General features: G+C 42.5%; 2 protein-coding genes across 2 annotated transcripts in view; both read right to left on the bottom strand.

Annotated features, from left to right (window-relative positions):
- Positions 1 to 10504, bottom strand: part of LOC110494001 (anoctamin-10-like) — a 21180-nt gene extending 10676 nt beyond the window's left edge. The window contains exons 1-7 of the mRNA XM_036953388.2: positions 10311 to 10504; positions 7481 to 7686; positions 6982 to 7155; positions 5643 to 5783; positions 4719 to 4838; positions 586 to 1218; positions 270 to 325 (exon numbers count right to left, since the gene is read on the bottom strand). Coding sequence (XP_036809283.2) covers positions 270 to 325; positions 586 to 1218; positions 4719 to 4838; positions 5643 to 5783; positions 6982 to 7155; positions 7481 to 7679 — 1323 coding nt within the window. The 5' untranslated portion in view covers positions 7680 to 7686; positions 10311 to 10504. The remainder of the gene's footprint in view (positions 1 to 269; positions 326 to 585; positions 1219 to 4718; positions 4839 to 5642; positions 5784 to 6981; positions 7156 to 7480; positions 7687 to 10310) is intronic.
- Positions 10505 to 33410: 22906 nt separating this feature from the next.
- fa2h (fatty acid 2-hydroxylase) lies at positions 33411 to 66416 on the bottom strand. The gene is made up of 7 exons (XM_021568646.3): positions 65534 to 66416; positions 39884 to 39973; positions 37078 to 37220; positions 36756 to 36856; positions 36454 to 36626; positions 35919 to 36171; positions 33411 to 35712 (listed from the first exon to the last, which is right to left on the bottom strand). Exons 1-7 carry the CDS (start codon positions 65813 to 65815, stop codon positions 35645 to 35647), a joined length of 1110 nt encoding a protein of 369 aa, XP_021424321.1. The 5' UTR covers positions 65816 to 66416; the 3' UTR covers positions 33411 to 35644.
- Between the last annotated feature and the right edge of the window lie 5673 nt (positions 66417 to 72089).

Raw genomic sequence — 72089 nt, 5'->3', positions numbered from 1 at the left:
TACTGAGTAAAGGGTCTGAATACTTATGTAAATGTGATTTTTCAGTTTTTTTTATTCTAAAAGCCTGTTTTTGCTTTGTCATTATAGGGTATTGGATGTAGATTGATGAGGGAAAAAAATATTTCATACATTTTAGAATAAGGCTGTAGCATAACAAAAGTGAAGGAATCTGAATACACTGTATATATATAGTAGAGAAAGGGGCGACCAGAGGAGAGGGGGGAAGAGGAGAATAGACTGTCAGATGGGAGAGGACGACTGGGACTGACCAGGAGGACTTTGGTGATATGATGGTTCTGGAAGGAGGACTCCTCTCTGTGGTTTTCTATGAGGGGAAATCAGACTGATTTTCAGTGGACTTATCACACACAAACTGTGACACCTTGCATCCAATTGCATTCTCTATTATTCTATGACTCTCTGTTCTTTGGTGAACTTAGCTCTGTGCTCCCAAACATTCTACCCCCTACTGCAATTATTCATCAACCTCACACTTATTTTCTCTCTCCCTCTTCTCTAACCCCTTCTATCATCTCTTCCCTATCTAACTCATCTCCCTCCCCATTGCCTAGTGCCCTCTCTCACCCCACTTGGTAAGTTGCATGGCCACAGCGTGGTACACATTCTTTAATATGGTGGTGTAGACTGTATGGGCTATGGAGGGCATGTAGAGCAGAACTCCAGAGAACAGGGAGCCGCTGTCCTGATGGAAGCCCTGTACCAGGGCCTCTCCGTGGTAGAAGCCTGTCATTCCCAGCACCACCAGTCCCAGGAACAGCCCCACTAGGGGAAACGACACCAGGCCCACACGCAGCTGCCTCTGCCACTCCGGGAACAGGGGCTCCAGACGGCCTGTCACAGGGTTGATCCCCAGGGTGCCATGGAAGCCAGGGCGGGGCTCAGCGAAGCGCTCGGTCAGGTGCCATGTGCCCCAGCGGTGGGAGAGGGAGGAGCTCCGGCGCTTCCAGAACTCGATGAACACCGTGGACCACAGCATGCTGAATACAGCCTGTACCATGTGACCGCTGACTGAGAGGCCATAATCTTCCTCCTCCATCACCCCCTTCCTGGCCTGCTCCTTCACCACCCCACCACCTCCAGGCAGTGGAAAGGTCAGGACAAGGCCCAGGAAGGCAGGGGGAATCAGGGCCCAGGTGTAGAATTGCAGAAAGCTGAAGTAAAACGCCATGGTGCCTCCAAAGTATGACTGGATTGCATCTGCACAGGAAGAGAGCGATCAAAATTGGTAAATGTTTGTGGTGGTGCCAGAGCATGGCGATATAGACAAAAAGTCCTATCGCGATAAATGTCACTATTTCGCTCGAAAACAACAAATACAACGATAAACCCCCCAAAATAAATGGACAGTTACTTTACATTAGCAGCAGGGCTCTGGATTTTTTTTTGTCAGTGCCAAGTAAGACATCTGAGATGGTAGCCGATGATTATAACAGTAAGCTATTTCATCGAACATATCCAGGAAATGCATGATTTCCACAAACCGATGCTGGCACTAAGACCATACTCAATGAGCTGTATACGGCCATAAGCAAAAAGGAAAACGCCCATCCAGAGGCGGCACTCCTAGTGGCCGGGGACTTTTAATCCGTTTTACCTCATCTTTACCATCATGTTAAATGTGCATCCGTAGGAAAAAAAACTATAGATCACCTATAGTCCACACACAGACGTTTACAAAGCTCTCCCTCTCCCTCCATTTGGCAAATCTGACTATAACTCTATCCTCCTGATTCCTGCTTACAAGCAAAAACTAAAGTGGGAAGCACCAGTGACTCAGTCAATAAAGATGTGGTCAGATGACAAAGTTGCTAAGCTACAGGAATGTTTTGCTAGCACAGACTGGAATATGTTCCGGGAATCTTCCGATGGTATTGAGGAGTACATCACATCAGTCACTGGCTTCATCAATAAGTGCATTGATGACGTCGTCCCTACAGTGACTGTACGTACAGTGGGGAGAACAAGTATTTGATACACTGCCGATTTTGCAGGTTTTCCTACTTACAAAGCATGTCGAGGTCTGTAATCTTTTTATCATAGGTACACTTCAACTGTGAGAGACGGAATCTAAAACAAAAATCCGTAAAATCACATTGTATGATTTTTAAGTAATTAATTTGCATTTTATTGCATGACATAAGTATTTGATCACCTACCAACCAGAACGAAGCCCTCCTGTTCTCCACTCATTACCTGTATTAACTGCACATGTTTGAACTCGTTGCCTGTATAAAAGACACCTGTCCACACACTCAATCAAACAGACTCCAACCTCTCCACAATGGCCAAGACCAGAGAGCTGTGTAAGGACATCAGGGATAAAATTGTAGACCCGCACAAGGCTGGGATGGGCTACAGGACAATAAGCAAGCAGCTTGGTGAGAAGGCAACAACTGTTGCCGCAATGATTAGAAAATGGAAGAAGTTCAAGATGACGGTCAATCACCCTCGGTCTGGGGCTCCATGCAAGATCTCACCTCGTGGGGCATCAATGATTATGAGGAAGGTGAGGGATCAGCCCAGAACTACACGGCAGGACCTGGCCAGTGACCTGAAGAGAGCTGGGACCACAGTTTCAAAGAAAACCATTAGTAACACACTACGCCGTCATGGATTAAAATCCTGCAGCACACGCAAGGTCCCCCTGCTCAAGCCAGCGCATCTCCAGCCCCTTCTGAAGTTTGCCAATGACCATCTGGATGATCCAGAGGAGGAATGGGAGAAGGTCATGTGGTCTGATGAGACAAAAATTGAGCTTTTTGGTCTAAACTCCACTCGCCGTGTTTGGAGGAAGAAGAAGGATGAGTACAACCCCCAAGAACACCATCCTAACCGTGAAGCATGGAGGTGGAAACATCATTCTTTGGGGATGCTTTTCTGCAAAGTGGACAGGACGACTGCACCGTATTGAGGGGAGGATGGATGGGGCCATTTCTCGCAAGATTTTGGCTAACAACCTCCTTCCCTCAGTAAGAGCATTGAAGATGGGTCGTGGCTGGGTCTTCCAGCATGACAACGACCTGAAACACACAGCCAGGGCAACTAAGGAGTGGCTCCGTAAGAAGCATCTCAAGGTCCTGGAGTGGCCTAGCCAGTCTCCAGACCTGAACCCAATAGAAAATCTTTGGAGGGAGCTGAAAGTCCGTATTGCCCAGCGACAGCCCCGAAATCTGAAGGATCTGGAGAAGGTCTGTATGGAGGAGTGGGCCAAAATCCCTGTTGCAGTGTGTGCAAACCTGGTCAAGAACTACAGGAAACATATGATCTCTGTAATTGCAAACAAAGGTTTCTGTACCAAATATTAAGTTCTGCTTTTCTGACGTATCAAATACTTATGTCATTCAATAAAATGCAAATGAATTACTTAAAAATCATACAATGTGATTTTCTGGATTTTTGTTTTCGATTCCTTCTCTCACAGTTGAAGTGTACCTATGATAAAAATTACAGACCTCTACATGCTTTGTAAGTTGGAAAACCTGCAAAATCGGCAGTGTATCAAATACTTGCTCTCCCCACTGTACATACCCCAACGAGACGCCATAGATTAAAGGCAACATCCGCACTGAGCTAAAGGGTAGAGCTGTCGCTTCCACGGAACAGGACTCTAACCCGGAAGCTTATAAGAATACCATTACGCCCTCCGACGAACAATCAAACAGGCAAGGCATCAATACAGGACTAAGATTGAATCGTACTACACCGGCTCCGAAGCTCGTCGGATGTGGCAGGGCTGGCAAACTATTACAGACTACAAAGGGAAGCACAGCCGAGAGATGCCCAGTGACACGAGCCAACCAGATGAGCTAAATAACTTCTATGTTCGCTTCGAGGCAAGTAACACTGACACATGCATGAGAGCATCAGCTGTCCGGATGACTGTGTAACCACGCTCTCCATAGCCGATGTGAGTAAGACCATGAAACAGGTCAACATTCACAAGGCCAGACGGATTACCAGAACGTGTACTCCGAGCATGCACTGACCAACTGGCAAGTGTCTTCACCAACATGTTTCAAGCAGACCACCATAGTCGCTGTGTCCAGGAACACTAAGGTAACCTGCCTAAATGACTACCAACCCGTGGCACTCACGTCTGTAGCCGTGACGTGCTTTGAAAGGCTGGTCATGGCTCACATCAATACCATTATCCCTGAAACCTTAGACCCTCACCAATTTGAATACCGCACCAACAGATCCACAGTTGATGCAATCTCTATTGCACTCCACACTGCCCTTTCCCACCTGGACAAAAGGAACACCTATGAGAGAATGCTATTCCTTGACTACAGCTCAGCGGTCAACACGATAGTGCCCTCAAAGCTCATCACTAAGCTAAGGACCCTGGGACTTAACACTTCCCTCTGCAACTGGATCCTGGAATTCGTGGCCTAGAGCCTATACACACTTCGAAAAAAAGGTTTTATCTAGAACCTATAGCGGTTCTTTTCCTGTCCCGATAGGAGAACCCTTTTTGATTCCAGGAAGAACCCTATTGTGTTCCATGTAGAACACTTTTCCCAGAGTGTTCTACATGGATCCCAATGGGGACAGCCAAATAACCCTTTTGGAACCCTTTTTTCTAAGAGTGTATTATTCAGCACCTGAGGAAGTGGGAAATCAAAACACAGCTAGATTGCTCACTCTTAAAAAAGTATGTCACTTTTTTGTGTGTGTGTTTACTGTATGTTGTTTACCGAGAGGCTGTCTCCATATCTGCTTCTTAGAGTACCACCTTCTGCCGAGGTCATTCAGTCTCTGCTGGTCATGTAGAGGGAAGATGTCCTTTATCACTCCTGCCCTCACCAGCTTCTGACCTACAGTACAGAGACAGGACGGATGGGCAACATCAGGGAACTGTACAATACCTCTACCATTATTACACATACAGACGGGTAACCAGGGGTAACATAGCCAGAAGCTTGGCAGCATACGTAAGGGACAGTGCAGATCACAGAGCAGTGAGAGAGGACCGGAGAGAGCACTGAAATGATGAGCCAGAGGTGGTGCTCTGCTCTGCTGCAGAACAGCTTAGATCATGACATAGAAGACAGAACATGCAGAGGTTAGCAAATGGCACACATGTGCACAAGCAATATATTGACAGATGTGCCAAATTGTATTCTTTCATTTTTCATGTTTACATTATTCAATGTTCATTAATGTATGTAAACAATGTGTTATTGAAATTAAAATACTACTCATATTACAGAGCAAGCGGTAAAGCTTCATATGACACCAACTTTTGATTTGTAGCACACCATTACAGTCTTAAAGGAGGCTTGGGTAAGTCCACAAATATTCTAACTTCAATTAATTATTTCTCAAGTATGTTTAAAGATACAAATGTCAAATATATGTAAACAATACTTTCTCCAAAGGAAAATCCCCCAAATCTTGTTCCTTATTTGTTCTAGTTTTGAAGGAATCACCCAACATCCCCCTTTACATCACTCTATTCACATACCCACACACACACACACACACACACACACACACACACACACACACACACACACACACACACACACACACACACACACACACACACACACACACGCACACACACACGCACACACACACACACACACACGCACACACACACACACGTAAAGTCTCACAGATGTTTTCCCAGGCCTCCAGGACCCCTGGAGCCTCTGGGACTCCAGGGATTCTCTGCTTCTTCTGGGCCTGTAGAGAGTCCAGCTCATTCTTGACTATGTACTGACGCTCCGCTAGCGTCAGGAACTCCTGCATGTCATCTGGTAACACAGAGAACAGGCGTCAATCAAGACTGTCATATACAGGACCAGTCAAAAGTTTGGACACATACATTGTAGAATAATAGTGAAGACATCAAAACTATTAAATAACACATATGGAATCATGTAGTAACCAAAAAAGTGTTTAACAAATCTAAATACATTTTATATTTGAGATTCTTCAAAGTAGCCACCCTTTGCCTTGATGACAGCTTTGCACACTCTTGGCATTCTCTCAACCAGCTTCATGAGGTAGTCACCTGGAATGCATTTCAATTAACAGATGTGCCTTGTTAAAGGTTCATTTGTGGAATTTCTTTCCTTATTAATGCGTTTGAGCCAATCATTGTGTTGTGACAAGGTAGGGGTGGTATACAGAAGATAGCCCTATTTGGTAAAAGACCAAATCCATATTATGGCAAGATCAGCTCAAATAAGCAAAGAGAAACGACAATCCATCATTACTTTAAAACATGAAGGTCAGTCAATCCGGAAAATGTTATGAACTGTCATTTAGAATTCTAGGCACACTTATCCAGCATGACTATGCCAATCTGGTTTGCACTTAGTGGGACTATCATTTGTTTTCAACAGGACAATGACCCAAAACACACCTCCAGGCTGTGTAAGGACTATTTGACCAATCACAATCACCTGACATCAACAAAATTGAGATGGTTTAGGATGAGTCGGACCGCAGAGTGAAGGAAAAGCAGCCAACAAGTGCTCAGCATATGTGGGAACTGCTTCAAGGATATTGGAAAAACATTCCTCGTGAAGCTGGTTTAGAGAGAGTGATGCTGTCAAAGGCAAAGGGTGGCTACTTTGAAGAATCTAAAATCAAAAATATATATTTGATTAGTTTAACACTTTTGTCTTTCTTACTACATGATTCCTTGTGTGTTATTTCATAGTTTTGATGTCTTCACTATTATTCTACAATGTAGAACATTAAATGTAGAACAATAAATGAAAAACCTTGAATGAGTAGGTGTGTCCAAAATTTTGACTGGTACTGTATATTACATTTAATATGTAATTTTGTCTATATTACCACACTATTACAACAGTGAATGTGTATTTTGTTGATTATATTCCTACAGAAGGTGTATTGGGTGCTGAAGATCTGTTACAACTTGTAACTGCTATTACCTTTAATATCCCTCTACTCTTCCCCCACTATTACCAACATTCTTACCAACATTGGTGAAGTTGTCTCTGTCGTGGTAGGAGAAAGAAGCCATCTCTTCATTGCGGTATTTCTTACACAGACCCAGATCCTCCGTGGCTCTGAGAAGGGTGCAGCGAGGAGCAGACACCACAATCACATTTCCACACTCATCCTCTCCAGGGTGGGCCAGCAATGCTGCTCCTAGTCCAGGGAGGAGGAGAGGGTCAACTACAGTACTCCTGCCTCTACTGCAGTGAGTGAATTATTGACACTTAATTCAGCTAATAAACTAAGATACACAGATTGCCCCTGCAGTTGTATTGTGCAACATTTCATCAGGATTAACCTGATGTTAGCTGACTACTTTGAAACTAGAGACTCAACTAATAAACGAATCATCAAGCCCAGGTGAATCAGTTGAATCAGATGTGTTAATAGCACTCGGCTGGAACAAAACAAGCAACACAGACTGAAGAACAGTCAGGCCTCTGATCTGCTGCTGACTCTATCTGACCTGACCTCTCACCTCCATGTCTCTTTGAAGCTTCAATCAGGGAGATGAGCCACCTCTTAGTGACAGGCTGGACGCTGTCTGACAGCTGGATGAGGACCAGGGGCTCCACCTGCTTAGACACACAGCAGGGACAGCTGACCTGCGTCCAGCAGCCCTGGGACAGGACCTTAGTCTGTGTCTGGACAGAGCCTTTATCCTCCAGCGACATCATCACGTCCCTGTGGAGAGGCAGTGTGAGGAGGACAAGGAGTTTTACTGTATCTGTTACAAACTCTGTAAGACACACATTACATGGGTCGTTCCAACAACAACAACAAAAAGGCACAACAAAGAGGATCCGACACCCACCATCTGAGTGTTCTAAAATGGTTTCTGCAGTTAGACATTATTATTTGGTTGAAATATAATTTGATCTGAGAAATTAAGCTAATAGATTGCACCTAAATTGGCCATTTTAAATTATAGGATTTATATAATATTCAGTAAATATAGTACCCAACATCCAATTTGGACTAAACTTCTTCCTACCAATGCTGAAATGACATGGGGGTCATACAGGGTTTTGATTGCTTTGGGTTTTGTTCACCAGCATCTGGTTGTCTTGACTTATAGAGATGCAGGACTGAGACGAAAGGTCTACTTGTTTGGCTTGATAGCTAGCTAGCTGGCTATTTGAACAACAAATGCATGCGGTGGTCGGGGATGGCAGAGAAGGCTAAGGGACTAGTTCCTAACCACTGTCGATGTGTAGTGGCTTTTGAGAGCTATTTCAGCAGCCGTGACACAATATCGGCAAGGGAGGACCAGTATTGAGGATTTTATAATATTCCTGTCAATTTTTTTTATGTGAATGTCCCCTATGTTTTTTAAAAACTCAATCAATCAATCCATCAACGACTTACATGGAGATCTCAAATGGCCATAGAAGGCTGTGGCTACAGGTTAGAGAGCAGTCCCATTTGCATGTGATGCGGAGAGGAGAGGGTAACAGCCCACTAAGCACAGACCGGCCTTGATCTAAATGTCCACGGACGTTGGCCCAAACATCGACATCTAAAATTGGTTCCGATTTGGTCTTGACCAGCCTTGATTTTTTCCCCCAAACATAGACATCTATGTTTCACAAGTTTGGACAGCACCATACAACACAGTACAGTACAATAGAGCACAGCACAGCAGAGTACAGTACATTACAGTACAGTAAAGAAAAGCAGAGTACAGTACAGTACAGTACAGTAAAGAAAAGTAGAGTACAGTACAGTAAAGAAAAGAAAAGTAAAGTATAGATAGATAGGTACAGTAGAGCTGGCTGGGTGGTGCCAGAATAACAGCCTATCCCTCAACGTAACCAAGACTAGGGAGATTATCGTGGACTACAGGAAAAGGAGGACCGAGCACGCCCCCACTCTCATCGACGGGGCTGTAGTGGAGCAGGTTGAGAGCTTCAAGTTCCTTGGTGTCCACATCAACAACAAACTAGAATGATCCAAATACACCAAGACAGTCATGAAGAGGACACAACAAAGCCTATTGCCCCTCAGAAAACTAAAAAGATTTGGCATGGGTCCTGAGATCCTCAAAAGGTTTTACAGCTGCAACATGGTACGGCAACTGCTCGGCCTCTGACCGCAAGGCACTACAGAGGGTAGTGTGTACGGCCCAGTACATCACTGGGGCTAAGCTGCCTACCATCCAGGACCTCTACACCAGGCAGTGTCAGAGGAAGGCCCTAAAAATGGTCAAAGACCCCAGCCACCCCAGTCATAGACTGTTCTCTCTGCTACCGCATGGCAAGCAGTATCGGAGTGCCAAGTCTAGGACAAAAAGGCTTCTCAGCAGTTTTTACCCCCAAGCCATGAGACTCCTGAACAGGTAATCAAATGGCTACCCAGACTATTTGCATTGTGTGCCCCCCCCAACCCCTCTTTTTATGCTGCTGCCACTCTCTGTTAATCATATATGCATAGTCACTATAGTCACACTAACTATACCACAAACCAGTGCCTCCGCACATTGGCTAACCGGGCTATCCGCATTGTGTCCCACCCACCACCCGCCAACCCCTCTTTTACGCTACTGCTACTCTCTGTTCATCATATATGCATAGTCCCTTTAACCATATCTACATGTACATACTTCCTCAATCAGCCTGACTAACCGGTGTCTGTATGTAGCCTCGCTACTTCTATAGCCTCGCTAATGCATATAACCTGTCTTTTTACTGTTGTTTTATTTCTTTACCTACCTATTGTTCACCTAATACCTTTTTTGCACTATTGGTTAGAGCCTGTAAGTAAGCATTTCACTGTATGGTCTACACCTGTTGTATTCAGTGACAAATAAACTTTAATTTGATCATGTTTTTAATTATCTTAACTCTATTCTTTGAACTGTATTGTTGGTTAAGGGCTTGTAAGTAAGCATTTGATTTACAAGGTGGTCCAGTTCTTGGGAAGAAGAATGATCAGTAGTGTAAAAAGTACCAGAACGTCATACTTGAGTAAAAGTAAAGATACTGTGGAAAGACCACCAGGAGGCAGGCTGTGTCCACTGAGTATCCCAGCCTAGCACGTGAGTACTGAGATCAGAGGCAATTAAGCACACATAGCGGCACTAACCACCTATTCTCTTCCTCCTACATAAGATACAGGAGAACCAGAGGAACCAGAGGAAACCATTGGAAAAAGGAGACTTACCTGACAGACGACAGAAGAAAGGAACGGACTACCTCACGGGAATGGCAAACACTGATTCTCACCACCACCAGAAATGAGCTCTCCACGAACGTATAGTTAAGATGGTGACACACCCGTAATTTATGCTATAGTTAAAGGTTACTCACCTTGTTTTCCTAATTCCTGCAAAGAAGAAGATTTGTGTTATCCTTTTGTGAGATCTTGCTTGGTTGTGTGGGCATGTGGGAGAAGAAAAGATACCTCAACAGAGAACTTGACAAATGACAAAACTTGCTCCCAACTTGTTTATTCCACCTTTCCGCTTTAGAGCAACAGACAAAATACTTGGTCCACTCACAATACATTCAAGATACTTAAAAGTAAAAGTGAAAGTCACCCTGTAAAATATTACTTAAAACTATTTGGTTTTAAATATACTTAAGTATCAAAAGTTAATGTAATTGCAAAAATCATTTCAAATTGCTTATATTAAGCAAACCAGATGGCACAATTGTATTACTTTTGGGTGTAAGGGAAAATGTATGGAGTAGAAAGTAAGTTATTCTCTTTAGGAATGTAGTGAAGTAAAAGTAGTCAAAAATATAAAGAGTAAAGTGAAGTACAGATACCCCCAAAAACTACTTTAGTAGTACTTAAAAATAGTTTTACTTACACCACTGGGAATGATGATAGTAATCTTAAAAGGTGGGAATTACAGACTGGGACAAGGAGAGGTTGAAAATTACAATGTACAATATATACTTGCCAGCTGAAATGTGCATGCTTTGAGAGCGCCCTAGAATACCATCTGGCCCCGCGACCTTGTGAGTGTTGACCAGATGAAAGACCTTACTCATGTCGGCCTCGGAGAGCGAGATCACCCAGTCCTCTGTTTCGGTGGGGTACCTCACCCCCTGTATGGTGTTGTTACTGTTGAAGCATGCATAAAATATGTTGAGTTCGTCTGGGTAGAGAGGCATCGTTGGGCAGATCATGGCTGGGTCTAATCCGTAATGGACTGTAGCACCTGCCACATGCGACGGCATCGTACCCTGTGTAATATGAATCTACTTTATTCGTATATTGTCCTTTTGCTCATTTGATGGCTCTGCGGAGGTCGTAGGGAGAATTATTGTACTTGTTCCTCAAGGTTGCCTGTGATGGCCCTGTGTGTGGTAGCCCTTTCCTTTAGCTTAGCTTCAACCTTTGTGTTAATCAGGGTTAATTGGGGAGGCAGCGAATCTTCACCATGGGGATAACATCTGCTTGTAAACAAGTGTTTACTTGTAAACAGGAAGCAGGAGTATGGAGTCATGATCTGATTTGACCAATGGCGGACAAGGGAGGGTATTGTATGCTTACTTGTGGGTAGAGTAACAGTAGTCTAGGACTCTATCCCCCTAGTGGCGATGGGACGTGTTGATGGAAGATGGGCATCATGTGTCTTAATGATGCAGAATCAAAATCGGCAGCGGCAAGGAAGACAGCTTCAGATGTAGGTTTTCCTGCTTGTTTATGGCTTCCTACAGTTCGGTAATTGCCAGCTTGTTATATCTCTTGACCTGAGGTGGAATGTATACAACATTCACAATAACAGCTGAACACTTCCTTGGGAGGTAGAATGGTCGGCATTGGACCACTAGGTATTCCAAGACGAGCGAACAATGGGTCGAGGCTATGACTGAGATCGAGTCAGACCACCGTTTATTGTTGATGAAGAGGCACACCCCTCCCCCTCTCAATTTCCCTGACTCTACTGTCCTGTCCTCTGTGAAGGGAGAATGCATCGAGTTGGATAGCCATAGGGGGTATTTTGTCCAAAGCCATGTTTCACCGAAAGTGGTGTTCCATTCACCTTAATTTGCTAGGATTCCCCCGCTCTTTCCTCTATAACAGCGAGGTTTTCTCTTGGGTACTCCAAAAAATTGGGTCGGAATTGGGGTAAGTAACTGTTGATCTGATGTTCAGAAGTTGTTGGTTATAATAAATGATAGCGGATACATTTCATGAAATTAAAGTAAAAATAAAAGCCAAAATAATCACAAAATAGCAAAGCTGGGTCAGAACTCACAAAACAGCTTTGGGTCAGAGCTTGCAGCACCACGCCATCTTAGTCCGAGGAAAATGAAAGATGGATAAAGAAGGAGGAAGGGAGCCGGGGAGAGAAAGAATAAGGAGAGTGAACGAGGGACTATATGGTGCCTGATTATATGCTGAGGTTTAGGTCAATAGGCGTACGTGGATGTCTGGCTCACACCCCCTCCGATGGGACGTTTTGACACACACATTAACATACATACACTGTGGTCCTGAGATCAAGGTGGGGCCTGGTCAGGTGTCCTGAACACAGATCTAAACAGACACAACAAATTTGTCCTTGCAAAAGGGTGAGAATGATTTGCAGGACAGGAATGCAGTGAAACTTCTACCTCCCTGCAGGGTGTGGAGCGCTGTCTGTTTTATTTTTCCTCCCTGACAAGCACCTCCCAGCTCCGCCTGCTGTTCAGTAACTTACTACTTTGCCCATCACTGACTCTGCTAGTAGCAGAAGCGCCACAGGCGAATAGGCAGTGCTTGGATTGCATTGCCAGCTATTTGCTATGAGGGGGAACTGCCACAGCATACATTTTAAGAGCACAAAGTAAATGGGCCGTCCTCGGGCGCTTAAATATGCGCTCAGTCAGAACTTACGCCAGATGGTCTACTTCCGCACGTGAGACTAAATCTGCTCTATCAAGTAAAGATGGTTCTAAAGCAAAAATCACATTGTAATTAACTAAATACGTTATCATAACAGTCATGGAAGCTTGGTACCTGATAAACCAGATATCTACATCCAACAAGAGTTGAAGGACAGAGGGATATACTAGCTAGAGGGATATACTAGCTAGAACCTTCTTATCGTGGATCTGGTAGGACAAAAAAGCATGACTGTGGCGGCCAATTGTATTGTTTCCTGTGGTGTTCATAATGTTGTACTGTAGGTGACAGGGCAACATGCTATGGGGACTAATACAGTATAACACCTGGTGTATCACAAATTAATTTGCCAACTACAGTAATTTTGAGAAACATTGAGAAATTGTTAGGTCATTTTGTTTGTCAAATTAATTACCGATTGCTCTTATCCCTTATGCCATAGTTTGTACATCTCAATTGTCAGTAGAAACCACATTTGTTTAAGCAAGTCAGCCATATCAGCTGTGTTTTTTTTAAGGCAGTAAATGAGGCTGAATGAACTGTTTCGCTGCCAGACAAGTCTCCACTGATAGCCAGGTGGAGTGGTGGTAAGGAGTCACTCCATGGTGCTGAAAAGAAAGCTCTGCTGTTGGGACAGATTTATGTAGGCCCTAACAGTTTGTGGGCACCGTTTGTCACTGTTATAGTGCAATTCATGTATTGTTTAGTGTTGTGCTGTGTTGTGTAGTAGTGGCTTTGCTGGCATACATGCTGGCAATATATGTTGAGTTTTCCCCACCAAGATTTACATGCTAAAATCACCACTTTTTGGCTGTGTTTATGAAGGTTTTAGGTAGGCCTACCATTAGAATACGAAATAAAATGTTATTTTGTTTATGTTAATGTTGGCCATATGTAAAAACTAAAAAAACACAAAACACCACAATTCAAGTGTTATACACCTTCACAAATAAATACATTATTATTTTGAAAAGGCAGGTCTTTAGAAACATTTAAAACATATGTACATTTTATTGAAAAGAAACAGTACTTTAACTTTATTATGTTAGACTACTAGTCTGAGTTTAACGGCCTATGTCTATGCTGCCGCAAGTGCTTACATGTAGAACACATTGAATAGAGGCTGTAATATTCCTAGGGTGGTGGTGGTTGGAGTTGTCAACAAAGCAGCATGACAGAAATATGTATATATATATAAGTTTTCGAACTACCAGTAGTTTCTCTGAGAAGATATATAAAGTGATCTGTGCATTTGAACAAGAGCATAAATACACCTATTTCACATTCTGCCACTGTTTTGAACAGATTAGATGATACTATTTAAAAGGAGCAGACAGCTCACAGACGAGTGCACCAAGGAGAACGCAACAAGCATGCAGATGCAATAAGTAAAAATACATTATCTAAGTAGGGATAGCTAACACATTATGTCACAAAGCATGATGCGCTAGCCAGTTAAACAAATATTCCAGTTAACGTTCAACTGGTTAATGAGCGAGCTAAGACGGACATAGTCATTATAACTATTTGTTCAGCACTTTTAAAATGTACAGCGACAGAATTCAAAACATGGGTCGTTCTTACAGCATTCTCCCTGTACAGCAAGTCAGAACCGTATGATAAATAAAGGTGGCATATAAGCAGACAATGAAAGCTCTTACAATATTCGATTATGACATTTCTCTAAAACAGGCTATAGGCTACATGTGCACCACTAAGTCAGAACAGTAGGCTAAATTATGAGGGGAAAAGGGACCAACTTATTAGGGTGAGGCACAGCTTACTATACAACATACACTTAGTATTACTTTCTTAGCTACAATATACATATCTCCCTGGCATAATACATCATTTATGGACTCACCTTGTTGTGCTGTGCTCTCTTGAACAGGAAGGTGGTGAGGCAGTCCTTCTTGTGGGCAAATTATGTCATCAAACTTTGTCATCAAAGGCTGGCATTCTCATGATTTATGCTGTTTTCAAGGCAACTGGGAACTAGGGAAAAGAAACAGGGTTGAATCATGATGTCAGTGATCTTCAGCTCAGAGCTCTAGAAAGAGGCCAGAGTTTCCGACATGGAATTCCGAGTTGGATGACCGTTCAAAATGTATTTTCCCAGTCGGAGCTCATTTTTTCAGTTCCCAGTGGTCTTGAACTCACTGAAGTCTGAGATTTCCCAGTTCCAAGTTTCGAGTTGTTCTGAATGCGGCAGAAGTCATGCTGGATTGACAGCATGGCCAATTTATTCAACCATTTCTAGCCCATGGAATGTTTATCCTTTTAAACTTGTAAAAGAGACCCTTAAACCCAGACTTGGACCACCCACCATCTCCACTGAAGAGCAGGCTAGTGATTGCTTTGCAACTCTTGTAGTTAGCCACTGATTCATTAGAAAAATAACTAATTGTTGAATTTACGATTTCCAACTTGTTGTGTAATGTTTACAGTGCATTCGGAAAGTATTCAGACCCCTTGACTTTTTTCACATTTTGTTATGTTCCAGCCTTATTCTAAAATTGATTAAATAAAAAAATGTCCTCATCAATCTACACACAATACCCCATATTGGCAAAGTGAAAACAGGTTTAAAGAAATGTTTGCAAATGTATAAAAAAAAGCTGAAATACCTTATTTACATACGTATTCAGACACTTTGCTATGAGACTCAAAATTGAGCTCACGTGCATCCTGTTTCAATTGATCATCCTTGAGATGTTTCTACAACTTGATTGGAGTCCACCTGTGGTAAACTCTATTGATTGGACATGATTTGGAAAGGCACACACCTGTCTATATAAAGCCCCACAGTTGACAGTGCATGTCAGAGCACAAACCAAGCTATAAGGTCAAAGGAATTGTCCGTAGAGCTCAGAGACAGGATTGTGTCGAGGCACAGGGAAGGGTAACAAAAAAAAGACTCTTCCTAGAGCTGGCAACTCCGCCAAACTGAGCAATCGGGGGAGAAGGGCCTTAGCCAGGGAGGTGACCAAGAACCCAATAAAGACACATGACAGCCTACTTGGAGTTTACCAAATGGCACCTAAAGGACTCTCTGACCATGAGAAACAAGATTCTCTGGTCTGATAAAACCAAGATTGAACTCTTTGGCCTGAATACCAAGTGTCACATCTGGAGGAAACCTGGCACCATCCCTACGGTGCAGCATGGTGGTGGCAGCATCATGCTGTGGGGATGTTTTTCAGCTGCAGGGACTGGGAGACAAATCAGGACCGAGGGAAAGAATAACGGAGCAAAGTAGAGAGATCCTTGATGAAAACCCCCTCCGGGGCGCTCAGGACCTCAGACATGGGGTGAAGGTTCACCTTCTAACAGGATAACGACCCTAGACAACCAAGACAACGCAGGAGTGGCTTCGGGACAAGTCTCTGAATGTCCTTGAGTGGCCCAGCCAGAGCCTGGACTTGAACCCAATCAAACATCTCTGGAGAGAACTGAAAATAGCTGTGCAGCAAGGTTCCCTATCTAACCTGACATAGCTTGAGAGGATCTGCAGAGAAGAATATGAGAAACTCCCCAAATACAGTTGTGCCAAGCTTATAGCTCCATGCTCAAGAAGACTTGAGGCTGTAATCGCTGACAAAGGTGCTTCTGTATGGCGGTTCATTCTGCGTTGTGTACTTTTAATTAGGACGCTGCCACAACTGAAGGTCTGCTAGTTGAATTATTTTTATTTGCCCTGCACACGAAGAGACAACACACATTATGTTAACCCTTGGCGCAGTCCTAGCTCTCAGGCACCTTGCTAGCCGAAGGTCAGGCAAAAGAGCGCCAAATGGAAATAACCGGAGCTGAGTGCACACATTCAATGCACAACAGCACACCATACAATACAAGTAAAATGATACAGAACATAATTCGGACAAAATAAAATACATACCTGCACACGAAGAGACCACACACATTATGTTAACCCTTGGCGCAGTCCTAGCTCTCAGGCACCTGCGCAAGCACATGGACACTCACTCAAACACTGTCCCAAGTACTCACAAGTTACAATATATACCCTAGTTAGCAAGCTTTGTGAAACTTGTTAACACAAATCTTTATATTATCCACATTGTAACAAACTTATGGTAGCATAACAGTACATTGTGTAACATTATGACGGTTTTATATTAAACAATTTCGGAGTCAAGGACAACATACTGTACCTTGCTAACCGAAGGTCAGGCAAAAGAGAACAATAAGGGGGTACGGAAATACAGATAACCCGCGATGGGCCAAACCAAAATATACAAAACTTTTACAATCACATGTATGTACAATATTGATATGAAAAAGTGTTTGTACACCAAAGAAAAACATTAGCTATGCAGCTGTAATTAAATTTAAAAAATACACTGAATTATTATTATTATTATCAAATTATTAACATACCCTCTTGACCTGGCCTATTTGAATTGGTCCTTGTGTGCAACTTGGTGCATAATCTAGGGGAACAACATCACACTGCTACACTTCAACAAAGTACTGAGTAAAGGGTCTTAATATGTATGTAAATGTGATATTAGAAAAGGGTGGTTCCATGACGCCAGTGTCTTTTTCTTCCTTAATCTTTTCTTCCTTCTGAGTAGTTTGTTGTCTCTCAGCATGCTTGCAGTGCGGTACCACCATTGCTAATGGCTCAGTCTCCCAACTGATGCAGGTAGTCTTCACAGCTTTCTCCAGGCCCGGTGTCAGACCCCTCACCAGGGCGTCTATCAGCAGATCCCCATATGCATGCTCGTTTGGTCTGATACCACTGTGTAGCCTGAAACAGGTCTCAAGTCTCTTTCTGAAAGTCTCCAGGCCCTCCTCTTTCTTCATAGTACATTCTCTGATGCAAGTCCAGTCGGTCTTAGTTGGATACATCTTCACAATTCCTTCAGCAGGGGAGTCAGCTGGGATGCCCCTCTGTCCTCACTTTTCTCACTGGAGCTGAATGGAGGAGCCTTCTTTCCCTTCTGGTGTGCTCCCCCCACAGCGCCTCCAGTGGGACCGGCCGGGGTCACTCCAGACCCTTTCAGGGCGTCAGCCAGGCTCCGTGCCAGACGATCAATCACGTGGTGTTGGGAGAGACAGGGGGTGGGGCTGCAGGTTGTAGTGGTCTTGCATCCAGCTGGAGGTGGCGGAGGAGGAGGGAGGTCCGGCAACACTGAGTAGAGAGTTTGAGGAGTGCAGTAGGGAGGGGGACAGTCTCTGTCATCATCATCCTTCCTATTCTTTCTCACTGATTCATATTTCCCCTTCATTTCTCCTCTCAGTCTGAACTACCATATTCTGACAGGGTTTTCCCCAAAATGGGTCTTGTCTCTTCTTTCGTTTGTCAGCTTCCCTTTCCCATTTCCTGAATTTCACCCTGTCCACTTTATCCTTTTTCCCTAGTTCACCTTGCTTCTCTACCAATTTCTGTCTTATCTCATCTAACAGCGTCACACTTAGTGTCCCTGTCAAAGGAAAACCACCCTCTCTATGCCATAGTGGTACCTGTTCCAGAATATCCATACCCCATTTATCTACCATAACCTTCAAGGCGGCAAGGTAGCCTAGTGGTTAGAGCGTTAACCGAAAGGTTGCAAGTTCAAATCCCCGAGCTGACAAGGTACAAATCTGTCGTTCTGCCCCTGAACAGGCAGTTAACCAACTGTTCCTAGGCCGTCATTTCAACATCAGGGTTTGTCCCTGGAATAAAATACCTTGTGCACCTACACCTTATTAAGACAGTTCCTCCTTAATAATCTCTAACTTTATGGGAAAAAAATATGATTCAATAAATATAGCAACTCCACTCATACTAGAAAAAATAAGAAGAAAAAATATAATATTCAGGCTTTATGGGCAATTTTATTTTAAATGTGATACCCAGACAGAAAAAAATCCCATAAGCATTTAGACAGTGAAATAATGATTTATCCTCCTCTAACAAATTTTCCATAAAGAGCCTACTCTGAACATTCGTACGTCTACGTATGGGTTGTTGAAGGTTATTACTTTTTCAAATCTGTAGTAATCAATTATACACACATACAGTTCATCATATTTTCATATATTCACAGAATCCATATAGAACGTTAGAAATTCTTAGGTACTCACACAGAACTTTAATGATCACCCACACAGGATTGGTCAGATGCTCACACAGAACTCTCCTACAAATATTACCTACACAGGATTTCAAGCCCTGTCTATATGTACAGGGAAACCCATAACGTTATCAAAATATTACCTACAAAACACTCACACAGGGTAACCCAGGGCATATCTGGCTAGCACATTTAAAATAATTGGATTTCACCACCTCTGAGGGTCACTTAGACACTTTTTCAGAACGAGGTCCTTCTTCCAATAGGGCTTCACCAAGTACCGTGTTTCACACAGAACCCACAGTCACCCTGGCCCCTCGACCCTACAGACTGCACCAATCCCCACTGTGATCAATTCAGTGTCAGGACGGCTCTAAGTCACCAGCAACTGGCCAGTGGCAGAGTATCTTTGAGTCCACAAACTCTCAGATTACTCTCCTCTGACTCGGCCCTGCTTATGCCTCCAATGTGCCCCCCTCACACAGGAATACACACTCCGAGCCGACGTAACAGAGGCTAACTTCAAGTGTGGTTTGCTCACCTCTTTTTTTTCCTTTTTTTTAAAACTATGTTCGGGATGTGGTATCCACTCGGCTCGCTGCCTCTCAGATCTTAGGTTGGTCCATCTGCTTCGTTCCCGAAGTGTGGTCTCCCTGAGATCCCAAGTTTGAGGGATCCATTGTGCACGATTTACCCAGGTCATCAGGAGCGGTCACCAAGTGAAGATTCACATCCCAACCCCGTCGCCAATTGTGGTAGTTAATTTCTGTATTATCAAATGAGGAGAGAAACTTATCACACATGTCAGAGTTATACTTAAGCTTAATCTTTATTAGTGAGAGCTTTGCAATAGCGGTGGCTTGTCGACGAATAAACCTCAGATGATTCGTTGAGAGAGCCACAACAAAAAAGGCTACTGAGATCTTTTATAGCAAAGATCCACCCCCTAGTCGACATAACAAACCACAGATATTTGTAATGGTTCACAAGGTGAGACTTTTTAAATGAGAAAGGAGTATCCCGTAGCCAGATAGCATTCGCTATAAATTATCGTTCAGTTTGGCCCCTAAGACGAGGTTCCGATCTCGTTCCTGGTACTCATAGCACAAAAACACCAACTCGACCAATGGCATAAATCAATTGTCAACTCCAGATACTCCCATCTCAAGTAAAACCCCTTCTTGACCACACTCCTGGACAAGCTCACTGAGAGGGGAGTGAGCCTCTAGGACATACACTATCCCAGGATAAGTGCAACATCAGAGAAGACATACAATGGCTGCAGACACTACCACACACATCCCCCCAAAGGAGGGCGTCACTGGCGCACAGACATTGTGGAGACAAGTAATTGGTTCCCCATTAATCACGCCATCCCTTCACATGGTTTAAGAATAGGTAAAGACACATTCACATATGAAGACTATGTTCCCCCTGTCCTCTTCCCTTTCTGATATTCTGCATAGCACCAGGGACATGTGAAAGACAAGCCTGACCTCTCCCCTCTCTGAGCCCCAGTTGACTGAGCCCCAGCTGAGAGAAGAAGTGCAACTGCCAACAACAGAGTCCCGAAGGGATACATTCTAATAACTAGTGTATCACATAAGCATATTATTATGCAGATAAAACATCTTAACTATCTATGTTACCCAACTAATTCTGATTCATACGCCACACTAGTTAAACTTTACAGGGAATACAATTCTCTCAAAATGAAAGGTTAACATCACATTACATCCTTTCACAAATAGTTTCATCTTTACTCATTCATTTCATACAAGAATTAGATGCAAACACCATAATTAAGAAATGTACACATTCAGAGATATAGTTATGTGTGTTTCCTGTCCTTCATGAGGTACCCAAATGAAACACACTCAACACAGCTGTCCTTTAAGTGTCCACAAACCATTCCCACAAGTGGACATATTGTTTCATTCTCCCATTTTGGGGATTTAGGAGTTCGGCCACGTGAAATCCTTTGTTCACTCTGCGGTCTCTCTCTCTGCATGAAAAAACAAAGAGTCTCTACCAGGAATTTACAACCTGAGATAACAGAACCTGGGTGTAGGAGAGAGTGAGAGAGGGGGAAGCCACGATCTACACCCAGAATGGGCCATGTCATGACAGTAGATATAACGTGATTTGACATAATATTATCTGTGGCCAATTACCTTGAGCCTTCTTGGATGGGCAATTCTAATGTACATCTATAGAAGCACCCAAGGGACTTGAATTTTCAATCTCTCCCTGTAGATTTTGTGGTGATGTAGTGTTTCCATGAATGACAGAACACTGAGCCAATCACGGCGCAACTAGAGAACATTACCAACCCCTACGCTCTGTATTTTCTGCTGGCTGCCCCACCACCACCAAATGCATTGAGCTAGGCTGAAACGCCTGCATTTGGATCTTCCTTACTTAAGAAAACAAAAACAATGGCTAAACAGGCAGGTGGGGCTCAAAACAGGTGCTGCTCTGCCCTGAATGACTGGTCGCCACTTCAACCTAATGATATTATTTGCAATAGTATTTATTAGACAGTTAGAATGCTCAGACTGGGATCGCCTCATTCACATTACCCATAAGCACTCTGTTATGATGTCATTCATTTGAATGGGGTACAATCCACAACAGAGTGGAAACGCAACGCCCCCTTGCGATTGAAATCTCTGTTGCAAGACGGACACTGCATACTTGACATTTTTCCTGAAAATTGAGACCTGCCATATCATTCCTTCCGCAACCGTGGAGCTAGTGTTGTAGCTTTGTTCCTCGATCTGATCTATAGGCTATTCATCAAAGTAGCCTATTTTGCATTAATAACCAAATATAATCTCAGCAACTGTTCAAACAGTAAACCAAACAACAAGAATACACCCAAAAAGGTATTCTGATTAGAAGTTATGATTACTAGTGATTCCAGGCTATTGTGAAATGGTAGAACCTACTGTAGCCAACTACTTTAGCTAGCCATATGCTTTCTTCTCTGTGAACAAAACATGATGATGATTTTATTTTTAGCTGATATGGGAATGAATACACAAGCAGCATATTAAACTGGGAAAATAATTTAGCTTTGTGATTTAAATGTTATACTTGTGCTTTTCTAATAACTAATTTCTGTGTTCTATTCATGTGCTGTTCTAATAACCAATTACTGTGTTCATGCAAATGACAAGTGAACAAATCCTCACTTATCAGTATGTGCAATTTGGCAGTATGCCCAGACCTTGTTTTAAGAACGAAAGATATCTTAGTTTCAAGGTCTCAGCTTAGAGAGAAGAAGCCTCATGAGGTATTGGTCTGTTCCATGAATTAAGAAAATGTTAATTAATTATGAATGATGAATAAGCTAAATCATGCAAATATGATTTGTCTGCAGTACATAAGGAAACTAACGGGACTGCCCAGTTAGTGCTCCTAACACACGTTCACTATGGTGCATTGAGTTTGTTGCAAACTCTCCAGCGCGCTGACAATAAACAATGATTCATTTAAGATAGACTTTGAGTGTCCCTAGTGGTAATTTCCATGACATGGTGTAGAATGTCCACGACAGCTTACCCCGGCAAATATACTGGTGGGGATTAACAACTCACGTCCTGTTGTAAATCAAGGATGAAGATCCAGGCTCTCCCTCTCCAAATTCACCAAAGGAATGTGCTTTTTCAACCGACTTTTCCCACTGAAACTCTTACACGTTCAAAAGTGAATACTGGAACAATATTTCTAACATAGAATGTGGGGAATGGTCAGAGGCGATATATAGAACACTAATGTCATTTTGATTGTTATTTTGTGATGTCATTAAAAATGTTATAAAGGAAATATTGTAACTTGGAAAGTATACCCAGCACATGTATAAAGTTTCCAACCTATGCTTTGTGCAATGTAACATGAAAAAGGGATTTGAAAAACTATAAGAGATAATTGTTTTTTATAACTTTGTACAGTGAGTAGTCACCGCCCCTGAGTGAGGTCAGAGAGCGTGTCAGCCTGCCGGAAGCGCCCCTTTCCTGCAAACTGTATGAATGATGGGTTAATAAATTAACATATCAGACCAGAAAGACGTGAAGCTGCCGCTGCAAGTTTAAAGTGGTTTGAACTTTGAATCTCAACACGAGGCAGAGACGATAAACTCACCTCTCTGACAATCACTGGTGCGGTTGATTAGCTTGCCTAAGTAAAGTATCTGTGAAAGCGAATTTAAGTAGGATCATTATGTTACTCTGCTCAAACCATCGATACGGCTGGCTAGCCTATCTTCAAAGAAGCCTCTTTAAGAGTGAATTGAAGGAAAGTCAACTCTGTAGTTCTGTTCAGGACTATTCAACAAGTCACTGGATACTGACCAACTACAGAGAAGAACAACAGTAGAATACTTGTTGGAACCATTTTGGACAATCAGAGCCTTACAAGCGTGCCGCGAAAAGGCCCAACTCCCTTTCCAAGGCGTCCCTGTTCACCAAGAGATCGAGCAAACCCAGGCATGTCATGGTTTCTTACTCAAAGCGGGTGGCGGTTTGTGTATAAAGTATTTGGTTACTGTAGGTGAGATTAGTTTCTGAATGTACCAATGTTAAGTGTCTCTGTCCCCCTCTCTCTCTCTCTCTCCCTCTCCATCTCTTCTTTAGTAAGCAGCCATGTTGTTGTCATTCCGCTAGGGACCTGTTTTCAGCATATTAAGTCTCCAGTTAATAACTTGTGCAAAGTGTGTACGTTTATCCTGTGTTCCCTTTTAATTAGCTAGTAAATAAATAATTAAGCCAATTTGTGTAGTACTGAATCATAAGTAAGGCTCTGGTTTTTGCAGATGCAAGGAGGTTACGACTGTTCAGAATTATGATATCATTAATACGGGGTTATGATTACTAGGTTGACTGTTTATAGATGTGACACCTTTTAGAGTTTAATTTGGGAGATGGTACCTCTTTAATGTATATATAGACTCCCCTTTAGACTCCCCTTTTTCTACTGTGTTATTGACTTGTTAATTGTTTAATCCATGTGTAACTCTGTGTTGTCTGTTCACACTGCTATGCCTTATCTTGGCCAGGTCGCAGTTGCAAATGAGAACTTGTTCTCAACTAGCCTACCTGGTTAAATAAAGGTGAAATAAAAAATAAAAAAAAGAACCGCTCTCGTGGTGCCCCAGATCCTAATGAGTTAATTGTTACATGATGAATTGAATCGGGTAACAATTAAACATAGTTAGTTAATTAAATAAATAACAGTCTTAAGATTAATGTTAAAGTCCAGTCACAACAAAAGGAACATTTACAGGATTTAATTTCAGGCTGTATATACCAATTAATTGTGACTCCTTTCAGGAAACTAAGCTTATTTCGCATGTCACTACTTCACAGAAGCGGCAACACATTTTTTTTAGCAGAAATTCCTTCTGGAACATGTGAACTTTCATGTTTCTTAATAACATAAATATGAATGAAAGTGTTCATTTCGGGCCTAGTTGGTTTAGTCACAGAAACAGACAGGCACCTTTCCGCTAGCTATGATTGGCTGAGATAACGGATGGGCTGGACCTACTGGGAGATGAGTTAGGATTGGTCTCCCATGTAGCACAAATCTGTTTATAACGTGAGCTGCTCAGTATGTGTTGCCCATCAAATTAGCCAGGTGGGTCTGGGGGTGATTACGGTCATCTATTCAAATCAAATCAAATATATTAATTAAGCCCTTCTTACATCAACTGATATCTCAAAGTGCTGTACAGAAACCCAGCCTAAAACCCGAAACAGCAAGCAATGCAGGTGTATAAGCATGTAACACCCTAGAAAGGCCAGAACCTAGGAAGAAATCTAGAGAGGAACCAGGCTGTGAGGGGTGTGCCAGGTGGAGATTATAACAGAACATGGCCAAGATGTTCAAATGTTCATAGATGACCAGCAGGGTCAAATAATAATAATCACAGTGGTTGTTGAGGGTGCAACAGGTCAGCACCTCAGGAGTAAATGTCAGTAGGCTTTTCATAGCCGATCAGTCAGAGTATCTCTACCACTCCTGTTGTCTCTAGAGAGTTGAAAACTCCAGGTCTGGGACAGGTAGCACGTCAGGGTTCCATAGCCGCAGGCAGAACAGTTGAAACTAGGGCAGCAGCACGGCCAGGTGGACTGGTGACAGCAAGGAGTCATCAGGCCAGGTAGTCCTGAGGCATGGTCCTAGGTGGTCCCAGGGCTCAGGGCCAAACAGGTAGGATATAACCCAACCCACTTTGCCAAAGCACAGCCCCCTCACCACTAGAGGGATATCTTCAACCCCCAACTTACCATCCTGAGACAAGGCCGAGTATAGCCCACAAAGATCTCCGCCACAGCACAACCTAAGGGGGAGGCAACCCAGACAGGGAGATCACGTCAGTGACTCAACCCACTCAAGTGACGCAGCCCTCCTAGGGACGGCATGGAAGAGCACCAGTAAGCCAGTGACTCAGCCCCTGTAATAGGGGTAGAGGCAGAGAATCCCAGTGAAGAGAGGGGAACTATTGTATCTATTGTATTACATGAACATGTGTACATGTCTAGATGTTAGTGACCCATCCACTAAGTAGATTCATTAAAATTACATTTAGACTGAAAAAGATGGCTTTTAGCACATTTCTTATCGAGGGTATCAGTCTTGCATCAAATAGTGAATTCCACTGTATGCAGAATGCTGCATGCATGTCTGCACAGTGTTATATTTTCACAGCTCACTGTCAGTAAATATCATACAGTAAATGTTTAACTACAAGAGAGTTGCAAGCCTGCAAGGTAGAGTTATTTAAAGCTTTGAATGGGTCGATTGGGTTTTGGAGGTGTGTGTTTACAGCAATTGGGCAGGGTTGGTGTGGCCTGTGGTGGAGGGGCCCAATCTGATACAGTTGAAGTTGGGCGTTTACATACACTTAGGTTGGAGTCATTAAAACCCATTTTTCAACGATGCCACAAATTTCTTGTTGTCAAACTATAGCTTTGTCAAGTCGGTTAGGACATCTACTTTGTGCATGACATAAGTAATTTTTCCAACAATTATTTACTGACAGATGATTTCACTTATAATTTACTGTATCACAATTCAAGTGGGTCAGAAATGTACATATACTAAGGTGACTGTGCCTGTAAACAGCTTGGAAAATTACAGAAAATTATGTTATGGCTTTAGAAGCTTTTGATTGACATAATTTGAGTCAATTGGAGGTGTACCTGTGGATGTATTTCAAGGCCTACCTTCAAATTCAGTGCCTCTTTGCTTAAGATCATGGGAAAATCAAATTAATCAGCCAAGACATCAGCAAAACCTCAACAAGTCTGGTTCATCCTTGGAAGCAATTTCCAAATGCCTGAAGGTTCCACGTTCATCTGTACAAACAATAGCACAACGCTACCAAATACTAATTGAGTGTATGTAAACTTCTGACCCACTGGGAATGTGATGAAAGAAATTAAAGCTGAAATAAATCACGCTCTACTTTTATTCTAACATTTCACATTCTTAAAGTAAAATGGTGATCCTACCTGACCTAAGACAGGGAATTGTTACTAGGATTAAGTGTCAGGAATTGTGAAAAAACTGAGTTTAAATGTATTTGGCTAAGGTGTATGTAAACTTCCGACTTCAACTGTATCTTTTCATGGGGCCCAAACTCTCTGGCGGTGCCCCTGAGTAGGATACTGAACTTGAAGCAGTGAATGATGATAGTATGTGAATAATGCAACAAAGATGGGCTAAGGCATACAAAACAGAAAGACGATCGTTTCAAAAGATTTTTCTGACCGCCTGCTCCCGAACGCAGCATGAAAATGTGCACTGCGACACAATCATTTCTGTCGGGCCCCAGTTTACGTGATTATCTTGCAGGAATGCAGTCCTCTACTCTGTGGGACAGTCAAAGGACCCGGGGCTGCAGACAGACTGAGGCAAGCAGCTAGGAGGTGCCTGTTAGAGAGTAAAAATAAACACACAAAGCTCCACACCCTGAAGGGAAGAAGTTTCACTGCATTCCTGTCCTGGAACTCCGACTCACCCATCTACAAGGACATATCCGTAGCGTGTGTGCGTGTGTGCGTGTGTGCGTGTGTGCGCGTGTGTGTGTGTGTGTGTGTTTTTACAGTTGTGTTCATGACCCCTGACCAAGCCCTACCTTAATTTCAGGACCACAGTGTGGGTCATTCTCATGAAACTGACATTTGACCAAAAAATTCTCATGTCATTTTTTACAAAATGCCCTCTTGGATCACTGAGATTATAATCTGTATTTATCGATTTCATAATTGTTATAATGTTTTTTGATCAGATAGTCTGAAAAGTAATAAATAAATCAATCGAATTTACATTGTTCCCTTAATGGAAACTGAATTTAACATAAAATATTTAAAATGAAATTATAAAATTATAGTCAAATTAAATCAGACTTTTTCTCAATTTTAGATATTTCGGTCATGAGAAGGGCAAGCGGGGTAAAGGGGGTGTTTGAGAAAAAGAGCCTCATTCTGAAGGCATATCAGAAAAAAATGACTTAACTTCTACTACTCTTCAAGATAATGCATCACTGGTGAATAAAACTTAGTTAAAAACTGATTGGAGATTTTGCACTAACTCGAATAATTGTTACGGTAATGAGACACATGTCCACAGGCACTGTGTTTGTATGAAAGAAATATGATAGTTTAATGTAAACTTCAACTAGTATAGTATTTGTATGAGTTATGGACAATCTACAGCAACGTATTTAGTGTTTTATTGAAATACCGTACAGTCCCTCATTCCCTCTTATTTTTTCCCCTTTCCCCCACTCCTTTCCTCCTTACCTATCTAGCTTTATTTTTCCTCTGCCTTGATGTAACAGGTTGTATCTCTGTATACTGTACAGAGGCAAAGCCTCACAATTGTGACCGACCGCATCGATTCGGTCTTATGTAGCAAAAGTTTGAAATGGTGTTTTTTACATTAGATAAAAGTAGACTCGGAGCTAGAAATTTGTATATCATCAGTTGACGAACAATGAGAAAGTAATTCTGCTTTGAAAGTTGATAAACCTGTAATTCCACTTTTGAGAAATTGACATTTGAATATTTTGGTACACCTACTGGAGAGCTCTTTGTCTACAGCCATTCATCATCGTTCACACACTCTTAATCATTAGCCCCACGTGAGGCCATGTGGTAAACACACGCTAAAATCTAGCAATGGAGGCAATGCCCATGATTTTGGAATGAGATGTTTGTGCAAATCAATTACTTAAAAATCAGACAATGTCATTTTATGGATCCATTTTCTGGATCACAGTTGAAGTGAACCTATGATAAAAATTACAGACCTCTACATGCTTTGTAAGTAAGAAAACCTGCAAAATCGGCAGTGTATCAAATACTTGTTCCACCCACTGTATTTGTGAAAACTGGAGAGCTCTCGCAAATAAATCGGGATCTGATCAATTGTGAGCTGGGAATTCTGTCTGTTTTATTGAAGACCAGAACTTTACAACCTCTGGGTTTCAGACAGATAAAGATAATTGGAATTGATGAACATTTATTACAAAATTACTTAACAGAACTACAAAGGGAAGCACTGCCACAAGCTGCCCAGTGACTCCAGCCTACCAGATGAGCTAAACAACTTCTATGCTCGCTTTGAGGCAAGCAACACTGAAGCATGCATGAGAGCATCAGCTGTTCCAGACAACTTTGTGATCACGCTCTCCGTAGCCGATGTAAGACCTTTAAACAGGTCAACATTCACAAGGCCAGACGGATTACCAGGACGTGTACTCCGAGCATGCGCTGACCAACTGGCAAGTGTCTTCACTGACATTTTCAACCTGTCTCTGACTGAGTCTGTAATACCAACATGTTTCAAGCAGACCACCATAGTCCCTGTGCCCAAGAACACCACGGTAACCTGCCTAAATGACTACCGACCTGTAGCACTCACATCTGTAGCCATGAAGTTCTTTGACAGGATGGTCATGGCTCACAACAACACCATTATCCCTGAAACCTTAGACCCACTCCAATTTGCATACCACCACAACAGTTTGCTACTGTTATTTTATTGTTACTACTTAATTATTTTAATTATATTTTATATTTTTCTTCTTTATTTTATTTATTTTTTAATTCAGTTTATTTTATTAAATACTTTCTTAACACTTATTTTTCTTAAAACCGCATTGTTGGGTAAGGGCTTGTAAGTAAGTATTTCACTCTGAGGTCTACATCTGTTGTACTTGCGTGACAAATAGCATTTGATTTGATTTAATCCCTGTTAGTGAGCATTTCTCAATTGCTAAAATAACCGATCCAGCTGACTGATTAAACAGGATGATCATTACACAGGTGCATCTTGTGCTGGAGACAATAAGGGCCACTCTAAAATGTGCAGTTCTCTCACACAACATAGTTCTCTCACACAATCTCAAGTTTTGAGGGAGCATGCAATTGACATGCTGACTGCAGGAATGTCCACCAGAGCTGTTCTCAGAGAATGTAATGTTCATTTCTCTACCATAAGCCACCTCCAACGTCATTTTAGAGAATTTGGCAGTACGTCCAACCGGCCTCACAACCGCAGACCATGTGTAACAACGCCAGCCCAGGACCCCCACATCCGGCTTCATCACCTGTGGGATTGTCTGAGACCAGCCACCCGGACAGCTGAAGAGTATTTATGTCTGTAATAAATCCCTTTTGTGGGGAAAAACTGTTTCTGATTGGCTGGGCCTGGCTCCCCAGCGGGTGGGCCTATGGCCTCCCAGGCATGTGAACTCCATAGATTGGGGCGTAATGAATTTATTTAAATGGACTGATTTCCTTATATGAAATGTACCTCAGTGAAATTGTTGCATGTTGCATTTATATTTTTGCTCAGCATTCATTGCCTTCGGAAAATATTCAGACCCCTTGATTTTTTCCACATTGTTAGGTTAGTCTTATTATGAAATTGACAAAATAGTTTTTTCCCTCAATCTGCATACAATACCCCATAATGACAAAGCAAAAACAGGCTTTTATTTTCACATGACATTTACATAGGTATTCAGACCCTTTACTCAGTACTTTGTTGAAGCACCTTTGGCAGCAATTACAGCCTCGAGTCTTCTTGGGTATGAGCTACAAGCTTGGCACAACTGTATTTGGGGAGTTTCTCCCATTCTTCTCTACAGATCCTCTCAAGCTCTGTCAGGTTGGGTGGGGAGTGTCGCTGCACAGCTATTTTCAGGTCTTGGCATTCAGGCCAAAGAGTTGAATCTTGATTTCATCAGATCATAGAATCTTCCTTCTCATGGTCTGAAAGTCTTTAGGTGCCTTATGGCAAACTGCAAGCGGGTTGTCATGTGCTTTTTACTGAAGAGTGGCTTCCGTCTGGTCTCTCTACCATAAAGGCCTGATTGGTGTAGTGCTGCAGAGATGGTTGTCCTTCTGGAAGGTTCTCCCATCTCTACAGAGGAACTCTAGAGCTCTGTCAGAGTGACCATCGGGCTCTTGGTCACCTCCCTGACCAAGGTTCTTCTCCCCCGATTGCTCAGCTCTAGGAAGAGTCTTGGTGGTTCCAAACTTCTTCCATTTAAGAATGATGGAGGCCACTGTGTTCTTGGGGACCCTCAATGCTGCAGAAATGTTTTGGTACCCTTCCCTCGATCTGTGCCTCGACACAATCCTGTCTCAGAGCTCTACGGATAATTCCTTCGACCTCATGGCTTGGTTTTTGCTCTGACATGCACTGTCAACTGTGGGACCTTATATAGACAGGTGTGTGCCTTTCCAAATAATGTCCAATTAATTAATTTACCACAGGTGGACTCCAATCAAGTTGTAGAAACATCTCAAGGATGATCAATGGAAAAATGATGCACCTGAGCTCAATTTCGAGTCTCATAGCAAAAGGTCTGAATACTTATGTAAATAAGATATCTGTATTTTATTTGTAATACATTTGCAAACATTTCTAAAAACCTGTTTTTACTTTGTCCTTATAGGATATTGTGTGTAGATTGCAGCTGAATTATTTAATCAATTTTAGAAGGCTGTAACGTAACAAAAATGTTGAAAAGTCAAGGGGTCTGAATACTTTCCGAAAGCACCGTTCAGCAAACACATGGATTCCAGGGGTTTGATGCCATTCCATTAGCTCTTTTCTGGCCTAATGTGCTTTAAAACTATGTTTAGCTGATAGGTATAACCCTGCCATGTGAGAGTCTCTGTTCATTTAACTTATGTTATTTTAGCAAATTGTTATATTGCCTATATGGCCCAAAATTTGGGTGGACCATGGCTGCCAAGCGAGCTGCATCACATAGCCTACGCCTAAAACAACATTTGTACGACTGCGGTCGGGTTCGGAACCAGTTCTTGTGGTAGCAGGTGAGAGTGGGACTAAAAAAACTTTGGGAGTGAGCGGGTGCAGTGGGAAAAGCTGCAGGAGCTGGCGGAAGAGGAATGGAGATATCAGTCCCGTGCAGAACCTTACCACAGAGCTCGCACAGACTCACAGACCACAGCTGCCACACTAATGAACTAATCAGCAGGCGGCATACATACTGCACAGCTATACATTTTTAATGACTATAAAGATATATATTTTACTTAAAGAAATTATTCAATATAAATGCATAAATGTTCTGGAGTTAGTGGAGTTTGTGACAAAGCTCCTTCTGAATTATACTAAATAAATATACTCCTTGATGGATTATACCACTACTAGCTTGCTTTCTTGCTTATGGCGCGGCAATGTGCCAGATGATGGCATACCTTAGTTCTCTGTTGTTTATGAGTGAAGGGTCCTCTTTTCTGAGACCAGTGTCTCAGCAGATCCTAGAGGAAATGTACAGTATGCTGTATGACATCAATCCTTCATTACCAGCCATTACTAAAGGCAAAGAATATACACTGCTCAAAAGAATAAAGGGAACACTAAAATAACACATCCTAGATCTGAACGAATGAAATATTCTTATTAAATACTTTTTTCTGATAACAAAATCACACAAAAATGATCAATGGAAATCAAATTTATCAACCCATGGAGGTCTGGATTTGGAGTCACACTCAAAATTAAAGTGGAAAACCACACTACAGGCTGATCCAACTTTGATGTAATGTCCTTAAAACAAGTCCAAATGAAGCTCAGTAGTGTGTGTGGCCTCCACGTGCCTGTATGACCTCCCTACAACGCCTGGTCATGCTCCTGATGAGGTGGCGGATGGTCTCCTGAGGGATCTCCTCTAAGACCTGGACTAAAGCATCCGCCAACTCCTGGACAGTCTGTGGTGCAACGTGGCGTTGGTGGATGGAGCGAGACATGACGTCCCAGATGTGCTCAATTAGATTCAGGTGTGGGGAACGGGCAGGCCAGTCCATAGCATCAATGCCTTCCTCTTGCAGGAACTGCTGACACACTGCAGCCACATGAGGGCTAGCATTGTCTTGCATTAGGAGGAACCCAGGGCCAACCGCACCAGCATATGGTCTCACAAGGGGTCTGAAGATCTCATCTCGGTACCTAATGGCAGTCAGGCTACCTCATGGAGGGCTGTGCGGCCCCCCCAAAAAATGCCACCCCACACCATGACTGACCCACCGCCAAACCGGTCATGCTGGAGGATGTTGCAGGCAGCAGAACGTTCTCCACGGCGTCTCCAGACTGTCACGTCTGTCACATGTGCTCAGTGTGAACCTGCTTTCATCTGTGAAGAGCACAGGGCACCAGTGGCGAATTTTCCAATCTTGGTGTTCTCTAGGAAATGCCAAACGTCCTGCATGGTGTTGGGCTGTAAGCACAACCCCCACCTGTGGACGTCGGGCCCTCATACCACCCTCATGGAGTGTATTTCTGACCGTTTGAGCAGAAACATGCACATTTGTGGCCTGCTGGATGTCATTTTGCAGGGCTCTGGCAGTGCTCCTCCTGCTCCTCCTTGCACAAAGGCGGAGGTAGCGGTCTTGCTGCTGGGTTGTTGCCCTCCTACGGCCTCCTCCACATCTCCTGATGTACTGGCCTGTCTCCTGGTAGCGCCTCCATGCTCTGGACACTACGCTGACAGACACAGCAAACCTTCTTGCCACAGCTCGCATTGATGTGCCATCCTGGGTGAGCTGCACTACCTGATCCACTTGTGTGGGTTGTAGACTCCGTCTCATGCTACCACTAGACTGAAAGCACCGCCAGCATTCAAAAGTGACCAAAACATCAGCCAGGAAGCATAGGAACTGAGAAGTGGTCTGTGGTCACCACCTGCAGAACCACTCCTTTATTGAGGGTGTCTTGCTAATTGCCTATAATTTCCACCTGTTGTCTATTCCATTTGCACAACAGCATGTGACATTTATTGTCAATCAGTGTTGCTTCCTAAGTGGACAGTTTGATTTCACAGAAGTGTGATTGACTTGGAGTTACATTGTGTTGTTTAAGTGTTCCCTTTATTTTTTTGAGCAGTGTAATATAATAGTAGGTTTAGAAGACAAAAATGGGCTGGCTCAAAAACAATTGATCATCAGAAATATACAGGCATTTATTTACAGATATATCTGCATTTGCATAGACAAAGTTAAAATATGTATTGTGGTAAACAGATTTGGAAAATTATTTAAATGCATAATTTAGCAGAGATATTTCCACTTGACAGTATTAAAGTTTACAAGTTGTTTATAAATATATATATATGTATTATTACTTTAACCCAACCAGAAGCTTGAGGGGAGGGCAGGGAAGAGGGGGCATCAACATCATCATTATTATCATTATCAACATCATCCTTATTTTCAGCACTATTATCATTATCGACATCGCAACAATTGCTGGTTCTTTATCAAGTCATGTAAAAAGTTCATCATTACAAGTCATCATAAGCATGAGTACAAATATTGGTTTGAACATGCATCATCTCAGTACTGTAATGTGAGTCCTTGATGCTAATCTGGATATCTTACTGATGCTCTGCTGACCGCTCTCTGTCTGAATACAGTGTGAACACAACCCAACCCAACCCCGACCTCTGACCCTGACCTGAGTTCCAAACAGATAACTCCCACCCCCACTGCAATTTTTATACAGTTAAGTACATGCTGGATTACACACAATTTTGCAATGAAGAATTACTCTCGTCTTATAAATCCCCCCAATCAAGGCCCTTGGAGGTGATAGGAGACTGTGGCCCCCGGAAGCCTTCCTTACTGTAGCAATATACTATCACTAACATGACCTAACTAATGGTTCAAATCACTGTCTGAGACCACATGGGCTTCGTCAGGCCCCAGTCCCCTGTCTGTTTCCATGGTCTCCTGAGGAACAGTAGGAGTATTTGGGCTCATCTGTAGTGACTTCACCTAAGGGTTAATTAAAACTGTAAAGAAAATCAAGAAGGGAATGAACAAAAACTCATGGAATGCAGAAGATAGAAACATTAGGATTGAAAACAATTCGTCAGAACAGCTGAGGATCAACCTGTAACTGAACCAAGGGTCTCCTACACTTTAGTCTGACGCTAGGTCATCACCCTACATGCAGGGAGGAGAACGGGCACCTATAGTGAGGTCCTAATATAAATTGGGCCCCATCCTTTACCTTATCACATTAGCCACGTGCTGCTCCCTACAGCAGGAGACCTGATAGACCGGTCTCATGCCCTCAGCGTTCTGTCTCTGTATCCATAACACCACGTATCCAGCCATCCTTCAATACATCCACCCACACAAAAATCAGGATGTATACATCCGACTCCATCTCTCTCTCCACCTAGTAAAACATCAACTCATTCTGAAGCTTCATTTGACATGTCAACAACAAACCAGTGTATATGAGAGAGATGGAATGGGAAAGATACAGTATCTCTTTGTTTGCACACATATTTCTATATATTTAGTCATACCATTAATGAATACAAATAGACATTATGTTGAAATATACATTAATATGAACATAGTGAACGAGTAAATCAGCTCCCTTCATACCTTCCCACAGAATATTTTATGGAAATGTCCCAGTGAAGGCAAGACACTACAGATGAACCATCTTTGGATTTGGTGAGCACATGCTGTCAAAAGCTTTTTTTCTGTGGGAAGAGCATTAGTAACGCTTGACCTTTAGAATAGAGGAGGGCATTCTGCAGCATCAACACTCCAGGGGTAGAGAAGGGGCTTTCCTGAGTTTTCTTAAAGGTATATGTAAATGTATAAACTTGGACAGCTTCTATAAGGACAAGTGTAATCTCTTTCACTTTTCACCCTCCTATACATCACTCATTCTCCTCTCTTTCCACATGCACACTCCTTCTCTCACTTTCAAATCACTCTCTCTACTGTCTCTGGTGGGATGTTGACCGTTAGAACCTGGGACTGCATGTAAGTTCATCCTTACAGCATCATAGTCATATACAATCTTAATTGTATCCTTTTGTCCATTATAAGCAAAATGAACAAACAATAAAGAAATATAAACATGTTCCCCATCCCGGACCCTGCACCCCCTCCAGTTCTGAAAAGATACCTTCCTGCTTTGACTAGCAGGTGGAACATTATGGAGAAGTGTGTTTTGTTTTGTTCGGAGACGAGAGTAGCACTGTAGCAGTGAAGCAGTGAGCCAGACAGACAGACTGGTTTGTAGTAGTTTAGAGGGACATGCTGGAGTCTCAGGGTGGGGGTTATTGAAGGGTTAAGTTGTCAGGTGTAAGAGGGATGGGGGGAAGGTCGCCCCTCTCTGGAGAGTAGATTCAGTTGGGTCTTCTAAAAGGTTTGTTCGGGGATTACAGTGTTGAACGGATGGTCCCACAATGTGGTGCTGATTCCAAACCCTGCAGGGGGAAACCAATGCATGTCATCAGTGAGCGGACCGAGTCATAAGGTATAATAGATATAAGAACCATACGCTGAACTGCAGAGACGTATGAAGAGTCTGAGGTCATATACTTCACATTCTATGTCCCTCATTCTCTTCATTAGAAGTTACTATGCCAACAGAAGTATGGTGATGCAAAGAGACTATTCTGGTCCTCCTTACCTGCTCTTTGGTGCTCAAAGTGGTGCTTGACGTGGTATGCCTTGAGGCTGTACAGGTAGGTGTTTCTCTGAGGGGAGCCGTAGTGAAGGTAGTAGTGGGTCATGTCGTACACCACGTACCCAAACAGCCCCCCCACAAACAGGGACACCCCCAGGGTCTCGGGGAAGGCCTTGGTTAGCAGCAGGTAGAAGCTGCCTACTACCACTGAGGCCAGGCCAGGAGGAAAGACCAGGCGGGAGCCATCGTAGGGTGACTGAAGGGAGGAAACAGCAGGATTAAACATGGTGTTAGTTCAGGAGCAGATAGACATTGACTTGTTACTGAAAAAGTTGGTTTTATCAGTTATGCATATGGCTTGGCCTAGATTTGGAACAAAAATGATATCCTCCTGCAGTTTCCCAAGTTTCTGAATTCCAAATTAATCATAAACCAAAGAGGTATTAAACACATGTAGGTACTTATCCGTTTAAAAAAAAAGACATTAACATTTAGTTCCAGAGTATCATTCACTCTTCTGTGTATGTCCGTATCTCACCTTATGATGCTGTCCGTGCAGCAGGAAGTGAATGGTGATGAGGTAATAGTTGTGGGCGGGCGGGCGCATGTGGAAGACGAAGCGATGAATGCAATATTCGATGAAGGTCCACATGACCATGCCCATTATGAAGATGAGGGGAAAGCTGTACTTGTGCACCAAGACGGAGTAGTCTGGAGATGGAGGTGGTGGGACAGATACAGGATATAGATATCTACTAGACTGTACATGGGGAAAAGCATGTATTGGCTGGCTGGCGAGAGAGAGAGAGAGAGAGACAGAGATATGATTGGGTCTGTTACCTGTGCTGGCAAACAGTCTGGTTGTCTCCAGTGCCAAGGTGGTGTAGCAGTACCAGCTGAGATAGAAGACCAGTGGCATCCACACAGCAGGGACCATGTACCTACATGCAGACAATCAAATGACTTATTTAAACCCAAGCTTATCTTTCTGGGATAAGTGCATTTCTACACTGTATGGGCCGATTTATCGGACAGAGATTAAGCCAAGTCTGGGACTAAAAGTATGTTTAATAGAGTCTCCATTGAAATAGCCTTTTAGTTCAGGACTAGGCTTAATCTGTTTCTGGAAAACCGTCCCGAAGTGTACGTTCTTCTCTCTTACCAGGACGTTTTAGTGCTGGCCTCTAAAAACTCGTTCCCGAACAGGCGAATGGGCCGGTCCACAGGCTGGTGCACCCAGGTGTCATATTTCTCTCCAAGGTGGCCCACCTGCCAGGCCAGGGGCTTCCGCCAGTCCACCAGGTCCTGCAGGAATAGCAGGGGAGCCACGGCTCAACTTACAACACAGTACAGTAGCTTAAGGCTTACAGCACACAACACAACAGTACAATACATTCATACAGCATCATACAATACAAGGTGATTCTAATGTTTTAGAACCCCATTAGCACCACTTCTGCCTAAAAGCTTGAATTGTCAAATTGCATCTTTTTCATGGAGAATCGAAATCCAATGGAAATTGGACTCGATAACTTATTTCAGTCATAACTTTATGTGACAGTGAGATCACTTTGGCTTGGCCCTCCTGACTGATGGTGTTCTGTCCAGCAGGTGGCGGTAGAGAGACTGAGACAGATGTCCACGGGAAAGTCTCCACCACACCACACTTCAGACCCAGGAAGTAGAGGTGTTGTGCAACTCCCTGATAATCGCGTGATCCAATCTCTGTGAAGGATCTGCAGATCATATATCTGTCCATACCCTTTACTAAACGTCTCCTTTAACCGTTAACGTGACCTTGGATAGAGACCAGGCAGACTGAGATGGGCTTGTTCTTAGAGTCATGGTCTCCTCTGCACTGTAATAAATTATAGGGTGGGTCAGGTTTATATAGACTGCATGAAATATATATTTACTATACTGCCCTACCAAGCAAAAAGGCAGTAACTGCTCATAGTGTGGAACTGAGAAAAATTACTTTTATTTACTTTATGCAGTTACTGCTAACATGAACCCCACTTTCTCCAAAACACAATACGAGGCAGGATACTTGTCCACATGATTAAGCATGTATTTAATGTAGCAAAAATAACCAGTTACAAATGAGCAGTTACTTCCTTTTTGCTTGGTAGGGCAGTATAGTAGACAAGTTTGGATCAATTTAGAGAAACAAAAATGTAAACAAACCATTCATTGAGGACATCGATTGTCTTGGGGTAGGAGGTTAAAAGTGAGGAATGGGGTTTCAGTCAGGTATGTGTTGAAAAGCAAACAAGCAGGTCAATAATATAACAATGAGTGACAAAGGTGTCATGGTATTCAGGCCACAGATTCCTCCACTGTGTAAGTATGTAGGGCTGAATGAGCCAAGAGAAGAGACGCTGCACTAGGTATGTAACAAGCAATGGCAAGCATCATGCCATCGCTCAACGCATCACAATGACAAACACACACAGCTGGCCTTGGCCGCCCCTGTTGCAAAGTAAAGGTGACTCGCTGCTATTCACTAGCTAATCAAAAACATTCCTAAGGCCTGAGAAATACCTGTTCTGTTAGTGAGAACAAAGGAATCTCTCCCTGCATACCGTACCCTGTCTATCTATACTGAACACAGATAAACCTTCCACATATCTTCATATCTACTACAAACGGTCATAAGCTATGATTATGAATGCCCCGAAGCAGCTCCCCCACGGTCTTCAATAATTCGCTGTGAAAATGTGTGGGCACACAATTTTTAGCAAAGCCGGGTGAATGACTGTGCGTGGTCACGTCTCCATCTTTCCCAACTCTCTCACTCTATGTGTGCGTTCGTAAATTCACTTTGGAGTGCCAGAGAGTGCTCAGAGTGTGCTCTGGGCATTCGTAAATTTAGAGCGTTTCGCTCTCGTGGGGTTCAGAGCCCACACTGGACTCTCTGGCCAAGGAGTAGGGTTGATCCAAGCGTTCTGACCTCACAACGGCAGTCAAGCACCCAAGCTAACTGGCTAAAGTTTTCTATCTTGCTAGCAACTTCCAGACATACATGAGAGAACACCTCACTCTGACCATTTTTCTCACCCTAGCAGAGCTGGTTAGGCTGTTTTCATGTTATCCAGAGCATTTTGTGACTAGTATTACTTTGCTGCTGGCAACAATTGAATTAATATTTGTTTAACTGACACCGGACATATTCCACGGGTGTTGAGCATTCGGAAATTCATCAGTTATTCAGATGAGTGCTCTGAAATCAGAGTAGATAGCCAGAGTGAATTTACGATGTGTCAATGCAGCAGTGTACTGTAGCTTACAGGCCACAGTCAGAGCAGCAAGAGCGTTGAACTCAAGGGCCTTGGACCAGACACATTGATGTTGCACAACCCTGGCTGCCTGCTACACTGCCTGTGTAACCGATGTGAAATGGCTAGCTAGTTAGCTGGGTGCGCGCTAATAGCGTTTCAATCGGTGACGTCACTTGCTCTGAGACCTTGAAGTAGTTGTTCCCCTTACTCTGCAAGGGCCGCTGCTTTTGTGGAGCGATGGGTAACGATGCTTCGAGGGTGGAGACATAGCTTCACAGTGTTGGGCCAATGACGACCCAGTACGGCTCTGGGATCTGAGCTCAACTCTACTCTGACTGTAGTTGAACCCCATAACCAACCCCTGATATCACCTGTCACTTCCTGCCTGGCTGAAAGCCTGCAGTGGTTAGGTTTTGATGTTCAGCCTGATCAAAGAGGGAAGTCCAGAGGACCCTGCGGGCATCCTCTAGATCAGTGGTTCTTAACCAGGGGTAGTTGAGAGGACTCATGAGACCATAGGCCTATTGGTAAAATGCACGAGGGGGTACTTCAGGGGTACTCCGGCCAGAGCTAAATTCAATTGGTGGTACAGTAACCTAAAAAGGAAACACTGCTCTAGAACTTTCTTACTCTTTTCTTCTTCCAGTTTTCTTTCTGATTCTCTCTCTCCCTTTATTTTTCTCTCACCGTGTCTAGGTCGACTTGACTGCATTTGCTGAGGGGTGAAGGCTCCTCGTCCACAGTGTGCTCCTGGGTCTTCCTCCTCTCCCTCACTGTCTGTGGAACAACGGGAGACAAAGGTTGTGAGCTGCAATTCAAAATGCGAACATGGCAGGATGTCCATTAAGGCACTCACGCACACTGACACTCCCAACACACACGCACAAACACTCACTTCATCATTTGCTCACACACACATAATACGCATATACATTTATACAGACTCTATATACACCACGTACACTCACTCACATATAAGGCCAACAGATGGTTAAATAGCTATCACTAGCACCTTATAGGCTGCTTCCCTATATACATAGACTTGAAATCCTTGGCCACTTCAATAATTGGAATAATAGTCACTTTAATAATGTTTACATATTTTGCATTACTCATCTTATATGTATTTACTGTATTCTATTCTAGTCTATGCCTCGTCCAAATATTTATATATTCTTAATTCCATTCCTTTACTTTAAATGTGTGTGTATTGTTGTGAAATTGTTAGATATTACTTGTTAGATATTACTGAACTGTTGGAGCTAGAAACACAAGCATTTCGCTACACCCGCAATTACTTCTGCTAAACATGTGTATGTGACCAATAAAATTTGATTGGATTTGACTTGATCACATACTCTGCTGCTACTCTGTTTATCATATATCCTAATACCTTACACCAATACATAGCTCTATCACTTGAGTATCCCTGCACATTGTAAATATGGTACTGGAACATACTGACCCTATATACAGTGCCTTGCGAAAGTATTCGGCCCCCTTGAACTTTGCAACCTTTCGCCACATTTCAGGCTTCAAACATAAAGATATAAAACTGTATTTTTTTGTGAAGAATCAACAACAAGTGGGACACAATCATGAAGTGGAACGACATTTATTGGATATTTCAAACTTTTTTAACAAATCAAAAACTGAAAAATTGGGCGTGCAAAATTATTCAGCCCCTTTACTTTCAGTGCAGCAAACTCTCTCCAGAACTTCAGTGAGGATCTCTGAATGATCCAATGTTGACCTAAATGACTAATGATGATAAATACAATCCACCTGTGTGTAATCAAGTCTCCGTATAAATGCACCTGCACTGTGATAGTCTCAGAGGTCTGTTAAAAGCGCAGAGAGCATCATGAAGAACAAGGAACACACCAGGCAGGTCCGAGATACTGTTGTGAAGAAGTTTAAAGCCGGATTTGGATACAAAAAGATTTCCCAAGCTTTAAACATCCCAAGGAGCACTGTGCAAGCGATAATATTGAAATGGAAGGAGTATCAGACCACTGCAAATCTACCAAGACCTGGCCGTCCCTCTAAACTTTCAGCTCATACAAGGAGAAGACTGATCAGAGATGCAGCCAAGAGGCCCATGATCACTCTGGATGAACTGCAGAGATCTACAGCTGAGGTGGGAGACTCTGTCCGTAGGACAACAATCAGTCGTATATTGCACAAATCTGGCCTTTATGGAAGAGTGGCAAGAAGAAAGCCATTTCTTAAAGATGTCCATAAAAAGTGTCGTTTAAAGTTTGCCACAAGCCACCTGGGAGACACACCAAACATGTGGAAGAAGGTGCTCTGGTCAGATGAAACCAAAATTGAACTTTTTGGCAACAATGCAAAACGTTATGTTTGGCGTAAAAGCAACACAGCTCATCACCCTGAACACACCATACCCACTGTCAAACATGGTGGTGGCAGCATCATGGTTTGGGCCTGCTTTTCTTCAGCAGGGACAGGGAAGATGGTTAAAATTGATGGGAAGATGGATGGAACCAAATACAGGACCATTCTGGAAGAAAACCTGATGGAGTCTGCAAAAGACCTGAGACTGGGACGGAGATTTGTCTTCCAACAAGACAATGATCCAAAACATAAAGCAAAATCTACAATGGAATGGTTCAAAAATAAACATATCCAGGTGTTAGAATGGCCAAGTCAAAGTCCAGACCTGAATCCAATCGAGAATCTGTGGAAAGAACTGAAAACTGCTGTTCACAAATGCTCTCCATCCAACCTCACTGAGCTCGAGCTGTTTTGCAAGGAGGAATGGGAAAAAATGTCAGTCTCTCGATGTGAAAAACTGATAGAGACATACCCCAAGCGACTTACAGCTGTAATCGCAGCAAAAGGTGGCGCTACAAAGTATTAACTTAAGGGGGCTGAATAATTTTGCACGCCCAATTTTTCAGTTTTTGATTTGTTAAAAAAGTTTGAAATATCCAATAAATGTCGTTCCACTTCATGATTGTGTCCCACTTGTTGATTCTTCACAAAAAAATACAGTTTTATATCTTTATGTTTGAAGCCTGAAATGTGGCAAAAGGTCGCAAAGTTCAAGGGGGCCGAATACTTTCGCAAGGCACTGTATATATATATATATATAGATACACATACACAGTAGTGTGCTTACTTACTTTCTCGTGTTGTTTTTATTGCTTTCGTGTTTTTGTTCTACCTTATGTTATTTTTAGTATTACATTGATTACTGCATTGTTGGGTTTAGAGCTTTCAAGAAAGGCATTTTACTTTACTTGTACATGTGAAATTAAACCTTGAAACTAAAGCAAATGATGCACAATATAAGGTTACCATGGGTACATACAATTTGGTTTAGATGTGTGTGTGTGTGTGGCGAATCATAACAGGTATTTGTTTCTGCACATCCCCATGGCTATACTCCAGATGATTTAATTACATTATAGTATCAGCATTGCCACCTGTATGGACTGAGTATGATGTCCAGTGTCCACCATTACACTCATGATGATCAGATGTTATTTGCATTCATTCATAAACAGGCACGGTACATTCTCCCATTTATTGACTGTATGAGTCAGAGGCATAGAGCATATACGTCTGCCTTTGCAATTTGCCCTGAAGAATGGGAAGGACGTAACATGGACACAGCCCTGATTATATCTTAAAGCGCATTTCTTTCAGTTCATATTGTTTGGTAAGGCATCCTTTTATGTATGTCTCAGGGCACATTACATGGCTGTCTGGGTTTATGCTCAGGACCAAGTAATCTCAAAGGGTAGCTCTATCAGCTGATCATCATGATTCAGCCATATTATAGGTTGTCATAAAACTAAGTGGGTGAAAATTATAGGGAGGGGAAGGATAACTAGATCCTTGGATAGCCATGCTGTCAAGCTTGGTGAAATGTAACGTGAGGAGTTTGTACAATTAAAACAAATAGGCAGAGGCATGCCTCAGTTTGTAACCCAATGCCCTGCATTGGGTGTTGACTATGGGTGTTGACTATTTACACAAAGCGACAAAGTAACTATTTAACAACGGAACACACCTCCATCCTTAACTTTTCAACAATAACTTTAGATTCCATCATTCATTCTTATAAAAGGGCAGGCGAATATTCCAATATGAATCCCATGCTCATTTCTGAAGGTGAATTTCATAGCTCAAGTTACGAGTGGGGGTAAGAGATGGTTTTATTGACCCTAGTCTAAACCCTCCTGTCACAGAGTTGATCTGTGGTATCTTGAGCAACACATTTGACCTAAACTACCTGGTGAAGGTTCGCCTCCCTGTGATCTAGGGTTAGAGTCTGTCTTTCAGTGTCATCCCTCCCATCATGTCTGTCCTGTGATAGTCTTCCCATTCCCCTCCTTTCCCAGGGACAAGGCGAGGCCATCTCTTTTTCTCTCCCGGGCATCCCCTCTCAGCTCTCCCTGGTCGAGTCATTGCCTGGCAACTCCTCTCAGAGTCAGACAGGTGCAATATTAATCAGGTGTAAAGCGGCAGCTCTCTCCATCTCAACTCTCCAGCTACACAAATGATTAACCAAAACCCTCCTCTACTCCCGCCCTCTTACTCACGCATCTCCACGGCTACGCAACACCTCATTTGTTCTCTCTAAATCCTAACTACATCTCACTCTCTGCCTCCTCCAACCTTTTCCACCATCTCTCTCGCTCTCTCAATTTGATTTAAGGGCTTTATTGGCATGGGAAACATATGTTTACATTGCCAAATCAAGTGAAATAGATAATAAACAAAAGTGAAACAAACAATTAAAAAAATTAACAGTAAACATTACACTCACAAAAAGTTCCAAAATGTTATTATTTCTCTCCCTCTCTGTGTGGCAAATAAATTAACTTTATGTCCTGAATAAAAAGCATTATGTTTGGGGCAAATCCAACACAACGTCACTGAGTACCACCCTTCATAATTTCAAGCATGGTGGTGGCTGCATCATGTTATAGGTATGCTTGTCATTGGGAAAAACTAGGGAGTTATTTAGGATAAAAATAAACATAATAGAGCTAAGCACAGACAACTCCCAGACTGAACCAGGACAACCTGGTTCAGTCTGCTTTCCAACAGACACTGGGAGGCAAATTCACCTTTCCGCAGGACAATAATCAAAAACACAAGGCCAAATATACACTGGAGTTGCTTACCAAGAGGACAGTGAATGTTCCGGAGTGGCCTAGTTACAGTTTTTGCTTAAAATGTCTTGAAAATCTATGGCAAGACTTAAATGGCTGTCTAGCAATGATCAATAACCAACTTCACAGAGCTTGAAGAATTGTACAAATATTGTACAATCCAGGTGTGCAAAGCTCTTAGAGAATTATCCAGAAAGACTTAACTTTGGCAGCGATTACAGGTGTGATTCTGACATGTATTGACTCAGTGGTGTGAATACTTATGTAAATGAGATATTTCTGAATTTCATTTTCAATACATTTCAATAAAATACTTTCTCAAGGCACTATAAATGTGTTCCATGAGCTTACTTAAACTATGTTGAATGCAAATACAACACACAAGCAAAAAAAAAAACATGTCAACTCACATGATGGAAACTCAATTACAGTTATAAACAGACGCACAAAAAAATACAAAGTTAATGATCACCTAGGCAGGACTTTTATGGCACCAGAGGCAGACACACCGTTCATACGTGAGCTTCAGCATATTTTAATCTTTGGTTTATGACTCACTGATATTTCAATGTATTAGTGCAACTGAACTGATTAGCTGTTTTAACACCCAGTTAATTTTATAGCAAACAATTCACAATTTCCCTTTGAATGTACTACGCTACATTACATTGCAATGTTTCCTCATAAGGCAATACACTTCAATAAAATAGAAAATCAAATTTCCATCATTTCTATCCCATGTGTGATCATTGAAGACATCTTTCACATTCATTGATGCACAAATCCTGTCTTGAGCATTTGGTCATAGGTTCTCATTGACATCGCAGTAAAGCACTTCATGTCCTCATTGTTCATGCACCTTGGAAAAACCTTTTGGCATGGCAATTCCAAGCCTGACATTGGTCAGTATTGATGTAATTGCATGCTCCTGCGTAGCAAGTGATTACTGAGCGCCAAGTCTAGGTCCAAAAGACTTAGCAGCTAGGTAGCCTAGTGGTTAGAGCGTTGGGCCAGTAACCGAAAGGTTGCTAGATCGAATCCACCAAGCTGACAAGGTAAAAATCTGTCATTCTGCCCCTGAACAAGGCAGTTAACACACTGTTCCTAGGCTGTCATTGTAAATAATAATTTGTTCTTAACTGACTTGTCTAGTTTAATAAAGGTTTAAAAAAATAAAATTAATAAGACTCCTGAACAGCTAATCAAATGGCTACCCAGACTATTTGCATTGCCCCCCACCCACCCCTTCCCCTCTTTTACGCTGCTGCTACTCTCTGTTTCTTATGCATATTCACTTTAACTCTACCTACATGTTTATATTACTCAACTAACCGGTGCCACCGCACATTGACTCTGAACCGGTCCCAACTGTATTTGGCCTTGCTATTGTTATTTTACTGCTGCTCTTGAATTATCTGTTACTTTTATTTAACACTTATTTTTTCTTAAAACTGCATTGTTGGTTAAGGGCTTTTAGGTAAGTATTTAACTGTAAGGTGTATTTGTTGTGTTCGGCGCATCTGACAAATAAAATTTGATTTGATTCATCCATTGCCTGAAGGAGGGTGGCACGCTCATGGCGATGGCAATTTCTTTAAACAAAAAAATACAAATAATGTTTTATTGTCACATACACTGGATAGGAACTGTGAAATGTGCTGTTCGACAGGGTCAGCCATAGTGGTACGCACTGGAGCAAATTAGGGTTAAGTGCCTTGCTCAAGGGCAGATTGACCGATTTTTCAGCTTGGATAGTCAAAACAGCGACCTTTCGGTTACTGACCCAGCGCTCTGGTAGTCTATCTGTCGCCCAATCATACACCTTCCACCTGTATTGTAATCATGTATCATGATGCGTAGCGAACATCAAACACTGATTAAGTTTGGAGAAGAATTTACTATGAATTTGTCTGTTGTACCAAGTCAATTGAAAAAGTTTTGAAACAACTACCTTTATGATGATCTGCTTTGAGTTTTGTACTAAGGGTTGTGAAAATGTACCACATACTGTACTTGTGAAAACTGCACCAAAGCAATTTTTAAAAAAAAGTATTACAACACTAAAAATGCCATTGAATATTACAGCTGGCGTGTTAGCATTTCTGAAGAGGAACAGAACATATTATTTCCCAGAGAAGTCTTAAGAGAGTATTGTCATAAGACCACTGAGAAAGTGAAGAAGTGTAGAAGCACCTGAACTGATTCTACGTTGTAACCGGAGTTGAGTTCACTGACTTATTGGAAGGCTTGGTTGGAATCAGCAGCAAATTGGAGTCTGGCAATGATTGTTCAGGGCCTAGTTTTTATCACCCTGGGCAATGGCTTTGATTTGAAACCAGCATGTGTGGAAATATGGCCACTCTTAACATGGACCTGAACTTTAGGGTAAGTTATTGTGAACCGAACACAGGCGTCAGAGCCAACAAGTGTGTAAATCAACTAGCTTACTGATACTTATAGCAAGCCATAATATAATTGAATAAAAAAATACAAAGTTATCCGTTGAAGTTCTAGACTGGTAGCTGCTCCAGCAGAGCAGTGTCTCGGTGTGTACTGTGTGTGTGTAGGGATTTGACTATTCCATGTGAAATGGGAGAGGGCCTGAGGAGAGGAGAGAGCGGAAGGCTTTAATTTGCTCAGCCAGGGTGGGTAAGTGAGGGATGGATACTGCTAAGAGAGAGGCAGGGCTATTAAGTAAGGTCCTCTACACCAGACCAGTTTACCTCCCATCCACTGAACACACTCACTCAGGTAGGCCTCACCATGGTAACACATCAGAGTAGAGGAGCGGACAGAGGGCCTCCCATCAGCTCATAGCGTAGAGTACAGTGTCCCCTCACAGACATCTACTCAGTCTCAAAATGTGAAAACAGACAGTCACATGCGCACACATTAGTTTCATCGCTTGGGGCAAGACAAGCCGGCATAAATCTGACTAGGTGTACTACACAGAATAGGGTTGTGCCTGTGTATACACCTACTATGTGAACTATGACAATGTGTGGAACGCAAGGAATATTGACAGAGGTGACATGGTGTATTGAATTACTGTTAGAGTTTGCAAATACTGTACTATACACTTTTTACACCCCTGGTCACAGCATACAATTTAGGTTAACAAAATACGTACTCAAAGGTCATGGACCACTCATCTCTGATGTTTGTGGGTGTACAATTAAGCAATAAGGCCTGAGAGTTCTTATGCATGATTCAACACAGAAGGCCTTGATACAGAACTTAGCTGTGGTATATTGGCCATATACCACAAACCCCAGAGGTGTCTTATTGCTATTTTATACAACGGGTGGATCTAATCCTGAATGCTGATTGGTTAAAACAGCATTCCAGCCGGTGTCTATGCCACAAGTTACCACCGGCTAAATCTGTGACGTTAAAATGCCTATTTACTCTGTTCCATCTGACTGCTCAATCCACTGTCTCATCAGCCCAGCCAGGCAATTTATAAACTTGATCTATACTATAAAAAGCATCTAGATATTATCTCACATTTCTTTTAGAATAACATTTAGTTTTCAACAGCGGAGATTTGGATAAACCTTGCTGTCTGTCTCCGACATTTGCAACATTGTTTCAATATTCAAATTCGATCTCCAGCTGTCCCATAGTAATGAACGTGTCGGGACGAGACAGACAGGCAGGCAGGCAGGCAGGCAGGCAGGCAGCGTTTCTCAACAAGTCAAAATCATGAATCAGCTGACATCCTTTTTATGGATATATACAAATAAATGTAAATTCAAAAAAGGTAAAACGAAATGAAGTGCATCTAGTTTGCAGTCTTCCCAGCTTCAGTTTGAAGTGATTGTGTTAGCTGTGTTGTTGGCTAGTTCCTCTGAACAACAGTGTCCTGATGAGAGAGCACATTCTCTATGCCAGGCGAAATAGCACCTCATTAGCTCATTGTTATGGATGTATCCAAATAAATGTCACTAGAAAACAGCTTAAACAAACGCAAATGCAGGTACTTTTCTGTTAATCTGGCTGCAAGCAAAGGATAAGAATGTTGCCAGCCAGGACGGCAATGGAACATTTACAACCAACGACTGGGTCGCGTCCATAGATACAGAACAAAAAGACTGAACAACTGGGTCGTGTCTCTAGCAACCGAACCGATAGAATGAATGGCCAGCCGGCTTGGGTAGAAACCTTCTTGTGGAAGGATGAAATAGTATGAATAAATTCAGAAAAATAACGTTTTTAAAAATATGTCAATCATTATTTGAATATGTTGTTAACCCGTTGTATAAAAGTGATAATGCCCTCGAAGCTGGCGTTTGGAGGATGTATTGGCACGGTTTGCTGGCCCTCAACTTCATCTCTGGCCTAACAACACCCGTGCCAATATATCCTCCAAACACTGGCTTCTCGTGCATTATCACTTAAATAAACTGGTTACAAACATAGTTATAACAGTAAAAATAAATGTTTTGTCATACCCATGGTATAGGGTCGGATATTCCACGGCTTTCAGCTAATCAGCATTCATGGCTGGAACCTGGTTTATAATTCCTTTTATAAACTGGGTGGTTTGAGCCCAGAATGCTGATTGGCTGAAAGCCGTGGTATATGAGACCGTATACCATGTGTGTGGCAAAACATTTATTTTTACTGTTCTAATTACATTTGTAACCAGTTTATAATAGCAAATCAGGCACCTCAGGGGTTTGTGGTATATGGCCAATAGCTGTGGTATATTTGCCATATACCACACCCCCTCGTGCCTTATAGCTTTAATATACCACACCTTCCTGTATTCATAGTAGGGAACCAAGTGTGGGCATTGACAGTAATGGAAAAATTAGGCCTAGTTTCGCATTGCCAGACATCAAACTATATTCTCATTCAAAAATAAGATGTGACCTTTTCTGGTGACTAAACCTAGAAGATTAATTATAAGAGATATCCTGTACTGCATGTTTCTATACTACTACAGTACTACCCCTATTGCTACTTCTACAGTACGGGTCTGAGTGTTTCAAGGGAATGGGGGTAATTGTCTCTGGTTGCAGCTGGTGTGGAGGCATGCAGGCTGGGAGAACTGAGCAGTTACATTTTAGTCATTTAGTCAGACAATAGAGCTTCTTCATTCCCGGTCCTCTCAGCCCTACACTGAGAGGAGAGGTGGGGGAGCGAACGGTAATAAGGCACTCTGTGTGTCCTCCATCTAATAGGCTGGGAAGGAGAATTAAGGAAAGAATGAGTGACAAAAAACAAAGGGGATGGACAGAGGAGACCCTAGTCCAGGCTGGTACCATCAGAACAGGGGCCATAGTGTGTTGGTGGGGCACTGGGCGGATGGGTGTGGCAGAGGAAGGCGCGGGCTCGTGGTTTGGGAGGGGAATGCTTGGTTTAGGATGGGGAATTGTGAGGTCACAGACAGGCAATATGAATAACTGCCCGCCCAGCTGGCCAGAGCCACAGCACAATCCTGCCTTGTTATTTTATTCTTTGTCAAGACAAAACCGGCAACCACTGGCGCTCACATTACTGGACTGGAAGTAGGCCTACACATAACAGGCTAGTGTTGCTCCTATCCAGAGAGCAGCTCTGATAATGAGTGGGGTGAGTCAATGGCTGAGAAGAGGGAACAGAACACAATCTCAATACATGCTACGTCAAGGCTTTTGTTAGAGATTATGGATGGATAGCTTGTTGTATAAAGGAGTAGTAAAAGAAAGCAGGGAGTTTCTTTTTTAACAGTATGAAGCAGATTATTCAAGTGTTTGCCAACAGTTGCTGGGTTGGGCTGTATGGTCATTTCCAATGTGGATACAGGTTCAAAGTTCACAGTCACACTCTTGGAGTCCTTGAGCCCACACTGGAGGCCGAAATGGTGTAGCCAGAGTAGTTGGGTAACACGAGGAGACACGACAGATACACAATCAGTATTATTCAAGTAACAGTATCACCGGTCAATATGTCACAGCAGGAGGGTGGTGGATTTTGTGTACGTGAGTTAAAAAAGGTGTATCCCAGATGTCATCAATAGTTCCATCCCTGGTCACAGTGAAGAGGTCTTGTGACTCATCCTGGTTAATGGTTAAGCATCACTATCATATCTGTGCCGGGGTACACAGTCGGACGGGCTACAGAGTTTAGAGAGATAAGTGTACTTCCCCTTTGCCACACACATGTACATAAGAACCATTTACTGAGTGTCATTGTCAGATCAGTCTCAAACACACATCAGTTGAAATGGCTCTGTTAGAATATGTAAGAGCAGTCTCTCATGTTTTCACAAAACATCTGACTTTTCATTGTGGAAGACTTGTTGTGGAGAGAAACAGTGACAGGGTGCGGAGGTGGGTGACTCCCTCTCCTCTTCCTCTCATTACACACACACACACACACACACACACACACACACACACACACACACACACACACACACTAGCAGGATCACTCAGCTTCTCTTAGTAACAAAGCCAGTCAAACCTGACTGGCAAGAAATGAAGATTACTCTCATTCACACACACGCAATCGTGGATGAGGATGGTACTAAAATCAGAGACAAACTGTAGCTGGAGACGTTTTGGCCCGAGTGTCCTGTTACTACATACACAGAGTATGACAAGAGACTGCCATTATATTACCACAATAAACCAGGAGAACCATGATAGACTTCAAACACGATATGGGCATGATGACCAGTGAGTTTTGACCTAGATTCAGTCTGAGCAGCAGACAACCACAGAAAATCTCTTGACATGGAAACTGGGGAGATTCTTCAATACACAGATTCATAACTAGTGGCAGGTAGTTCATTGCTCACAAATTGGGAAAGCCAGGTGCAAAGGTCTATCCACATGTTCATGTGTGCTAACATGCATATCATAAATTACCAGAACAACGCTGATATTAGCATAGGAATATAAATATCATTTTATATGTTCTACGTGCTCTTAGCTCAGCATGAGAGATATTTACCTTCCACTTAATCACTGATATTATTGTTTTAAAGGGTGTGTGGATGTGTTTGGGAGAAGAAGTAAGTAAGTAATGGAATGATAGGCTCCTGTTCATGCTGACCCAGATGGATGTTCTACTTTGTTAAAGGGAGAGGTAATAACCTCCCACCCAAGATTACAGTTACTCAGCAATTGCTAAACTACTGATCACCATAGCTTGTCAAGATACGCCTAACATGAGCCAAATGCTGGTCCAGGGTGTGCCTTCAGTCATTCACTCCAAACTTGCTCACCGACCCTTTAACGGTTTGTTTTATAAAAACACGTTTTTGTTATAGAGCTACTACCATTTAGCCATAGGCAGTTTATAAATACACATGACAGAGAATTGGTGGGTGGTGCTTGAACAATGAACTTGACTTGGCGTTGAGAGTTAGGTCCTTCCTATATAAATACCAACAGACAGGCTCTAGTATAGTGGTCCTCAAGGCCCTGGAGGCTGAGAGAGGCCTGTGTTAGAAATAAACAGAGCTATGGGAGAAATGATCATGAGAGCACCTTTTGTCCTCCTTGCTATACAATCTGACCTGTGCAGTGTCCTATTAATTAAGCATGTTAGCAAAAACCTATTAGCTAAACAGCTACAGTATCATTTGTAGGGCTGGGAATTGACAGGGTCCACGCGATACGATATTATCATGATACTTAGGTGCCGATATGATACGTATTGTGATTCTCACAATTCTATATGTATTGAGATTTGATAGTGCGATTTTATTGTGATTCGATGTTCCAAACATTTTGCTGCTCATGTCTGCTGCAGAGGGACAAGAGAGAGTTGTGGAAAAGTGAGTTTTGATCAGTCATGAAAATACGTGCTAAAAACATGTTGGCTCACTATTTAAAAAGTGGCACAAATACAGCCGACCAGTGCAAAAATATAACCATATTGTCAAAAATAATATAACTGGATTGATGTTTTCCCCCATCACTAATGAGTTGGTCTGCAATCATACAAAATGATGTCTGTGAGCGAGAAACTGACTATCCCTGGCTCTCCTGATGGGGAGGGGTAAGGAGAATCAGGAGGCTGCAGAGACATATAAAGCAACAGTGTAGCATGGCATCCCTCACCCCTCAGCACTGCCACAGGCAGCTGTGTCTCTGTCAGTCTTCAGGGCTCCTCATGTGTGGGACTACCCTGCCACACTAGCCAATAAGATCCCGCTGGATCTCTCTATATCCTGGTGACGACAGTCTCACCTCTTCAACTCTGCCCCTGCTGCCTCTCCCAGGGTCCCACGCCACATATTATTCCAATTACTGTGGCAGAGCAGGCCAGCCATCCTCAGACAGGACAGGTGAAACATGCCGGCTGTGTTTGTGCTGCGTCTTAATCAATCGGACCTCACAACCTGTTCTCTCTCCGGCCCTCTCCTCCCCGCTTACATCCCCCTATTCCCTCACCACCCTTTGGCTCGAACCAGCAGTTGTAGAGCATTACCTGAGGGACCTACATATGACGATGTGTGCCAATTGAAGGCTTGTGACAACTGTCTCCATGGAAGCAGAAGCTAAACAACACTAGCATTCACAATGATAAACGTAGGCCAACTGCAGCAGATAAAATATACTTTATGAATGAATTCTGCCGTCAAATTACAAAAGGAGATGAGATGGCGGCTACAAACTGAACGTTTGAGGCGCTCTAGTTTCCACCCCCTCAGTAGCCTGCTGCATAATGCTTGGTCATGTCCCTGGGGATGAGTGATGAAATACAATAAGGCCTTTGAGAGAAAAAATGTGATTCCGATCCATAAAGAGGAAACATTCCTTCGGGGCTGAGGCACCACCGACTGCCCTCACAAATTCCTCCCAAAATGTTATCATCAGCCCACTGATAGAGCTTTTTTCTCTGAGGGCACTCTGTCCTAAAGAGTTGTGGAGGGTCACATCAGGCCAGATGGCCAACATTCACCATTCACAAAAGCCTATGCATACACACACACATAAAAATACAATGCCTTCAGAAAGTATTCGCACTACTTGACTTTTACAAATGTTGTTATGTTACAAAGTGGGATTAAAATTGATTTAACTTATGTTTGTTGGTCAACAATCTACACACAATAGTCTATAACAGGGCTGCCCAACCCTCATCTATGAGATCTACCATCCTGTGGGTTTAACACACCTGATTCTATTAATTAGCTGCTCAATAAGACCTTAACTAGCTGAATCAGATGTGCTAAATTAGGGTTGGACTGAAAACATACAGGACAGTAGATCTCCAGGAAGTGGGTTGGACTGAAAACATACAGGACAGTAGATCTCCAGGAAGAGGGTTGGACTGAAAACATACAGGACAGTAGATCTCCAGGAAGAGGGTTGGACTAAAAACATACCGGACAGTAGATCTCCAGGAAGAGGGTTGGACTGAAAACATACAGGACAGTAGATCTCCAGGAAGAGGGTTGGACTGAAAACATACAGGACAGTAGATCTCCAGGAAGAGGGTTGGACTGAAAACATACAGGACAATAGATCTCCAGGAAGAGGGTTGGGCAGCACTGCTCTATAATGTCAATGTGATTGAAAAATGCAACTATTTAAAAAAAATATACAAAAAAATAAAACACTAATATATCTTGATTAGATAAGTATTCAACCCTGAGTCATTACATGTTACATTACATGTTTTTGGGTAAGTCTCTGAAGCCATGTTCACATTGGCAGTTTGAAGTGACTCAAAAAGTGACTGTTTATTTGCATATCCGATTCAAATCTGTTATTTTTCCTACAGCCAAAAAGCACATAGAATCGGATATTTCGAGCCACATTTCAAACCATCTTTATAGATGGTTTGAAATCCGATATAAATCTGTTAGCTGGCCATGTGACATGTCTGAATGGTCAAATCTGATTTATTTTGCCCTCAAGTGTTTTTTAGACTGCTATTTGGAATATCTTGTTGCTTGCTAGCTGCTCTGTTGACAGTTTGACAAGAACATGTGGTAGCTAACTAGCTTGTTAATTGTTTACAAACAAATTAGTGATTATGCTAGAAAGCTAAACAGCTACCTAGCTAGCTAGTTGACTGCTGTGGCTAGCCAAAAAATGACTTGTTTTGAAAGTTGGATCATCTTATCCTTTGAGGCTTTAAAAATGTTCTTAACCTAATGATTTTGAAAATGCAAAGCAACTGGGAAACGTCCATGGCAGGCATTGTTGTTACCTTAGCTTGCCACATAACTTCTTAGTGATAGCAAACACTAGCACCACCACCAATCAGCCTACACCACTGAACACAAACCCATCATTACTATGACAACTAGTGTAGCCTTGTCATAAAATAACTGCTGTCTGAACTAGGGTTGCAAAGGGTCGGAAACTTTCCGGTAAATTTCCAGCATTTTTCTGGAAATGTTCCATGGGAAGTTAAGCCCAGGAATTTGGGTAATTTTTCTTAAATTCATCAAAACAGTTAGCTTATATCAGTTAATTTTTTTGTGGGATACACAGAAGGCAATTTTAGGTCTTGTGGCATATTTTGGTTAAACTATCCCCAATTCAATGGAATTTTAACCCTCTACATGCACAGTGCACTCTTCCATCACATGTACAGCTGATTCTCAAGATCTTGCACACTAATGAGATGCTATTGAGCCCACACTACTACACTGTCTGAGCCAAGGACTAGAAGCTTTCTGGTAAGTTTTAATTACAATACTGGGTGTGGTGAATATATTTTATATGACATACATTATGTTTTGTTAACTAGTAAATAGTAGTCTACAGCAAAATGTGTTTAAATAATTTCTGACTTGTTAACAATTTCTGCTAGTTAGTTTTTGCTACCATGTGGGTTTTAGCTTGCTTGAGCCTACTAACTGAGAAGTGTTAATTCACCTGTTTCCATACATGTTTCATTTTAAAACATTTATCCTACAAAGGAGTTGTTTAATTTAACTGCCTAACTATTTATCTGTACATGTGTAATGAACACTATGGGAGACAGAGAGATGGTTTCAAGCGCAGGGCGCAGCAGGTGTTGATTTATAAAGGACTACTGGAGGAGGCAGGTAGCTGGGTCCAGGGGCAGGCAGAAGGTCATACACCGGGGGTCCAAAAAGTAAAAAACTATCATACACGGGCGGATTAAATTAAAGGGAAAAACAGAGCTCTGAATAGAAGTGTGTGCAAAGAACTGAACTAAATACTGTGTGATAATGACATACAGGTGTGTGAACAGGTGATCAGAATTCAGGTGATTGTGTTCAGGGGATCTATGTGTTTGAGAGTGTGAGTTTGAAGCAGACGTTACAACATGGAATTGTATTTGGGTTTTCTTAAACTTATTTTTTCCTTCATCTTTACAGGAAAATGCCATGGGCACTATCTGATGTGTGAAGACATTTCACTGCAGCTAATGTAGAAGGAAAAGCTGTGTGCATTTGCAAATACTGTGCCAAATCATATGTGAAGAATTCAACAAAGATGCAGAACCATCTGGCCAACTCCATAAAGTTCCCTCAGCGCTCACAACAAGCAACCTCTGACAAAAGTCCCTCTACTTCTATTCGAGGTGAAAATGAAAAATCAGACACCTTATCGATAGCAACAGCTTATGGTCTTCCTGGATAAATTCTGATGAATGTCTTGCTCGAGCTGTGTATGCAACTGGTTCATCTCTGATGCTCACAGGCAATGTGATTTCTGAGTGTTCTTTGCCCAGCATACACCCCTCCAACCAGACCTGCTTTATCTACTCATTTGCTAGATACAGAGTTCAATCGAGTTCAAGTGAAGGTCAAGCAAATCATAGAGAAAGCAGAATGTATTGCAATCATCTCTGGTAGGTGGTCAAATGTTCATGGGGAAGGAATAACTAACTACATCCTCTCCACCCCTCAACCAGTATTCTACAAGAGCACAGACACAAGGGACAACAGACACACCGGTTTCTACATTGCAGATGAGCTGAAGGCAGTCATCAATGACCTTGGACCATAGAAGGTTGACAGACAATACTGCGAACATGAAGGCTACTTGGTCTACCCTCACATCACATCCATTGGCTATGCTGCTCATGCATTGAATCTGCTCCTCAAGGACATCATGGCACTGAAAACAATGGATACACTCAACAAGAGAGCCAAGGAAATGGAGAGCCAAGGTATGTGAAGGGTCATCAAATTATAGCAGCAATCTACCTCACCAAGCAAAGTGAGAAGAATAAGAGCACCACATTGAAGTTGCCCAGCAACACCCATTGGGCTGGTGTTGTCATCATGTTTGACAGTCTCCTGGAGGGGAAGGAGTCTTTCCAAGAAATGACCATATCACAGTCTGCCGATATGGACAGCCCCGTCAAGAGGATCCTCCTGGATGATGCATTTGGGAGAGAGTGGTAAGCAGCCTGAAACTCCTGAAACCTATAGCAGTAGCCATTGCACGGATTGAGGGAGACAATGCCATCCTGTCTGATGTTCAGACTCTGCTTGCAGATGTAAGAAATCCGTACTGCCCTGCCCACTTCCCTGTTGCTCCAAGTGTAACAGTTTAACTTTAGTCCGTCCCCTCGCCCATACCGGGCTCGAACCAGGGACCCTCTGCACACAGACAACAGTCACCCACGAAGCATCGTTACCCATCGCTCCACAAAAGCCAAGGGGAACAACTACTTCAAGGTCTCGGAACGAGTGATGTCACCGATTGAAACGCTATTAGCGCACACCACCGCTAACTAGCTAGCCATTTCACATCGGTTACACTCACCCCCCTTTTGACCTCCTCCTTTTCCGCAGCAACCAGTGAGCCGGGTCAACAGCATCAATGTAACAGTATAACTTTAGTCCATCCCCTCGCCCATACCCGGGCTCGAACCAGGGACCCTCTGCACACATCAACAACTGACACCCACGAAGCCTCGTTACCCATCGCTCCACAAAGCCGCGGCCCTTGCAGAGCAAGGGGAACAACTACTTCAAGGTCTCAGAGCGAGTGATGTCACCGATTGAAACGCTATTAGCGCGCACCACCGCTAACTAGCTAGCCATTTCACATCGGTTATACAAGCAGAGGAAACTGCAGTTCTGAAATACATCAAAAAGCATGAAGACTTTGCCTGAAGCCCAATACACGCCGCAGCGTACATGTTGGACCCCAAGTATGCTGGCAAGAGCATCCTGTCTGGTGCAGAGATCAACAAGGCCTATGGCGTCATCACTACCGTGTCTCGCCACCTTGGCCTGGATGTGGGAAAGGTTCTTCGCAGTCTGGCGAAGTACACTTCCAAGCGAGGGCTTTGGGATGGTGATGCAATATGGCAGTCGTGCCAACATATCTCATCAGCCACCTGGTAGAAGGGACTTTGTGGATCTGAGGCTCTTTCCCCTGTTGCCTCCATCATCCTCCAAATCCCACCAACATCAGCCTCCTCAGAGCGCAACTGGTCCTTCCTTAAATGGTATTAATATTAATTTGCATATATTTCCGATAATTCCCACGGAAAGTTTCCACCGCTGAATATTCCCCAAAAATGTGCAAACCAGGCCTGAATACACACACATTAAATTTGGTCACTTGTAGCTTGCTGTTTGGACAGTCAGTACTCCTAAACAGATTTGAAAACCGAAACTGATTTCGGCATTTAGTTCAAGAAATAGAGTTAAGAAAATATTTACTAAATAAAGTAAAGTAAAAAAATAAAAGGCTATATACAGGGGGTACTGGTACCGAGTCAATGTGCGTGGGGTACAGGTTAGTTGAGGTAATTGGTAAAGTGACTATGCACAGATAATAAACAGTGAGTAGAAGCAGTGTAAAATGAAAGGGGGGATCAATGTAAATATTCTGGGTGGCTCATCTTTTTCCTAGAGTCCACGTACAACTCTTTTGTCTTGCTCACATTGAGGGAGAGGTTGTTGTCCTGGTACCACACTGCCAGGTCTTGGCCATGCAATCGTTGGTGAACAGGTTGTACAGGAGGGGACTAAACACGCACCCCTGAGGGGCCCCAGTGTTGAGGATCAGTGTGGCAGATGTGTTGTTGCCTACCCTTATCACCTGGGGGCGGCCCATCAGGAAGTCCAGGATCCAGTTGCAGTGGGAGGTGTTTAGTCCAAGGGTACTTAGCTTAGTGATGAGCTTTGTGGGCACTAAGGTGTTGACTACGCTGAGCTGTAGTCAATGAACAGCATTCTCACATAGGTGTTCCTTTTGTCCATGTGGGAAAGGAAAGGGAAGTGTCAAATGCGATTGAGATTGCGTCATCTGTGGATCTGTTGAGGCGGTATGCAAATTGGAGTGGGTCTAGGATTTCCGGCATGATGGTGTTGATGTGAGCCATGACCTGCTTTTCAAAGCACATTATGGCTACAGACGTGAGTGCTATGGGCGGTAATCATTCAGGCAGGTTACCTTTGATTTCTTGGGCACAGGGACTATGGTGGTCAATTTGAAACATGTAGGTATTAGACTCGGTCAGGGAGAGGTTGAAAATGTCAGTGATGACACTTACCAGTTGCTTAGCGCATGCTTTGAGTACACATCCTGGTTATCCGTCTGGCCCTGCGGCTTTGTGAATGTTGACCTGTTTAAAGGTCCTGCTCACATCAGCTATGGTGAGCGTGATCACACAGTTGTCTGGAACAGCTGGTGCTCTCATGCATGCTTCAGTGTTGCTTGCCTCGAAGCGAGCATAAAAGGCATTTAGCTTGTATGGTAGGCTCTGGGCAGCTCATTGCTGGGTTTCCCTTTTTAGTGCGTAATAGTTTTCAAGCCCTGCCACAAGTGTCAGAGCCAGTGTAGTAGGATTCTTTGCCTGTTTGATGGTTCGTCTGAGGGAATAGCAGGATTTCTTTAAGCAACCGGATTAGTGTCCCACTCCTTGAAAGCGGCAGCTCTAGCCTTTATCTCGGTGCAGATGTTGCCTGTAATCCATTGCTTCTGGTTGGGGTATGTACGTACGATCACTGTGGGGACGACGTCTCTAGATGCACTTATTGATGAAGCAGGTGACTGAGGTGGTATACTCCTCAATGCCATTGGAGGAATCCCGGAACATTTTCCAGCCTGTGCTAGCAAAATAGTCCTGTAGTGTAGTATCCGCGTCATCTGACACACTTCCGTATTGAGTGAGTCACTGGTACTTCCTGGTATAGTTTTTGCTTGTAAGCAGGAATCAGTAGGATGGAATTATGGTCAGATTTGCCAAATGCGGGGTGAGGGAGAGCTTTGTATGCGTCTCTGTGTGTGGAGTAAAGGTGGTCTAGAGTTTTTTTGGCTCTGGTTGCACATGTGACATGCTGGTAGAAATGAGGTAAAATGGATTTAAGTTTGTCTGCATTGAAGTCCTCGGCCACTAGGAGTGCCGCCTCTGGATGAGCATTTTCTTGTTTGCTTATGTCCTTATACAGCTCGTAGAGTGCAGCCTTAATGCCAGCATTGGTTTGTGGTGGTTAATAGACGGCTACGAATAATATAGATGACAACTCTCTTTATCGATATTGTGCTCTACAGCTTATTATGAGGTATTCTGCCTCAGGCGAGAAATACCTTGAGGCTTCTTTAATATTAGACATTGCGCACCAGCAGTTATTGACAAATAGACACACACTCCCGCCCCTCATCTTACTAGACGAAGCTGCTCTGCCCTGCCAATGCACGGAAGCCTGCCAGAAGCCAGATTAGTGTCTTTTCTCATACACACAAGATAGGCTACAAAATACTAGACAGCAGAATGCCACTCTGAGTAGCCAAACCCAGAGCAACAAAACAGGGTTGGGGTCAATTCCATCAAAATTCCAGTCAAGTCAGAGAGTAAAACAAATTCCAATTTCTATTCCAAATTTCCCCCATTTATGCCATCCAATTAAGAATTGACATGGATCACACAATCATCCATTAACGTCTCTCCTATGACACGGCAGCATTACGTTACTCTACCAGTACCTCCATCCTCTGCTACCTCGAAGAGAGACAGAAGATGGGCTAATGGGCGGGTGGGAGGATGTGAAGAGAATTGTCCTCTGGGTTGGTCCCTAATGTTTACATAAAGGGACCACTGAATAAGCAAGAGGCGCATCGCCAAAACTCTTGTTTATAATACCAGCACTATAATCAATGCAAAACCCTGACAGCACTGTAAACACAAGCCTGTCAATTGAAACTGAACCCAATGTTTTGAATTGACATGTGATAAAATAAGACTTTGACAGAGAGGAGAATGCCATACTTAGACATAAAGACTTGCATGAGGGAGCAGTAAAGTGTTTAACTGTGGTTAACAGGATCAACACAGTGACCGTGTTTAACTGTAGTAAACAGGATCAAGGCAGTGACAACCACATGCATCCCTTACCTCCTCTCTGCAACACTCACACTTTATGATGCGGTTGTAGAGGTAGCAACAGTTTCCAAAAGTCAGAGTCGACCAATGAAACTTAGTGTTATAAGTAGTGATGCACCGATATGACATTTTTGGCCGATACCGGTATCCAATATTTTCCTTGCCAAAAGACGATACCGATAACCGATATTTAAAATTTTAGCGGCCTTTTAAGCATTCTAGTACAGTTAAATAGTTAACACACACACGGACGCAGAGGTCTAAGGCACTGCATCTCAGTGCAAGATGCGTCACTACAGTCCCTGCTTTGAATCCAGGCTGTATTACATCCGGCTGTGATTGGGAGTCCTATAGGGCGGCGCACAATTGGCCCAGCATCGTCCGGGTTTGGCCGGTGTAGGCCGTCATTGAAAATAAGAATTTGTTCTTAACTGACTTGCCTAGTTAAATAAAGTTTACACACACACCACACTGACCAAAAAGTTATTTTGTTTGCATTTCCATTAACAGTAAAACATCATCAAAACATATTTCTTTCACTTACTTGCTGTGCTGTTTCATTGTTCATTTGTTCAGTCGTTTCATTCTCAACCAGGATTTCATCATACATGACAAACAGTGAAGTTTCAGCTGTCTGTTTGTCCATGGCCTCTCTTCCTCGATGCGCACTGTCACTGTGTCCGTTTCCATCTTGTCCAGCTGTGTCTGTAACATTTCACGTGAAACCTGTTTTTTGTCTGCATCAAAGTAGTGGACAGTAATGAGAGAATGCCACCGAATCACTTGTTCACAGACTGTCTGCAGTTTTGTTGAGCAGGCGTTTCAATGCCATGACAGAGGGTATCACGTCTGCTGCAGGCGCAGTTGATGAGCTTATTTCTCGAGTCAGTTGTTCGAATAGAGATAGCTAGTGTTTTAATGTTTCCAGTTTCAAACATGTTCTCAAATGCCATTGAAATGGCAGCAGCGGCATGACAACCAGCACATTCATGAGCATGAAATACGACTTTCCTCAGTACGAAATCCTCGACGACCCACTGTGCTGTCAGAATCAGCATGCTCATGGGGCTGATATCGCTGGTCCAATTGTCAGTCGTGAAGCCAATAGCAGTAACACTATTACTGTGTAACTCCGGTAGGGCAACATCTGTGCACTTGACCTGCAATTTAACGGCTCAGACATGAGACGCATGTGGCAGGGTCTACAGGCAATCACGGACTACAAAAAAAACCAGCCACGTCTTGCTCCCGGGCAAACTAAACAATTTATTTTTCCGCTTTGAGGAGAATACAGTGCCACCTGCACAGCCCACTACCAAGGTCTGTGGGCTCTCCTTCTTTGTGGCCTACGTGAGTAAGACATTTAAACGTGTTAACCCTTGCAAGGCTGCCGGCCCAGACGGCATCCCTAGCAGTTTCCTCAGAGCATGCGCAGACCAGCTGGCTGGTGTGTTTACAGACATATTCAATCTCTCCCTATTCTAGTCTGTTGTCCCCACATGCTTCAAGATGGCCACCATTACATTCTTGGGTACAGGAACAAAGGTAACTGAACTAAATGACTAACCCTGTAGCACTGAATTCTGTGAATTATGAAGTGCTTTGAGAGACTAGGATCATATCAAGGATCATATCACCTCCACCTTACCTGTCACCCTAAACCCACTTCAATTTGCTTACCGCCCCAATAGGTTCACAGACGATGCATTCGCCATCACACTGCCCTATCCCATCTGGATAAGAGGAATATCTATGTAAGAATGCTGTTCATTGACTACAGCTCAGAATTCAACAACATAGTACCCTCCAAGCTCATTATTAAGCTTGGTGCCCTGGGTCTCAACCCCGCCCTGTGCAATTGGGTCCTGGACATCCTGACGGGGCATCCACAAGTGGTGAAGGTAGGAAACAACATCTCCACTTTGTTGATCCTCAACACTGGGGCCCCACAAGGGAGCGTGCTCAGCCCCCTCTTGTACTTCCTGTTCACCAATGACTGCGTGGCCATGCACGCCTCCAACTCAATCATCAAGTTTGCAGACGACACAACAGTAGTAGGCTTGATTACCAACAACGACGAGAAAGCCTACAGGGAGGAGGTGAGGGATCTGAGTGTGGTGTCAGGAAAATAACCTCTCACTCAACGTCAATAAAACAAAGAAGATGATCGTGGACTTCAGGAAACAGTAAAGGGAGCACCCCCCATCCAAATCTATGGGACAGCATTGGAGAAGGTGGACAGTTTTAAGTTCCTCGGCGTACACATCACGGACAAACTGAAATGGTCTACCCACACAGAAAGCATGGTGAAGAAGGCGCAACAGTGCATCTTCAACCTCAAGAGGCTGAAGAAATTTAGCTTGTCACCTAAACCCTCAAACTTTTACAGATGCACAATTGAGAGCATCCTGTCGGGCTGTATCACCTCCTGGTACGGCAACTGCACCGCCTACAACCGCAGGGATCTCCAGAGGGTGATCATCAAGGACAACAACCACCCGAGCGACTGCCTGTTCACCCTGCTACCATCCAGAAAGCAAGGTCAGTACAGGTGCATCAAAGCTAGGACCAAGAGACTGAAAAACAGCTTCTATCTCAAGGCCATCAGATTGTTAAACAGCCATCACTAGCACAGAGAGGCTGCTGCCTACACACAGACTTGAAATCATTGGCCACTTTAATAAATGGACCACTAGTCACTTTAATAATGCCACTTTAATAATGTTTACATATCTTGCATTACTCACCTCATATGTATATACTCTATTCTATACTATCTATTGCATGTTAGCCTATGCAGCTCCGTCACTAATCATCCACATACTTATATATTCTTATTCCATTCCTTTAGATTCCATTCCTTTAGATTTGTGTGTATTAGGTATCTGTTGTGTAATTGTTAGATATTACTTGTTAGATACTGCTGCACTGTCGGAACTAGAAGTACAAGCATTTCGCTACACTCGCAATAACATCTGCTAACCATGTGTATGTGACCAATAAAATTGTATCTGATTTCAATACAACACCTAGGGGGCCCATGGTTCTCATCCCCTTCCATTCACTCACACAGTAATTATGACAACATCTAGAGGATGTACTCCAACCTATCAGAGCTCTTGCAGCATGAACTGACATGTCCATCCCATCAAAGGATCAGAGAATGAATCTAGTACTGAAATCATAAGCTACAGCTAGCTAGCCCTGCAGTGCATAACATGTGGTGATAGATGACTCAGAGAAAGAAAATAGCTTTACAGTTTTTAACAAATTAATTTCTTCAAAAACGATAGAGAAGCAAGAGAGGGAGAGAACTATATTTTGTCTTGTTTTTCACTTTCACTTTCTTTGCCAGCAAATGCAGCTAGCTAGCTAGTTTAACCTACTCAAACACCCAGCTCAATCAAAGGGATGCTATATTAGCTAGCTGGCTATGACTATCCAACACAACACTGGAACTCTTCCAAGTCAAGGTAAGCTTTTGGTTTTACTAATTTATTGCCATCGGGCCCACCGGTGTAAGTGCTAAACTGCTTACTGTACTGTACACTAACGTTACTGCATAATTGTAGCGGGTTTATTAACTCTAGTTCTATCAGCTATGTTGACTATGACGTTACTTTAGCTAATATGGGGACAATGAGGTAGGCTGTGTAGCGGTTATGACATGGTTTGGCTTGGAAAGGTTTTTTAGCCTGGTCGCATACAGCTGATGTGTTGTGCATTGAAGTCCACAAGCGAAGGGAAAAGGTTTGAGGAGGAGAGTGGGTAGATGCGAGAAGGAATACAACGTGGCTGCTGTAAAAGTGAACTGGGTTTATGTCCGATCAGGGGTGTATTCATTTAGCCGATTCTGTTGAAAAACGTTTCTTAAACAGAAGCAAACGGAATGAAATGGGAATAAACATATCTGAATTTGTCCAATAGAAACTCTTGTTTGCAACTGTTGAACTATAATCAAGTATGCAAGGTGGTATTGAATGTGTCACTGTCTGTCACCTCAAATCTTTCTCTTGACCTGTGTACACCTACGTAGTAAACTTTAATTCATAGGCTAGGTTGTAGCAACCTCATGATGGGTATAGGGAAAATTAGAGTATCATGTAGTAGCCTAAACCTATCAATGTTACATTGAACTGGGTGAATGGAATATGAATGACAGTCATCCAATATGCTGTAATAGAAAAGGCCATGCTCAAGAAAAAAGAAAATTGCCTGCCTTCAACTTAAACAGCACCGACTGCGACTGACTTGCATGTAGCCTACAACCATTAGAGTAATGGAAAGTTTCTCCCAAATCCACTGACTGTGTTAATAGACATATTGTTGTGCCATCATCATCTCCTATTTGTAAACCACATGCATGTGGTTTACAAATAGGGGCAATGTGAGATTGTTGTTTGATGCAAATAGGCAATGTGTCTCAAATCAGACGTGAAAATCACACCGCCATGTACATCGTCTTAATTTACTGTAGTCTACTTTCCAGCTATAAGATTGCTGAACAACTAATCAAATGGGCACCCGGACTATTTCCATTGACCCCTTTTGTTTTTACACTGCTGCTACTCGCTGTTTATCATCTATGCAGTCACTATACAAATTACCTCGACTAACATAAACACGGCACATTGACTCGGTCCAGGTACCCCTGTATATAGTTAACTCGTTATTGTTATGTACATTTATTGTTTATTTTTGATTGTTTCGATTTTTTTTCACTTTAGTTTATTTAGTCAATATTATATTAACTCTATTGTTTGAACTGCATTGTTGGTTAAGGGCTTGTAAACACACATTTGTTGTGTGCGGCGCATGTGACAAATACAATTTGATTTGATTCGATAATAAATTATGCTTGGGTTACATTTTAGAGTAGGCTATCAGAGCAGAGTATTATAGCCTGTACCTGAGTTTCATCGGCATTACTGTCTGTGTCCAGCTCTCCAATGTAGTACTGTTCCATCCACCGCCGTGCGTTCTCGGAATGGCGGTGCGGGGGTCCCTCCATCTCCAGGCTGACATCATTCCCTGACCTGTGTAATATCAGAGCCTCTCCACCCGGATGCATTCGAAGGAATCCCGTCACATCATAAACCTTCGTCCCCAATAATACCCAACATGAGTATTTTGTGCAATGACGGGCTACCTCCATCTCAGAGAAAACCCGAGGGGACACCAATGGAGACATTGCGATGTTGAAGTGTCCACAAAAAAAAAAGCATAAACGAAAGCAGCGCGTAAAGACCCCCAGGCCGACTGACCGCGTACTAACTTCTACTTCATTTCTCAGCCCTGACTGGGCTTACTCGACCAGCTCATTAGCATATCATTAATTATTCATCACTCAAGACTGCTCAAAGCTCAGTCTTTCATCTAACTGCGTTTTGCTCGCTCTGCAACTTCACAGCGCTCGAGCTTATTTTTTACCCCCAATGTTTACAGCTATGAGATCATTATTGCATTGTTAATTCATGTTCAGATGTGGTTGAGATCAAATAAAAACTCACTTTTAAACTAGTCTAATAGAGAACCTGTTAAACATGCGTGTTATTTCCTCATGGGCGTAGTTCTGTTTGACGTGTAGGCGCCTCTCAATACCAATAACCTATATTAGGGGTCACCAACCGGTCGATCGACCATCTAGGTATTCCCAGTCGACCACCAAACATTTATGTAGAAAAGCCGACGATAAATGCTTGCGGTCCTTTATTACTAGATTTTTTTTTATTCGACTTTGCGCTTTTGCCTTTACGTGCACTTGATTCAGAAACCCTGTGCGCCGAAAAGGCAGTGTTCACATTTTGAACAATTTAATTTGTCTGAACTGAAGGGACAAACTCCGCCTACCCGGCCGATCAGGAGAGCTGTGCGTAAATCAAGTGCGCCTACTGCTCTGGACAATCTGATAGCTCAAGTCACCGTGCCGAGTACTCCACAGCAAAGTTTGATACCTGCCTACTTGAGATTTAGTCACTTTTAAAGCTATGACCATAGAGAAACCATCAAAAATTACAGCAAAGAGTTGTATGATTAAGTCTTTATTCAGCACTGTCAACACTGTTTTAATAAAACATACTCCTGATTCTCGCGCTGCAGCTGCACTGAATTAGTAGCCACGTGTATCGGAATACCTGCATTTTTATTATTAGCAGTTCGTCATGTCTATTTTAATTTCGATAAATATTTCACTTTCTCTGGTCAAATGAGCAACATGAATTTCTGCATGAGGCGGAAATAATGCGGTGCGACTCGAAGTCCGCCTACCCGAGGGGAGATTTTGATCATTCTCTTTCGTGTATCGTTTTTGACATCCCCCTCTCTTTCCCGACACACACACACCCGCACTCATGCTTATTGTAATTTATTAGGTCTTTCTTAAAAGGGTCTTGGGGTTGGTTGAGCATCGTTGAGTGGCAAGGGACAGTGTGACGTTAACTTGTATTGTGCGTGCGTCTTGCTACTACCGAGGAGAGAAAGTTGGAGAGACCAGCTCTCAAACTATCAAGGAAGATGTCGTAACCCTCTTCCGTAGTATGATACAAATGCACACGACATGTTGCACAGGTTGTAAACGTTTCTCATTTTCAGGGGCCACTTTCTTTCATTTGAGAAGCTAAGAAATTCGTCAAACTGGCACACGTGGAGCTGACAAACAAATGACGTTTATTGATATGCACACAGTACATTGCACACCATCAGTAGCACTTTGTGTATGGTCTGTTCCAAATCTGTGAGTACTCCCCTTTTCATATTTGTACTGCCATTTAAACTTTAAAGTACATTTTGATTATTTTGTGCATTTTCCATGAGCTTTTTCAATCGTCTTGTTTAAAGAGATCAGGGAAAATGTTTCCAGCTTAATCCATATTGGTTTAAATGGGTTTCTGGTTTTTTGCTTCCCTCTGGAAAATCAGCTGTTAATTTAAAATAAATACTGAAATGCATTATTTATTTTGCCATTTGTTATTGTGTACTTTTACCTTTACTTTTATTACTGTGTTTTGCTGTATTATGTTGTATAATCACCTTCCGGTGTAAAAACCATGGATATTAAAAACAAAAAACTAAGTGAGAAGTAGGCATTGGTCTGAAGCTGAAAAATAAAGGAAATTCACCAGCACCACAAGGTGTACCCATGCTCTACCAAGGTTTTCCAGCACACAGCTTTAGCCTACTACAGTGGTTATGTTGGTCTATTGTACTTCCAACAATAAGTAGGCAGGTTGCTTAGGATTTAAACAGCCTAATTCTGTCACACCCTGATTTGTTTCACCTGTCTTTGTACATGTCTCCACCCCTTCCAGGTGTCGCTCATCTTCCATTATCCCCAGTGTATCTATACCTGTGTTCTCTGTTGCCAGTTCATTTTGTTTCATCAAGCTTACCAGTGTTTTTCCTGTGCTCCTGTCTTTCTCTAGTCCCTGTTTTCTGGGTTTTTGCCGTTCTGTACCTTTCTGACTCTGCTCTGGATTACTGACCTCTGCCTGCCCTTGATCTGTCGTTTGCGGGCCACCCTGTTTTTGAAATAAACTTTTGTTACTTCAAAACTGTCTGCATCTGGGTCTTCTCCTGAGCCTTGACAAATTCATACTCTTCAGAGGGATAATGGACTTTACAGTGACCTGCTATTAAAATAATGTATGAATTTAAAATGAATTACGTTCAGATTTTGTCACACATAATAGCACAATGTCAAAGTAGAATTTCGTTTGTAGATTTGTTTTTTATTAATAAAAAATTAAAAGCTGGAACATCTTGAGTCAATAATTATTCAACCCCTTTGTTATGGTAATAAAGAATAAAAAATATGCTTAACAAATCGCATTAAGTTGCATGGATTCATTCTGTTCAATATTGGTGGAAAACATGATTTTTGAATAACTACCCCATCTCTGTTCTCCACACATACAATCATCTGTAAAGGCCCTCAATCAACCAGTGAATTTCAAGCACCGATTCAACCACAAAGACATGCATCTATTGGTAGATAAAAATGAAAAGCAGATATTAAATATCGATTTGACCATGGTGAAGTTATTAATTAGGCTTTGGGTTGTGTGTCAATACACCCATACAAGCGTCCTTCCTAACTCAGTTGCCAGAGAGGAAGGAACCTGTTCAGGGATTTCACCATGAGGACAATGGTTATTTTAAAATAGTTAAGAGTTTAATGGTTGTGATATGAGAACTGAGGCTGGATCAACAACATTGTGGTTAATCCAAAATACCAACCTAAATGGCAAAGTGAAAATAAGTAAATCTCTACCATATAAAAATATTCCAAAACATACATCCTGTTAGCAACAAGGCACTTAAGTAATGTGGCAAAAAATGAACTTTTTGTCCTGAATACAAAGCGTTATGTTTGGGGCAAATCCAACACAACATACCACTGAGTACCACTCTTAATATTTTTCAGGCATGGTGGTGGCTGCATCATATTATGGGTATTGCTTGTCATTGGCATTAGATACAAAGAACGGTATACAGCTTTAAGCACAGGCAAAATCCTAGAGAAAAATCTGGTTTAGTCTGCTTTCCAACTGACACTGGGAGATGAATTCACCTTTCAACAAGACAATAACCTAAAACACAAGGCCAAATCTACACTGGAGTTGCTTACCAAGACAACATTGAATGTTCCTGAGTGGCTTGGCTACAGTTTTGACTTAAATCGGCTTGAAAATACATGGCAAGACTTGAAAATGGTTGTCTAGCACTGATAAACAATCAATCAATAATTTTTAAATTAATAATGAGCAAATGTTGCACAATCCAGATGTGCAATGCTCTTAGAGACATCCAAAAAGACTCACACAGGTAATCGTCAACAAAAGTGCTTCTACAAAGTATTGACTCAAGGGTGTGAATACTTATGTAAATTTGATATTTCTGTAGTTACATTTCCAAAAATGTGCTAACTTTTCAAAAAACATGTTTTCACTGTCATTATGGGGTATTGTGTGTAGATGTGTGAGATATAAGTCAAGGGGTATGAATACTTTCTGAAGGCACTGTATATACAGTACCAGTCAAAAGTTTGGACACACCTACTCATTCGAGGGTTTTTATTATTTTCACTATTTTCTACATTGTCGAAGAATAGTGAAGACATCAACACTATGAAATAACACATGTAGTAACCAAAAAAGTGTTAAACAAATCAAAATATATTTTATATTTGAGATTCTTCAAAGTAGCCATCATTTGCCTTGATGACAGCTTTGCACGCTCTTGGCATTCTCTCAACCAGTTTCACCGGAAATGCTTTTCCCAACTGTCTTGAAGGATTTCCCACATATGCTCAGCGCTTGTTGGCTGCTTTTTCTTCACTCTGCGGTCCAACTCATCCCAAACCATCTCAATTGGGTTGAGGTCATGTGATTGTGGAGGCCAGGTCATCTGATGCACCACTACATCACTCTCCTTTTTGGTCAAATAGCCCTTACTAATGTAGTGAATTTTAAGGATGGCCCCAACAGGGACTCCAACCTGGTTCACTTGACAAGGTTGCTAGGTGTTGGGCTAAGGTCGCTACAGGTTTATTAGTGTATTAAGGTCGGTCGGAGTCCAAAGCTGCCCTAAATAATCCGTCAAACAGTAATCAGACCAGATATTTTGAGTGCACTTGCTGTCGGACTTGTGGATGTAGCCATGATGGTTTAGTATGGTTTAAAAGCTGTGAATGTAGCAATGATGGTTTAGTATGGTTTAAAAGCTGTGGATGTAGTCTAGAACCAAAGCAGTCTACAAAGTTAGAATAGGCCTATTTATTCCATACGTTAGAGTATATGGAACCCACGGACAGACTTGTCATCATAGGACAATTCTGGCAAATACCAGATGGACTGGTCCGTCTGGTGCATGTTTGTGTACTGAGAAAGATGTAACTTAGTTCCAGAAGAAAGCCACTTTCAATTTCCTTATGTTGGGGCCTTTCATCAAGGTACAGTAAGTGTTGCCTGGTGTAATGTGACTTCCATAACTGCATTTTAGGTTGTGGTCAGGTCCAATATTGGCTATGCACCCAAGAGGGAAAGAGGTTGGGACATCCTAGAAATGTATGATATTACAAGGTTATAGATGCTTTGTGAAGCCTCAATTTGAATGATTTTTAAAGCCTTTATTAAGCTGTGGTTATGCCACCCTTTAAAAAGCATAGGTTTTTGTCATATTTGACATTGATGGTTATATCACACAGTTAGGCCCCATTTACGAACCCTTTATAGAGCATGACATACAGTTAGAGTTGATTTGTGACAAATGTATGTAGTGCTTATGAAGCCTTCATAAGTTGCACTTCATTTAAAGCTGGACCACTTGCATGATCAATGTTTTCCAGGCAGCACAAGTGATCACACGGGTCAGTTTTGCATAGGATTCAAACTTTCTCAAGCAACCATGGAGGCCCAGTCTACTGGAGATCGTGATAGCTGACTACTCATGTTTATTATGCCTTGTGTTTGAACCACAAGATGGTGACATAAAACAAAGAGGACATTAAATTGAAACAATGAAACAAATTAAATTAAATGAAACAACAAAGATGAATGAGGTTAATAACATGTATTCTACCATATCTAATCATGTTGAAATATGATAATGCAAATAATAGCCCAATGTATTCAATATCTTGATGTTCATCCCTCATTAGCCTAATTACTATAACTCACCCTTCACTGTGTTCATTGGTTACCCTAATTGCAATCTTTGTCTACATAACCTGGTTTAAGCATTCATTATGAAACCCTGAGGAAGGAACTGCATTGCCGAAACATTGGTTATTAGGTTTACCCATAATATTTTTTGGAGCAAACAGTGCATTCAGAAAGTATTCAGACCCCTTTACTTTTTCCACATTTTGTTACTTTGCAGCCTTATTCTAAAATAGATTACATATTTTTTTTCCCTCATCAATCAACACACAATACCCCATAATGACAAAGCAAAAACAGGTTTTGATACATTTTTGCAAATGTATTAAACATTTTAAAAAACTGAAATATCACATTTACTAAAATATTTTAAGACCCTTTACTCAGTACTTTGTTGAAGCACCTTTGGCAGCGATTACAACCTCGAGTCTTCTTGGGTATGACGCTACAAGCTTGACACACCTGTATTTGTGTTTCTCCCATTCTTCTCTGCAGATCCTCTCAAGCTCTGTCAGGTTGGATGGGGAGTGACGCTGCACAGCTGTTTTTAGGTCTCTCCAGAGATGTTAGATTGGGTTCAAGTCCGGGCTCTGGTTGGGCCACTCAAGGACATTCAGAGACTTGTCCCAAAGCCACTCCTACGTTGTCTTGGCTGTGTGCTTAAGGTCGTTGTCCTGTTGAAAGGTGAACCTTTGCCCCAGTCTGAAGTCCTAAGCGGACTGGAACAGATTTTCATCAAGGATCTACAGTATCTATATTTTGCTCCGTTATAATCTTTCTCTCAATCCTGACTAGTCTCCAAGTCCT

Source organism: Oncorhynchus mykiss, chromosome 2 (assembly GCF_057628025.1).
Source record: "Oncorhynchus mykiss isolate SJ-2025 chromosome 2, ASM5762802v1, whole genome shotgun sequence".
Taxonomy (NCBI): Eukaryota; Metazoa; Chordata; class Actinopteri; order Salmoniformes; family Salmonidae; genus Oncorhynchus; species Oncorhynchus mykiss.
Note: the sequence above shows the minus strand (reverse complement) of the source record. Positions and strands in the feature narration are given on the sequence as shown.

Coding starts and splice junctions, on each gene's coding strand:
- fa2h (XM_021568646.3), bottom strand. CDS start 65,815: ATGTCTCCATTGGTGTCCCCTCGGGTTTTCTCTGAGATGGAGGTAGCC. Junction 36,857..37,077: donor GCCAGCACTAAAACGTCCTG/GTAAGAGAGAAG, acceptor GTCTGCATGTAG/GTACATGGTCCCTGCTGTGT. Junction 36,627..36,755: donor CAGACTGTTTGCCAGCACAG/GTAACAGACCCA, acceptor CTCCATCTCCAG/ACTACTCCGTCTTGGTGCAC.